This window comes from Chelonoidis abingdonii, chromosome 18 (assembly GCF_003597395.2).
Source record: "Chelonoidis abingdonii isolate Lonesome George chromosome 18, CheloAbing_2.0, whole genome shotgun sequence".
Taxonomy (NCBI): Eukaryota; Metazoa; Chordata; order Testudines; family Testudinidae; genus Chelonoidis; species Chelonoidis abingdonii.
This window is the reverse complement of record NC_133786.1, coordinates 6,196,744-6,268,832: the sequence shown is the minus strand read 5'-3', so window position 1 is coordinate 6,268,832 and position 72,089 is coordinate 6,196,744. Positions and strand designations below refer to the sequence as shown.

General features: G+C 43.9%; 1 protein-coding gene across 1 annotated transcript; it reads right to left on the bottom strand.

The window, feature by feature from the left end:
• Positions 1–32,455: 32,455 nt before the first annotated feature.
• KCNJ5 (potassium inwardly rectifying channel subfamily J member 5) lies at positions 32,456–60,694 on the bottom strand. Its single transcript, XM_075073591.1, has 3 exons — positions 60,606–60,694; positions 53,953–54,899; positions 32,456–33,295 (listed from the first exon to the last, which is right to left on the bottom strand). Exons 2-3 carry the CDS (start codon positions 54,890–54,892, stop codon positions 32,949–32,951), a joined length of 1,287 nt encoding a protein of 428 aa, XP_074929692.1. The 5' UTR covers positions 54,893–54,899; positions 60,606–60,694; the 3' UTR covers positions 32,456–32,948.
• Between the last annotated feature and the right edge of the window lie 11,395 nt (positions 60,695–72,089).

Here is a 72,089-nt window from a genome sequence, read left to right as displayed (position 1 = left end):
TATCAGATTTCCAGTTTAGGCCCTTCCTACTTTGAATATTGGAACGTGACCATACGATGAGTGATTGCTGGTGGCTTAACTCTGCAGTGCTGGCTGTGCTCATTTTGGGACACCAACAACATAATTGCAAATGAACAAAGACTCCTAGGAACCCCATTCCTGGGGCATTTGCAGATACTGGTGTATCACAGTCAGCAGTCTGACCAAAATTTCCCTGCATTTATTTAGCTGGTGTAACGCAATGTAAATTCCTGGTTCACCACTGAGCTACTATATGCCTTCTTTAAAAACAAACTTGCCTGTTTAGAAATTCCTTAAGAGCTGCATCTCTCCTAGCATTTAAGTTTTCATCAGCACTTTCCTGGAACCTTTTGTTTTGTCAGCTGGATGCTGACAGTACAATTGTCCTTGCAATGTGCTGCTCTGTCAGTTTCGGAAGTGCTGATCTCCCTCTCTAGTGTTTAAGTTCCCCTAGCCTAGAGGCCCATTACTATATCTCTCTCACATTAAAGGTGTGTCCTGCAGCTCAGACCTTTATCTACCTGTGGCTCACACACAAGCCGCTGGGAGCTCCCTCGTGCTAACTGAGTTACATGGGGATTTACTCAGTGATGATGCAATGTACAATAGGGAGTGGTTCCATCACAGTCGAAGCCGAACAGGCTAGATAGGACCCTCTCACTTCTGGATCCATGACCAGCCCATGCAGTCTGATTCTCAACTCTTCCGACTGGCTAGGACTCTGCAGACTGCATTTCAGACCCGAGGGACTTTATGCCATGTGCGGAACAGCCTGGGGCACAGAGATTAGCTTTCGGCATCACGTGCATAACAAGTGAATATGTTTAGGAATCCCTAAAGCCCCAGAAATCTCTGCATAACTCAGTCCAGGGGACAAACTCTCCAAGGTGCTAAGTGGACTCTGAAGTGTGTTGGCTGTGATGGAGTGGAGACTCTAAGATGCAATAGGTAAGGGCTGCCGTGCATTTGGAGAGTTGTGTACTCACTAAGCTCCAAACAGCAAAGAGGGGTTGTAGGTTCATTACTGCACATGGGCACAGTGGAGGGGGTGGAAGGCCCTGTCTGAACTCTGTCTGGTTCTGGTCAATGCTATTAATCTTTGAGAATTAGTATTAAAGATAACAACAGAGCAACCATTATTTCCTGGCACTGAAAATGCCTTTGGTCACCACTTCCACAGCTGTTTCCTCGAGTGGAAGTTTTTGAGTCTAACCACATCCTTGCAAAATAGATCTCATTTGCCTTTACATTTAGGCGCAAAAAAGAAAGCCTATAGACACCTTGGTGCATGCAGATCTGAATACATTGCCTGAGTAGCCAAGCCATTCACACTGTGTATTAATGGTCACGCCATACTCCATATTGCCATGCAAAACTTAGGAAGGGCACATGCTGTATCAGCATAGCTCCTTCTAGTGAATTTAGCTTCAGGCATCTGTACAATGAAGATAATTAAAGGGATCCATAAATCAAAGGGAGAAAGATTTTGGAAGGACAAAAAAGAACCTAAAAACCATACACACAGTACAGTATAATATCCAGAGAGTTTCTTTCCGAGCATTGCAGCACATCACAAGCAGCATGCTGAGACTCCACAAGAGAATCCAGAGAGGAGATGGTTAATCTCTGGGTGGTGGCGTGGCTTTGGATTGCTCAGCTTGACATCTAAATACCAGCTCTACCTCCCTGCTTAGACTGTGAGGGAAGAGGCAGGCGAGGCCAGTCCACTTGGGAAAAGCTGCTGAGCTGAGGGGGACATGATTGGAGGTGAAAAAATGTCAAAGGAGAAAGTCATGCGCTGGCAGGAAGATTTCTCTCTGTACAGGGAAAGATCTAACTAGTAACAGTGTTTCACTGCTGTCTCTGCGGAGGGGGTCAGGGCAGTTCATAAGCATTAATGAAGCCTCATCCTGGGAGGGAAGTGTCCTTGTCCCTGTTGTACAGACGACTCAGCTGAAGCACAAAGAGGCACAACATCAAAGTGTCCACTCAGTGGAAGCATCTGCAGGTGCTAAGCATCTCTGCAGAGTCCTGAGATGTCTCATGTTGAGCACTCAAAATGAGCGGGCACATTTGAAAGTCTCAGCCAAAGCCACTTGCTCAAGATCAATCTGAGCAGGTATTAGGTCCCAGGAATCATGATTTCTAGGCTCTCAGCACTAGTCAGCTCTCCCTACTGCAAATGCATTCCAGACATCTCTCCAGCCACTGCAGTTACCACTGAAGCAAAGAACCAGAGCAGCTAAGATAGTAAGGAAGCTCTGTGAAGTCCAATGCAATGAGTTTGAGGCACTTTTGAGAGTCCTTGGAGAGAACGGGCCTGGCTAACCCAGGAGTGCTCTGTTAAAGGATTGCTGTATATTAGAGAGAATGCTGTTATTATTTCGGTTTTTCAGAGCATCTCAGCCCATCTCTAGGCTCTCACACTGGGGAACTGGTAGTACCTTTTGTTAGTGATCTCCGCCTTTTGTTTCCATGGAAAATATGAAGTCAGATGCACAGATCTTTTTGTAAAGGGAAATCATGCCTTACCAATCTATTTGAATTCGTTGATGGGGTCCACAAACATGTGGACAAGGGTGAAAAGTGGATACAGTGTATTTGGACTTTCAGAAAGCCCTTGAGAAGGTCCCTCACCAAAGGCTCTTAAGCAAAGTAAGCTATCATGGGATAAGAGGGAAGGTCCTCTTATGGACTAGTAACTGGTTAAAAAGATAGGAAACAAAGGGTAGGAATAAATGGTCAGTTTTCAGAATGGAGAGAGGTAAATTGTGGAGTCCCCCAAGGATCTGAACTGGGACCATTGTTGTTCAACATCTTCATAAATGATCTGGGAAAGGGGATAACTAGTGAAATGGCAAAGTTTGCAGATGATACAAAAAATTACTCAAGCTGGTTAAGTCCAAAACTGGCTGTGAAGAGTTACAGAGGGATCTCACAAAACTGGGTGAGTGGGCAACAAAATGGTAGATGAAATTCAATGTTGATAAGTGCAAAGTAATGCACATTGGAAAACTACATAATCCCAACTATATATACAAAAAGTTGTGGTCTAAATTAGCTGTTATCTCTCAAGAAAGAGATCTTGGAGTCACTATTGATAGATCTCTAAAAACATCTGCTCAGTGTGTAGCAGCAGTCAAAAAAATCCGAAGAGAATGTTAGGAACCATTAGGAAAGAGATAGCTAATAAGACAGAAAATATCATAATGCCAATATAAATCCATGGTACGCCCACACCTTTAATACTGTGTGCAGTTCCGGTCACCCCATCTCAAAACGATGTATTAGAATTGCAGAAAGTATAAAGAAGGTCAACAAAAATTATTAGAGGTCTGGAACAGCTTCCATATGAGGAGAGATTAAAAGATCAGGACTGTTCAGCTTGGAAAAGAGATGAAGGAGGGGGGATATGATAAAATCATGACTGGTGTGGAGAAAGTGAATAAGGAAGTGTTGTTTACCTCTTCACATAACACAAGAACCAGGGGTCACACAATGAAATTAATAGGCAGCAGGTTTAAAACAAACAAAATAAAGCATTTCTTGATAGAAAACACAGTCAACCTGAGGAACTTTCCAGGGCAGGCTGTGAAAGCCAAAAGTATAATGGGCTTCAAAAAAGAATTAGGTAATTTCATGGAGGATAGGTCCATCAATGACTATTAGCCAAGATGGTTAGGGATGAAACCCCATGATCTGGGTGTCCCTAAACCTCCGACTGCCAAAATCTGGGATTAGATGACAGCAGATGGATCACTTGATGATTACCTGTTCTGTTCATTCCCTCTGTGGCTCTGACAACGCTGTTAATGCTTAAAGGAAAAATAAGGGAAAACAAAGCAATATAAAATATACTGAATCTGGGCCTATTAATGTGGACAATACCATCACCTGCTTGAGCGTGCTCTGAACTGAAACTCAATGAAGTTTTAACCAAGGAATGGGTTTTAGAAAGTGTTTTAGAGAAAGACCTGTTGGGCTCTTAGAAGTCTGAAAGGGCTAAACTCTTCCCTTAGAGGTCCGTGTAGTTTCCCCCGGAGCCAAGCTCCTGCACAAAAAGGCATACATTTGCCCTAAGATTGTAAAAAAATTCCATTAGAAAATTTTTTGGGAGAATAAGACTACCATTTTGTCACAAATATTTTAAGCAGATTTCACCATAGAGATGTGGGAAAAAAAAGATATGTCAAAGAAAGTCACCAAATAATATAGTTCTCACTACAGCAACATACACAGGAGTAAAGTGGGGAGGCTGAAAGATGAAGGTCAGAGTGGGTGATGAGGGTTGGAGACTGAGGTGCCCTACTGGCCATGAGCCTGTCTCCCAATTCCGGGCAGTACAACCGGCACATGGCGTTGCAGCACCACTCAGGTTTGGTATGTCTGCCCCTCCGTCTTCATCTATAAAGGGACAGACAACTAAACCTGAATGGTTCTGCAACTCAATGCACCAGGTAGCAACCCCGCTCAGTACGGGGGCCTAACCAAATGAATTTTTACAAGCACTTCCAAGATTTCACAGAGTTTATTCAAATTCATAATTTCTCCAGGACAAAATCATATCCCTGCATATACTATATAATGGCATAAAATGCTGGATCAAATTTCCCCCTAGTTGCTGGCTCCCTTACTAATGCAGCCGGCTACTTACCACTAAAAGAGTTACTCCTTCAGCTGAAGGTCAAGAGGCTTGTGTTTTTGGTTCTGAAAGTCATTGATTCCCACTAAAGACTGTGGTATCTGTATGTGTGTGTGCATGGTCCATCATATTGCACTCGTCTGTAAGAGTTACTGCACATGGTCCTGGAAATCTACAAATGCACCATCATCTAACAATATTCATCCCCTTTTAAGCACAATAAGCAACAGGAAGGATACACTCAGAGCCTTTAAAAGATGACTATGTCAAAGTGGTTGTACAGCTTGCTTACCCTATACTACTTGAAACTTAAACTACTTGGAAATTTCTAGATGGAGTCATTTTTTAAAGCATGCTGCCATGACAGCTGAATGGCAGGTATAATACAAAGCTAGGAAGCTCTGCTAGGTCTCATTCAGCATATGATCCATTAGAAAGAGGCTCCGGAGAGTTTGTGGTCATGGAGGCAACACTGTTTCATGGTTAGAGAAAGGGGTGAGGACCACCAAAAATCAGGACTCCTGGTTTTCATTCCTAGCTCTGCTAATGATTTGCTGTGTGACCTCGATCTAGTCATTTAACTTTTGTGCCTCAGTTTCCCCACCTGTAAAACATGTAAGATAATAATTCATACATTATAAGGCCAGAAGTGTCTTCTGTGAGCATCCTGTCTGATTTCCTGTATAATACAAGCCATATAAGACTTCCCTGTTTGCATCTGGGAGTCTTTGGAGGTTCAAGTTTCTATGCATGATAACAGATGCCAGAGACATTGTCTTGAGCACCTCCAGGTTAGATAAGGTCAAATTTTTTAAAAAACGAGATTTTGCTGTATTGTGCATCCCACAGAGTAAAGCATGGTTCTTTTTGTGGGGACAGATTCTGTGAAGTCTAGCTGGAATAAAAGTCAAATTTTTAATGAAACAGAAATACAGCATTCTAAATTTAGAAGCACTACTAATGCTTTTAAAAAATTTAAGTGCATCTGTAGCCACAGGGTGTCTGATGTTTCACTCTGAGTGTTTGTTCCCAGTGGGCCAGATCTGGAGCCCATTGAAGCCAATGGCAAAACTCCCACTGAATTGCAGTGGGAACCGTGTTTGATTCGCTGTCTTTTTTAACTCCCCCTTCTGTTGCCCATTCAGTAGAATGTTACATATGCGTAAATGAGATATGCCGTGTGCATTTGATTTATTGATGCTGGCAATTCACTTTCCTCCCTGGCCCTCTGCAGGTGCAAAGCGGAAAGGTTAGGGCTTGCACAATATTGACTGAGATAGTGGACCAGGTCCTCAGCTGGTGTATACAGGTTGAACTCAATGTAGCTACACTGATATACATCAGCTGAGTATCTGGCTTGGTAGTTCTAACACTCTTCTGTTGCAATACAGACAGTGCAGCGCAGACATTTGTACTATGCTCTCCAACTACAGCGCCCACATGTGAACTGCTATCCAACTCAGTGAGACACCACGCAGCGACACAGCAAAGAACTGCAACATGACTTGTAAACCATTACCTGTTCATGCTCACCATTAGTTGAGCATGCTTTGAGATCTTTGGACTGAAGGTGCTATAGAAACACAATGTACTGTGGTTATATATTAAGAATGCTCAGATTAAACCCATGCTGCAATTTATTTCTTACCCAACAAAATGCTTGAATTATAAATAATCCACCTACAAAATCCCTTCCGCTTTCCAACCACATGGAACACAAATGCTCACAACACAATCCCAGCGTTGCCAAGGGAGGATGGATAATGCCTTGTATTGTTGCTAGGTACTCAACAGCTAACAGTTGCTTCTATCAGTCACTTGGGCCCTAATAAAATCTACCTCACATCAAAGGCAAAAAGAGTGGAGCTGTATCGTGCTAGTAACATGTTTATGGGATAAGCAGAATTTGGGGATTTTTCATGCACTCTTACAGGACATTCCAATTCCATTAAGCACAGGAGGTGACAGTCTGGGGGTAGCACTCTCTTTATTGTCTTGTATAGAATCAAGAGATTCTCATTTGTGATAACACTGTATTAAAACACAAGCCCAGTGCCCCAGCTCCTGCAGACCTTTTCTATGAGCAGCAGATGTTATCTGGGCCCATTGCTCTCAGTCTGTACATGCTCTGAGGCTGGAAAAAGATGCAAAAGGGGGTCTGTCCTCTCAGACCCCATCAGGAGCACTATAAGAAACATATCCAGTTTGAAGCCAGTTTTTGTTACACATCCCCTTTAAGCCATGCCAATGAAATATGGCAATTTCCCAGATCGGTCTGGAAATCCAAATGTGCCAGCTTTACTTTACAGCATAACAACACTTCACGGCTCCAGGTGAGGATCTCAAAACTTTTCGTAAACATTAATGAAGCCTCATATCACCCTGTGATAGATGCAATTCCTTGCTCTGACACTAAATCACAGATATCCCATGTGATCATGGGTAAATGGTTTGATCTCTTTGTACCTCCATCCCCCATCTGTAAAACTGGGATGACAGCACTGCCCAGCCTCATAGGGATATTCGGAGGGGAAATGCCTTAGTGCATAGGAGCGGCTCAAACACTGTGGTGATGGAGGTCATAGGTACGAATCAGCCGCCTTTCACACCTGAGATAGCAGGCACCATGAGGTTCAGTGACATGACCAAGGTCACACAATCAGTGGCAGAGCCAGCTATAAAATGTTAAAGTCCCTATTGCAGTCCTAAAGTCTCTACAACACCCTCCTCCAGCTGAGAACGGACTCTGGAACCCCAACTCTCAGTCCTCTGCTGTAGCTACTAGACAGCTGTAACACAGCACTGAGTCTTGGAGCAGGTATGTGTGGCCCAATGCCCTTGGACCCCTTAAAACTGGGAGCAAGCAGGTGACTAACAAGAAGGCAGATATAAGGGTTCCTGCCTGGTAGGCCAGAGAGATAGAGGGACATGGATGGGGCTCTCCAGAGGAGCTAGAAAGTGCTATTAAGGGTTGGGTGGGGAATTATCCTCCCCTTCCCAGTTTACGGAGAGTGGGAGAATCTCTGCTGCTGATTTGAGTGCTTGGGCTTCATTTGAACTGTCCTGGCAGCTGACTCTTCCTCCCTTGGCTTACATAACACTCCCTTCAGGCCCCGGGTGTCCTGATCCCAGTGACCGGCTGCTGAAAGCACTAGAAGAGACTCTTCCCTCAGAGTTGTCTGAGAAATTTCATATCTTAATACAGACTAAGATCAACAGCCTCTGTACTTCAGTGGACGGATACACCTACTCCACAGAACCCAGCCTGAGATCTGAATTTCCCCAGAGACTGGGGGTGTTTGGATTTGCTCTTCTTATTTGGATCCATTATGCTGTCCAGAACAGTGCTCTACTGAACATTGCGCAAATGAAACTGGCTGTCATGCAACACCGGCAATGCGCACAGATGCTGCACGGCAAAGGAGACTCCTCCCCACAGCTACGGCAAATATGGCACGACGACTCCCTCCTGTTCCATCCTCTATTGAACTTAAGACTACCTGAGGTTTGGAGGGGGAATCTAGACTTCCCCAAAGATTGGAAGTGTTGAATTCATGTTTTGTTTCAGGTGCATCTTTGGTACAGAAGGGGAAATCCAGCTGGGGCGAGTGTCATAAACAGATAGCTAAGGGTTAATGTTTCTTTTACCTGTAAAGGGTTAACAAAGGGAACCAAACACCTGACAAGAGGACCAATCAGGAAACCGGATTTTTCAAAGCTTAGGGGGAATTTTGGGGGTGTTTCTTGGCTTGGAGTCTTTGTCTTTCTGTGGGCTCTTTTTTTTGCTTCCTCAGGGCTTTGTGATCTTCAGTATGCGTTATTCCATCCTTCTAATTATAGTTTCCCAGTTGTAACTGACAGAGTAGGCAAAAGTTATAGTTGTTTAGAATTTTTTCTGCAATTTGGCACTTGTGTATCTGGCTGTGTGGCTTTGTTGTGTAGTTTGGCTAAAGACCTTTAAATTGTATTGTTTTGGGTAAGGCTGTTTATCCCTTGATATCTATGTTTATCATTTTTTCATAAGTTGAAAGTCTGTTATCTTACCATTAGATTACAGAGAACTGTTAATTCTATTCTTTCTTTCTTTTTTTTATAAGTTTTGCTTTTTAAGACCTGTTGATTTTTTTTCTAGTTGTACCACAGGAAAATTGGTTAGTGGAGAAAGGAAGACAGGGGGGGAGGGAGGACTGCTCTTCGTTGTTTAACCGTTTCCTAGTTCCAGGGCGGGGAGGAAGCTACGGGCGGTGAAGAGAGATAGAATCTTTCTGTTATCCTTGTCTTTGGGTTGTCCTTTGTAAGAGAGGAGACAGCTTCTTGGTTATTGTGATGAAGAGCGTTGCGATCAGTAACTCTCAGGTTAGCCGAGAGGAAATTCTTGGGTGGGAGAGAGGTGGGGGGAATGGTTTATTTCCTTTTGTGGTAAGACTCAGAGCCTCTGAGTCTTGGGGTCCCCCAGGGAAGGTTTTGGGAAGACCAGAGTGAGCCAAGACACTGGAAATTCTTGGTTGGTGGCAGTGATATCAAATCTAAGCTGGTAATTAAGCTTAGAGGGGTTCATGTTAGCTTCTTAGGTTATGAACGCTAAGGTTCAAATCTGAGTAGGGAAAGCTACGACAGAGGGGAAGTAACAAGCAATCCTTTCAAAGGTACTAGAGACCATTCCAGTGGGAATGGGTGCTTGACGGTGTCCCTTATGATTGACAGGAGCCATGTAATTTAGCCAGGAGACTGACCCTCATTGCCTGAAAGGTCAGAACACCAAAGAGATGTGTTAACATAAAGCAAACACAACCCATGTCAAACACCAATGCCAGGCTTGTGACCGACGGCACCTCTCCCTGCCAGCCCAGCAATCACCTCCTGGTGCCTTCTATTTTTACTAAGCAGGTGATTAACACTTTGGCCCTGGTTTGTGTGCCCACTACATATATTGTTCACACATAATTTACTCTTAACACCTCTCAATGGCTTCTAAGATAGGTGTGAAAGGATTCCTAATTTAGACAACCACTTGCTCTGATAGCAAGAGGTGAAAACAGGGATGCTGTCAGCACTTGGGCCTATGGAGGGGAAACCAGATGGCCCCCATCCATTCTACCATTAACAGGCAGCGGAAAACAGTCCAGTTCCCCAGTTCTTCACAATTGCTGTTTGGTTTCCGCTTTGTCTCTCTCCAGCCCCACACGTATGGGGGTAAAGCCGGTTGAGAAGAGAACCGTGTAAGCACAAGGCCCTGTTCTTTTGGTTTAGAGCATGCTGCTTGTTTCCTGCAAAGTGCCCTCTTTCATTCAATTACTGGTGGATACTTCCTGCTTCCAGCACATTGCCAATGTGAGCCTCTGCTCTACCTACTTATATAAAGCGATCTGTTATTACACTCAGAGCACCTATGGGAATGCAATCCTAATTCAGTGCCTGAACCACAAGAGCCTCCCCATTGCACTACCAGATCAGCTGAAGACAGGCTGCTGAGGGTCACACTTTGCCTGTTATCTGTGCATCAGGAAGCACCAAACTGTGCTAAACTATCCTGAGAACAGAGTTAGTTAGGATTATTGCAGGGAACAATGCGTTTGTATTCCCCCCCCACCCTGGCAATAATTGCTAAGACTTTGAATACAGATGACCAACGTGAGCTTAGTGGACCCGACAGCGGATCTGAAAGTATTCCTCCAGGTACCCATCTCAGTGGCCTTTGATCTGAAACACAAAGCCCATTGATTGCTTGATGACTGCCTGTTCTGTTCATTCTCTCTGAGGCATGTGGCATTGGCCATTGCCAGAGGACAGAATACTGGGCTAGATGGACCACTGGTCTGACCCAGTATGGCCATTCTTATGGTTTCAATAGGCTTTGGATCAGGCCCAGGTCATCCTTGGAACCACCAGCATTTACATCAGAGCCCACATTGGCAGGAGGTGGGTCACACGTCCAGCTGACCTTGGAAGCCTCTAACTGCGATGGAGACATTTGACATGGAAACCTAGGTGCTGACTTTACCCGGATCCTCATGTTTACGAACAGTTATAATGAACATCAACAGTTCGCTTTCCTCTCCCGCTTCACACTGGTTATTAATAGTCCCACATGGAAAATAAACCCCAGACACTACTTCTGCTATGAAACATGCCAAGAAGAAGTTGGCCAACTTATATACCAGCTATTGTGTTCTTGAAAGGCATTTGGATGCTTGCATTTTGGAACAACATGTACAAATGCTTTGCTGGGGCCATTTGGGATGGGATTTAGCACTTCCTGAGAATAAACATCTCCTTTCCCAGCCCTCACTCTCTCCATCTTCTGGAATTTTGCACTTCATTTGGACCTCATAGTCAAAAATGTTCTTTCCTCGGAGGCAGAGTGCGACTAGAAGCCTCCTGTCAGATAGCATTACTTATGATAGAGTGAAGCTCATGTAAGGGACCATGACCCCCTTCCCCCTCCCCCCCCGTCTTGTTAGACGAAGCTTTGCAACTTTCAAAAACAGTTAAGCATGGTTATTCGGTGTTATAACCCTAACTGGGCTGATATGGATCAGCTCCTGAGGGTGGTGCTGCCCAAGGAAACGCTTAATCGCCTTTCCAAAAGGCCGACTGGCCAAACACCGAGGCAGGTCTTGACCCTCTCGGACTACCACAGCAGAGGGAAAATTTAGTCAGGGAAGTCCTTTCAATATGCCCCAAGAAAACTGATTGGACAAAAATAAATGCTTGTAAACAAGCTGAGGAAGAAAACCCAGCAGATTATATGAAACGTCTAAAGCAAGTGTTTAAACGGTATTTGGGGATAAACAATGCAAAGGGTAATGCCAAACAAGCCGTGGTGGCCGCTTTTGTGCAGGGTCTTCTGCCTAAGGTTAGCAAGCAACTATAGGTTACCCTTGTTAATTGGGAAGGAAAAGACTTAGAAGGTATCTTGGCTGCGGCACAACACTTTCATAGGCAGTTAAAAAAAAAAAAAACAGAGTCTAAGCTTATGGCCCTGCAAATTCAAACTATGCAGGACACTAGTAAAAGGTTATCCAAACAAAACCCGGTACTGGGGACGGCAGAGGGGAAGTCCCTGCCTGGAATAAGCCCCCCACCCAAACCCGGTGCCTGTTTTTCATGTGGACAAGGAGGGCACTGAAAGACCGAATGCTCTTATATAAAAAACAAACAAACAAACAAACAAACAAAAAAACTGTGCCTACTGTAAACAAAAAGGCCACCGTATAAGGAACTGTCCCACGCGTCCTCCTCAGCGTTTTCCGCATCCTGGAGGAGTCTCAAACCAAGCCCCTATCCTTAGTTGTTAGTCAAACCCCAACCCACCCCTGCCTCCACTTGACTACTGACTGAGCCAGGAGACTGCTAACGTCATCGCCCCACTCCTATCAGTCGATCAAACCGGTCCTACGGTCTCATGTTTGATAAATGGTATTGCTACCCCATGCTTGATAAATATTGGAGCCTCACATTCTACCTTAAGGGCTCAGGAATTTCCATCTGTACCTCTCTCTCCAGAGGTTGTAACTGCAATAGGGGTGGGTAATACTCCTATTCCTCATCTCGTCCCCACTTTCTGTCTCTATTGGTCCCCTTTCGGCTCATCTTGCGTTTCTCCTTAGTCCATGTTCTCCTGTCAACCCATTGGGAAGGGATTTGCTGTGTGAATTAAACTGTACCATTTTCTGCTCCCCTGATGGGGTGTTTGTGGATGTGCCTGATCCCGCTCACAATAAGGTCCTGGCAGTTTTTCAGAAGAACACTCTAAAGGAAAAGACCGACCCCAGCCCTTCCTTGTTGCAACAGGAACTGCTGGTTAAGGTCTCTCCCTCCCGGGCATTGTGAGCCGATCATGCTGACCAGGTTGGACACATTGGGTCTGCCCAGCTGGCTAAAATTGCCTGAACCCAGCAAGACCACTTCCCAAAATATAGTGAAACCCTCTCTCAAACTATACCTAGAAATTTTTTTTATTGTGCTGTTCATGCTGTTGTTCTCCCTATTTTATTTGTTGTTTGTAGCTCTGTTATTATTCCCTGTTAATTATTAAACAAGATGCATCTAGATGTGATGTGTGTATGTAAATAGGTGTATGTAAATAAAAGGGGGTTTAGTCAAAAGGCCCACTCTCCTTGCCAAATTGGTGGTGAAACAATGCTTGCGCCCATGCAAAGCAATAATGCTGCAAAAAAAAAGGATTGGGCCCAAACAAACAGCAACCGCGGTTTGAGGAAGTTAAGGAAAAAAAAATTTTAATCTTAAGAATCGCTAAGGCTGGAAAGGTATTGCAGTGGGACCATGCTTGCTCTAAAATACAGAATCTCCTTCATGTCCAGCTAAGCCTAAGCACCAAACATGACCCACTGCCCTTACAATTGCCTCATGCATACCACCTAAGTTATAGCCCTGGAGACCCACTTAAAGATTTTCTGGATAAAAATGCTGGTGCTCACAGTGCTCCTTCCAGGCCTATGGGCCCGTGAAAGGGGTGTGGGCTCCCGCATACCAAATCCTCCGAGATCCTTGGGGAGGTTGTATGTGGGACCTGGTCATCCACTGAAATGTATGGGAAGTAAGACCGCCCAATGGCCCTAACCATTTCTTAATTGACGCCCCAGAAGTAACACCTGATATTTGGATAAAATTAGGATAACCTGTGAACTGATTGGCCCCTAGGACCCCCTCAGCTCCAGTGCATTCAACAGCTTATTCCAACAGCTCCTGTTATAAGTAAAGCCATAACCCTTCCACATTTAATGCAAACCACCAAAATATTAAGTTCTAGGGTAAACTAGTTTCTTCAGACTAACTATTTTTCAAAGAATTTTGTGGCATGTCCAGTCAAAACTCTAGGTAGAGCTTTTAAAATGAACCTGTGGCTGTAACCCAAATAACCCCCTTCTTTAAACTGCGAAGCAGATCTCTTACACAGGCTAGCCGATCTCTCGGTGTTCAGAGTTTCAGTTTTGTCTAGCACCAGTTAAAATCGGTTATAATGTAGGGGTAAAAGCAACATTAATAAAAACTCAGTTTTTCCCTTCTTCACAAGCACCTGTAGTCAGATCACGGGGGTTCCAGAGTGCTGTCAGCAAAAGTATCACCTTGCTCAGTACGTATGTGTATTAATGTAATATTTGTGGTTGTATTCTGTTAAACTGGAAAAAGAGCTTCAGTGAAGGGTCTTGTGTCTTGGTTCAGTAGTTTAAATTTTTAATACACACCTGCACCACTGAATACACAAACCTAATCTATCTTCTTAAAAAAAAACTTAAACTGCAAACTGTTTGTCTTTCAAATCTAACTAATCTATTTTAGTTTTCTTTAAACCAAGCTGGAACTGGCCTTTGGCTCAGATGCACGCATGTAAAATAGTGCTAGACCACTTTCATACGTTGCTGTTTCTTTTACCAGAAGTCCAACAAATCTCCCAATTACAAGGGCAGTTCCACATCCTTAACAACATGTATCAGGCAAGAGCTAAATGCCTTCCAAACTGCCCATAAACTCACTGTTCTCTGTGTAAATATAAATGTCCTCTGCCAAAATTATAAAGGTCCCCCAGCCATCCCTTGCTCATAAGTATCTTGTATAAGGCCTATTGGGGGGGAGGACTATTGTTATTTATTTATATTTATTCCTGTTGCTGTAAAAAAAAATATTGCCCAGCCCAATATCTACCCCTCGCCACAATCGTTAGCCCTAGTTTTGCCAATTTACAGAAATAACAACAACCCCTCTTATTTCAAAGCTCAAGACTTAAACACAAAAGTGCTCAACTTATTAAATATCCAAGTTTAAAAGTTTGATGCCATAAAAGGCATCAAAAGGAGGGAATGTAAGGGACCATGACCCCCCATCCCCCGTCTTGATAGACGAAGCTTTGCAACTATCCATATAGAGCCTTGTTTAGCCATCACTGCCTTTAAGAGTTTGCTGTCACTGTCACGGATACTGCAGCAGGACCCTGATTAAAATAGCAATTGAATCCATCCCTGCTGCAAAGCCCTGACATTGAGATGAGCCTCTATAATTTTAACACATAATATTGTAACAATTAAATGCTTTTAGCTTTATGGTCTTATAAGCCTATATATCCAGGCCTTAGGCTTTAGCAAAAATTAATGCAAGTTAAATAATGTAAAATAAAAGCCATGGTTTTATTTCTCAGATAAACTTGTTTATCAGTGTACCAGGCACTTGTTTATCAGTGTACCAGTGTACCAGGGTGGGGAGAAAACTAGATATAAAGAAATAAAGTATGAAACACTAACAAAAAAGAAACTAAGAGGGGAACAAGAAGTCCCCTTAAGTGCCAGCTTTGCCTTGTGCAATATATAATGGACAATGCTTGCTTAAGGGAAACTCCAAGGAGGGGTTATCAAAATAACCAGCTCAATCACTGCCAAAACACGTAAAACATGTTTGATTAGCTTGTTAATAAGCAATATTTTAATAACTTTTGCAATATGTACCAAGGGGTCATAAAACAGTCTGTAACTGAAAACACCCCAAACTAAACTTACAGTACATAACTTGCTAATTTGCAATATTAATTACCAAAAAAGGCAAATAATTTGTGTAACCAATATAACGTTTTGCGGTTTTAACTTTTATAAGCTTGAGAATATTTGTAAGGGGCAGAGCGGCTTATCTCTTGCATAAGGTTATGCCATCTCTCCCTGTGATGCACACTTGTAATCTTGTTATAACAATAGAGGTTGCCTCAGGCTATCTAATTCAAATTCAATAGAGTGGTGGTCTTTTCCACAACACTCACTTACCCAAATTACTGATAAAAAGACTAAAACAATATATCAGACCCAGTTCTCTGTTCTCACATAGATTAGCAGATATTAAATTAATTGATGTGAAGTGACAATAGTTTAGTTAAATCCCTTGATTCACTACTCCTGCTGTAATCGGAACCTGTGCCCCCTAAAGAAACCCTTTTCCAACCTCAAACACCACACTATTCTGGATAAACTGGGGTCAGACAGCATAAGGAGAACAGAAATTAACCATTGATGTAACAATTGAAGTTGGTAGGATTACATCGGGAGGCAGCCATTGCACTGAATTCAGCGGGTTTGGATCAGGGAAAATCACCTTCCTAAAATCAGTTAGGTTTAGACAAGGAATGAATTCAGACCAACATTTTTAATAAACAAAAAAAAATCACCAGTTTAATTGCCCCCACTCCCCCCAAAAAGTGAATGTAACTTTTTTGACAATTTGTTTGATGTGGTTTTTATGGCCTTGAAATCTGTTTTCAAATGGCAATTTTTTGTGAAATTCCAGGGAACTGAACGTTATTCACAGTGAAGCCTGGGGGGAGCAGGGATGGGAAGAAAGGAAAATCAGTGTCACTTTTTTTGTCCTGAAGATGCACACTTGTGAATTTTGAAAAGCCTGTGAAAGATGGAAGTGACAGCTCATTTCCCTGAAAAACCACATGGCACAGAGGAGTGCAGAGCTGGGAACCAGGAATTGCTGTGTTCTGTCCTCAGAGCCCCCACCTCCCTGCATGATTCTACAGAATGTTACAAACATGAGTTAGTATCAATGTCTCCTTTCTACAGGTGAGGAGACTGAGGCATAGACAACATAACTTGTCCAAGCTCATATGGCAAGTCAGTGTCAGATTCTCATTCTGGTTGTACAGATCAGACCTAGCTCCAGACCACAAATCTTTTCATGTAAACTGTTCAATTTCTCTCTGCCTCAGTTACCAAACCTGCACACTAGGGAAAATACTGACCTGTGCTGCAGACAGCTTGAATCCCATATATTTTCAGACATCATTGCTCCCATTTGACAGACAGGCATTGTCTAAAATAGAAAAGATTTGCTGGCATAGCTATACCAGCAAACAAGCCTAGAGTGGAGACGCACCTAATATAAGGAAAAGAGTGCCTTTGCTGGTGCAGCTTATACCAGATGCCCCCACCCCAAAAATATGAGGTATGCTGATGAAAGGATGACTATGTCTATACCAGAGCTTTTGATAACACAGCTATGTCTATTAGGGGTATGATTTTTTTTCCAGTCTCCTAAGTGACACAGTCCTGAAACTATGATGGCAAAACTTCTAAGTGTTGACTAGGCCATAGGGGATGAGATATATAAAGAGATTTAAGCAACTTGCCTGGGTGGACGGGCAAATGTAGTGGTTTCCGAACTGACCATTCACTACCAGATGCTTGCTGCTGGCCCGTGGATGAGTAGCTGGATGCATGGTGCTGGGTCCTCCTCTTGGTTTGCAGCTGTCCAAGCTTATTAGAGTAGTGACAAATATTTTCCTGTCAGTGCTGCCAACCCCAAAAGTTAAAAGCAAAAACCATGAGTTAGACACCATCACCACAAGACTGGCCCCCAAATCCTGAGATTTTTATAGATCATGTTGCATTTTTTGGTCTGTCATTTGATTTTTGAACATCCTCTGCCTGTTCTCAGGTGCTGGAGCTAAAACGGGAGGACACCTTGAAGTTATTGGCATCACATAGAGGGTTTACAGTTTGGTTCAATGGTGCTCAGCACCCCCCACCATATACAAATTGTCCCAGCACCCCTTTGCCTGTACCCTGTGTGTGTGACAAGTGTCACTTTTCCATATCGGCACCTGCCCTCCTATTCACAATCTCAGAACGTCTGCATGGCAACTAATGCCACTGCTGATGTGGGAATTTCTGTAGATGAGTTTGCAAACCTCTAGTCTAGTGTGTCAGGTGTAGCCTGTTCCTAGACCTGGGAGCTGAGAGACTGGGGCCATGATTTTCAAGGCCCAACTTGGGATGTCTTAAAGGACCCAGGATTTCAGCAGATGCCTCTACACTTTCTGAAACTCAGGCCTCTAAGCTGTCCCGTATTGCGCACCCAAAAATGGAGACACACAAAATCATTGGTCATTTCTGAAAATCATGACCCCTGGGTTCTGTCCCCAGTATCTGGCTATATTTGGTTTACGCACAGTGCCGCTCACAGTAAAGCCAATGCATTGATAGGCTACCAGTATGGTGCTTATTTCTCGCTCTTTATTTTATATTTGGATTCTGTTCTGCCTCATGCATAATGACATTGGTCTAAGTGCTATGGCCATTTTTCCTTTTCTTTTTTTTAACTAATGTCACAAATGTGGAAGTGGGTGGAGCTACAGAATGCTCAATTCAAAGAGGTTATTTTGTTGCACATTTCCAACTGGGCTACAGTTTTCATGGTATTTATTCAGGACACCCACCTTGAAGAACTGACACTGAATAATTTAATCTTTGACGGGTTTAGAATTAAAATGCAGGTTTGTTAATTTCAAAAGACCATCCCAGATTGGGATTGGAGGTTCACATTAGGGACTGAACATATTTACCAAGAAAGCTTCTGTTTCAAGCAGTAGCATCAATCTTTGCCACATTCTTTCCTCTCTGGGTTCTGGTAGCATGGGAATTGCAGCATTTATGAATGATTTTTGTGGAAGGGTTTCAGCTGAAACCTGAAAACATTTTGGTTGTTCAGCTTTAATGACAAAAAGTCCAATTTTTTTGCAGAAACCAAACTACAAAAAAAAAAATATTCATTTTGCAAAAAACTCCAATTTTCCACTGAAACAGATTCTAAACATTCTTATATTAAAATCCAAAGGCCAAACTCATCCTTGGTGAAGCCTGCAGTGACTTTCCATGGAAGTACATCAAGGACAAATGTGGGCTACCAGATTTGGAAAGCATGTCTGTATTCAGTATTGATATAGCATTGTTTCTGTAGAAACCAGACTCATGGCTGGTGGAGCTATGCTGATTTACATCAAAGTTAGTAGAGCTACACTGATTTACACCAGTTGAGGATCTGGTCCAAGGTAGCTAATTGTAGGGTGACATTTACCTCAGGGCAGAGCAGTTAGCATAAGACCTGTGCTCCACTTTAGTCCCTCTAAAGTCCTAGTTTCAGAGTTGCTGTGGAATTCAAGTGATGTCCATGCCTGCACTGGTCATGTGGTGAATTTAATCCTTAGAATCATAGAATATCAAGGTTGGAAGGGACCTCAGGAGGTCATCTAGTCCAACCCCCTGCTCAAAGCAGGACCCATCCCCAGCTATTTTTTTGTGCCCCCAAATCCCTAAATGGCCCCCTCAAGGATTGAACTCACAACCCTGGGTTTCTGGATTCTTCACAACAATGTGTCCTCACAGCAATGGATACTTCTTGTTGAGTATCCATTCCACTCAGGTGTGTTGGAAGACTTAGAGCTGAGGGCCAATTTCTCTCGTTCTCCCACCCACTCAGAAATGCTGGGTCTCCAGTGTAACAGGAGGAGTGCGTCTTTGATTTCTGTTATGTATTTTTATTAATCATTGGCTGAGTACCAACCAAGAGGCACAGCACTAGACACTTGCATGGGCAATTCCCTTTCTTTTTCCTCAAGACTCATTTTATAGAGAGCAGTATGCCTGGGTATCTATTGGGTTAACAGCCTGATCTGCAAATACTTCTGATCTGCAGTTGAATTATCTAACAATCAAAACGGCTGGGTTTTTGCATTGATCTTATCTTCCTAGTCAAGAGGTCACAGATTGGCAGCTTGGTTTTAATGAGCTGTGTCCTGTGAATTTCACAGTCCCGTCAAGTCTAAAAAGGGAAACCCACAGGGGAAACGTTTTCATTTTGTTCCTCTTTCCTGAAGAGTTTGTCCCATACATTGCATGTGGCAGTTTGCAGCTGGTGAAAGGAAAAGACAATTAACTCATTCCCTACACAGGCTTTTTATAATAAAATATTTATTAAGATTGGGGGCTCTCCTCATTTGAAAAAGGGAAAAGTTTGCTTTAGTACATGCATGAGATGTTATATTACACAAATATATTGTAGCAGCTGCCTCAAAGAATTAAAGTGGTGTCTGTCTTAGAAAGCCACAAACACAATGAAGATATTATGAACAGATAAGAATCCGTAAATGCTCTCTCTCTAACCCAGGCTTATATCTTCATATTAAATATATGCAGAACTACTGTCTACCCACTTTGCCCCAACAAAAATAAGGGCGAAAATACATCACAGATGACACCTAAACCTTTCCATTTCAAAACCACTTATAAAAGTGCAGCTTAACTGTGTTTTTTTTTTTTAAGTTATGAAAAATGTGTAGCGAGTGCTTTTAATTTTGCATGGCCAAAAGTAGCTGTTAGACCAAAATCATCATTTGTATGGTAGTATTTCTTAAACATATTTTAATGCTCTCAAATGTGGAGCAGATCTGATGTTTCATTCAATGTAAACTAGCAGTGACGAGTGGGTAGAAAATTGTAATTTCTGTCCTTGCAAAATTCCAGTGTTTCAAATATTCACCCACTTACTGGTGACAGAGAAATTTTAACTGGGGGTATTTGGAAATGGCACCTATAACTGATGACTAGATCCTCAGTTGATTAAATCAGTGTAGCTCCATTATATGTCAGTTTACATTAGCAGAAGCTCTTGACCTATATTAAACAGCCAATCCAGAGCGGTGTGAAGTTCCCTTTTTTAGACCATAAACTCTTCAGGGCAGGCACTATGCCTCTCTATATGACTAGTTACTTCATGTGCCTTCATTTTGGGGGGCCAACCACAGTACATCTGGAAAGGGCTTGACTTTCACAAAGAGCTTAGCAACTAGCCTCTGAAAACTCAGGCCCTGCTGCAAAGAGTCTTACACTAAGCACCCAAGAGTGTGAGTCGCTTCATATGACCTTGGTTTACACACACCTTTAAGGATAAAAATTGGTTTGAGCTGACTTAGGGCCAAATTCAGCCTAGCTTAAGCAAATGGGACTCTCACTGAAGTCTCTTGGCACATTAGTCAGCGACAGATGGCAGCATTAATTACACAGCAAAAACTCAATTCTTCTCTCACATGTAATGGTGTAAGCCAGGAGTGACTCTGTTGAAGTTAATGGACTTGTGTTGCTGTGGAACTGTTGTAAGTGAGAGGAGATACAATTTCCTTCTCTCTGTCAAGAGAGACAGGTGGTAGGAGGAAGAGGAACATCCCCTGAGCTATCCTGTTGCTTATGAGGAAAATGGCCATAGGACCAGAGATCATCCACCACGTAGGTGGGAACAGATTGCAAGCCTTATGGAGGGAGCTAATACTACAGAGCATAAGGGGTAGGAGCCAGTTACATATCTACTTGGGATGTCCGTACCCTGAGGGAATCACTTGCAGGTGATTTTTATTTCCTTTGCGCTCCCTGGTTGGATTACTAGTTCAGTTTGTGGCTCCTTGACCTTTTTGAAATAATATGCTCATCTCTCCGGTTGGAAAGGTTTGATACCCCTGCTGTAAAGTAAGAGGGCAGAAGGATGGCTTGAGCTGTGAAAATTACTGTCTGTGGCGCCGAAAGATGTAAAACAGATAAATCTTGCCCTGACAGGAAGTTGGTGGCCCCGGCCTATTTCGGAATCTTGAGTTGAGGCATGCCTCAGCTCATCTCATCTGAATCCTACGAAGGTGCAAAAATTGAAAGGAAGGGTTGATTTAGGTTGATATAAATACAGAGCAGCATCATGACTGGGGCGTGTCTGTGGAAGTCATGTTGGACTGAGTCAGGACTTTGTGTTTCAGTTCAATTGACTTGATATGTGACCTTAGCCAAGGCGCTACACTATCGTCTTTTCAGCTGGCTGAGCCGTCCACCACGTTTATCTACAGGCATGTTGAACAACCTGCACTGGTCAGAACAGGTAGATGTGATCATATATCAACTCAAGAGTCCCAAGGATATAAAGAAGGCGCCGCCTTGAATTCCTTTTAACAAAGCTTTCCTGGAAATGATGGAATCTTCTCTATTTTGGTTTAATAGGGAATGCAAATTATGCTAATCTTGTCAAAGTTACCATGGATGCAATAACAGTCCCTTCAGTGACCACAAACAGCCTAGAGACATTTTGTTCCATGACACAATTAGCCTTTTTAGGTGTGTTCGTTTCATTAGCATAACAACAAACCAAAGAGGAGCTGAACAGTTCAGACACAATAGTCCCTACTCAATGATTTAAGTACTCATTGTTTGCTCTGTGCATATATGTTAGGGCTCAGTGAGGCTAGGGGATGATAGGATATTTTCTGATGGAGCTCTGTTTATGGTTCACATGGGTAGCTCCTACCTCCAAAATGGAGCAGAGGATTGAAACGGGAACCATTCCTCCCCACCCCCTTCCTGGTTTTCCATTGTTCCCAAATATTAGCATCTTCTTGGCAGCATGTTACATAAGATCAGGAGGGTAAGGTAACCCACTTCCACCTTGACCCACACTTGCCCTTTCAAAAGTTAAATAGGAGGAAGGGAGGAGGGTTATGATCACCCACATTACTGACGTTCATGTGCATCAACAATAAAAGCAATGCTGGCAAACTCTAGGATCCCATATAAGGTTCTTCTGAGTCAGCTTGTTGTGGGCTTGAATCCTGCATGAAGATGCAGAATTGCTGATGAGTCATGCTAGTACAAATTGTCTCTGAACTGAGGGACAAGGGCAGAGGAAGCCTAATTAACGAGAGAGGGGCTTACTCCACAAAGTTCTGATCTACATCTGGATTTCCTCAGTATAAGAAAGTTTGGGTCAGAGTTTTGGTTCATCTTCAAGATATTTAGCCAGAAGTACTTGCTTGGTTCTCAAGCAATCTGAATATTATTAGAATGACTGTAGCATCTAGCAGCTACAGCTGAGATCAGGAGCCCATTGCATTAGGCCCTGGACAAACACATTGTAAGAGACAGTCCCTGCCCTCCAAAATTTACAGTCAAAGAGACATAACAAAGAAAGTGCGGAGACTTGAAATATTGGGGCTTCTCTGCACAGTGCACTAGTTCACATCAGCAGGGTTTAAGTTTAAGTCTGCACCAGTGTGGTTCCCACTAACTGGACCATGTGGATCCTGCTTGTGTGCATATTAATGTAATATTGTAATTAGTATAATACACAATAGGGAACTTTCAGTACATACCAGCAGGGTCCACATGAACTATTTAGAGTAGACTAAAACTTACACCCCCATTGGTGCAGATTAACACATTGTGTGGACAAGCCTGTACTCTCGTTTAAAGGAGAGCCCAGAGATTAAATGACTTGCCCAAGATCACACAGAATTGTGGTAAACTGGAAATTGAACCGAAGTTTTCCCCAAGTCCCAGTCCAGGCTCATAACCTCAAGTGTCTCTTTCTCCATATTGAGATTTCTGAAGTAGTTTCCCGTGCTTCCATTAGCATTGTAAGTTACAAGAAATATTACAGCAATATGAGACTGATAAATGTTAACGAGTTATTGCCCCAGTCTGTTTTCATCCCTAGTTCTGCACCATTGTTTGCTCACCATTTTTATGCACCCATCGTTATGTACATATCTCTGGTCTCAATTTTTTGTTTCTCCTTTTCAGGTATTTGTGGGTAGTCGCATCAGAGTAGGTGGACTGTTGTTATTGTCTCACTTCACTAGTCTGCCAACTAGCCTGCATCTGAAGTGTTGAAGCTGTCGAGTACAACAATATACACGGTGCACACAGCTGTGGTGCTGCAGAATGTTTTCTGTGCTCTGCATTAATATCACACCCATATGGCTTTGCACCTCCCCTATTAAGTATCTGCACTCTTGTCACTTCTAGAAGCCGCACTTGAAATCGGTGCCAGTAGCAGAGACTTACCCAGTCTGGCCTCAGGCCTCTTCCCATCCTCAGTTTCTCCTCTCAGCAGTCATTTGTGGGCTGCTGCGGTGCTCTTATGGAAGAGCTTCAATGTTTTACTAGCACTGACTTAATCCCTTCTTTCCTTGTTTACAGCCATGGCTTCCCTACACCCTACAATGCTAGCACAGGGAAATCTACATCTACCCTGCACTACAGGTCACCAACCCTGCAACTCTAAACAGTCAGGCTGTGCACCTCATAACCTTTCCTTCCAGGGGCCTCTTCCTCGCCGAGCACCTGCTCTCTACCAAAACACTCACACCCAGGCCTGCTCTCCTTTGCATCTCTCTCCTGACAGCCTTCAGGCTGTCCTTCTATCTCCCAGCAAGCCTGGTTCTTAACCACATGCTCCCTTATCACAGGACACACCTGCTTGGAGAGGTCAACTAGTCACAGGTGAGGCTCAGCCCAAATGCCCTTAAAGGGTTAGCTTACAGCCTGGGACACTGTCTCATTTTGCTAGGTGCTGTATAAACACCTAATAAGGGGCAGATCCTGCCTCAACGAGCTTACAGTCAATGGCCCCAATTCAGGAAGGCTTAAAACTAAACATATGTTCATGTATTCTCCTGACTCAGAGCCTATGTAGACATGATAGTGAACAGAAAGGAAGAGAAATAGAGACACAAAGAGAGAAAGTGACTTGCCCAAGGTCACACAATAAGTCAGTGGCAGAGCCAGGAACAGAACCCAGCTCTCCGGCTGCTGGCCTAGCCACTGAGGCATACAGCAACCCTTGCCTCTACATGTAATCAGCTGTCGCACCCTGTGCTAAGCTGGCTTTTCAGTCATACCACCACATTAAATTCATCATTAGTCGAAATGTTTTATTATTGATATTGCAGCAGGACCTGGACACCTGAGCCCCACTGTGCTGAGTGCTGTACAAAGGCATAACAAAGAGACAGTCCCTGCCCCAAAGAGCTTACAACCTAACTGTAAGATGGCAGAGCACAGGTCGGTAAAGCAGACAGACAGGAAGAGCACAGGGTAACAAAGAGACAATTATGAATCAATAAAATTAAATATTGTGAAATTAAATATGCCACAATGCAATTGCATGCCCTTCTCTCTGCTATTGTTTCACGCAGCATTTGGGGAGTTGCTCCTACCTGAAACATGATCTCTGAGTTCCCACTTCCTTCCTGTGCTAATCACTGCTTCAACTATGTGGCCTGTCTGGTGATGAAAAGATGTCACATTCTGGGGAGAACAGAACCCAAATGAGCTTCTATTTGCTTCCTTCCATCAGGAAAAGAATCTCCCTGTCTGTGCCTGGCATCTGTCTCTCCTCTTTCTATTCTGGGAGGAACAGAAACAGCTGAGCTCAGATGCTGTATGTGAAGGAGGCAGATGGGGCATGAATTCAGTAGTGATTGCATTGCTCACTTGTTTGGCATAAAAATGATGGACAAATAATGAAGAACAGTGAGAGATGAGCAAAGGGAGGGGCTATTGTTATTTAATATTTCTGCCTTTAATATTTGTCATGTTTGTTTCTATTCTTGTGATTTTCACTGTCATTCAACTGCCACTATTACCTTAATATTTAGTCTAATTTTGCCGTCTTGACACATGCTAAATACTACCTTACTCAATGAGCAGTTCCCGTGAAGTGCTTTCCCATGGTGCACTTCTCTTGCCTTGAGGCAACGAAAACGACCGATTAGTTTCGCTCTCCAGTCATTTCCACGCTTAGGTTCTCATGTACTAGCTCCATGCTGTGATGTTTGGGTTGCAAAAGCAGCGGGGCTAAAGTATTTGGTTTCAAACGGTATCCACTGAAGTGAGAACATAAATTTGTGGAATGTTTCATTAGCCTGGGGTTCTATAACAGTTTAAGTATGCAAAATCTAAATCAAAGTGGCAACTTGTGGACTAAGACAAGCAAATGTGAGCAAATTTTTGAATAAGGTATTAGTGCCTCTCATTTGTGACCAGAACCTCAAAATTCTTTAGGCCACAAATGCAATGAGTTTGGTGATTTCTTAGCCTAATGGTTATGGTCCAGATCCTCAAAGGTATTTAGGCTCCTAACTTCCAAAGAGCTCTCTGTAAGCTTGAAAGCTTGTCTCGCTTACCAAAAGAAGTTTGTCCAATGAAAGATATTACCTCACCCGCCTTCTCTCGTTGAAATCACTGGAAGTTAGGAGTCGGAATTCCTTTGAAGATTTGGCCCTATTTGTTCATGTTACTAAAACACCACATCATTTGAGCTGGTTAATATTCTCCTGAGGAGAAACTGCTGGAGGTGCTACAGGTCAGAGTGAGGTGCATTGGCAGAGCTGTCTGGTGACACAAAACTGGAATATCAGAAGATGCGGCAAGTCAGTCATGAGGAACATTGCAGAGCTATTACGAGTGGAAGGAGAGCAGGACCAGCATAGCGGTGAGTGCAGTAGGTCAGGATTGAGGAGCACTGGTAGAGCTGTGTGTGGAGCCAAGACTGGAAGAACAGAGAGTGTTGCAGCTCAGGACTGAGGTGAATTGACAGAGCTGGGTAACCTGACAGACAACATAAAAACAAACCCTGCAAACATCTGAAAGAAACAATAATATGTTTTTAACAGAGGAAGGTGCTCCTTGGCCAATATAAGATGGAATCTTGGCCGCAATGATGTCAATGGCAAAACTCCCATTGAGCTCAATAGGGCCAGGATTTCTCCCAGAGGATCTGATTTTGCACCACTGCACACCAAGGGTGAATCAGAACTAATGTCACTGAAATCAGCGGAATTGCAGTGGGACCAGCATCACTGAAAAAAAGAATCAGGCTATTTAATATTCCAGTGTGGGTTTCACAATTGGTAGGAACTTTATACGTATTTCAGTAAAAAATTTGAGAGCCAAAGAATGGAGCAGTTTAGGTTTGGATTCACCCTGTGTTACAATTCTTTCTTTTCAATGTTAAATGAGATTCAATTAAATTCAATAGATCCTCAATAAACCACTAGCAATTGTGCTGCCTCTTGCTTATGACGCCATCCTTGCTCCTAGGGCCATTGCTTTGGAGTCACTCTATACAGCTTCATTCAGGAGCTTCTGAACATTGCCATTTCTCTTGGCAAATGGAAACTTGTTTATTTAGGTCTGTGCTACTTTACCAGTGGCTCAGGCAAGGCAGTTTCTTCCCTGTGTGTTTGCGTAGCGCTAATTTAAAGGCTCAGCTTTGTGCTGAGTGCTGCACCTGCCCCCAATCACTGTTAGAAGCGCTAATATGGCTATCCATCTGCTGTGTCTGCTGAGCTAGTCCTGTCATTCCAGGGGGTAGTTAGACTGACTAGTAACCTGGACATTAGCAAATGACCATCTCATTTATGTGCAGAGATCTTCCTGACTTTCCCTTTTGCCAGTGCCCAAAGGTGGGCTGACATTCAAATAGCATGTGAATAGAACGACATAATTGTACAATCCTCTCCTCATATGAATAAGGCCTCATTTTTACTGGTTTATACTGATGTAAAAGAGCTCAGGATTTGGTCCATAGTTTTTACTCACGTGAGTCATCCCATTGGGCCAAATTTTGCACTCAGTTACACCAGTGTATATTCATTTGGAGTAACGTTATTCGCCTTGGTTACCATCATTATCTAATCCAGTGATCCCCAACCTTTTCGTCTGGCGGGTGCCAGACGAAGGACCGTGGCAGCGGTTGAGCATCTGCTGAAATGCCACTGAATTTCTGCAGAAATTCAGCGGCATATCGGTGGATGCTCAACCGCCGGCCAGGATGCCAGCACACTTAGATGTGGATGCACCACGTTGGGGACCCCTGATCTAATCTAATCTACCCCCATACATACCATCTATATCTATACAATAAAAAATACCATTCTGTAGTTTTCTGTGTACTTTTAATAGATTCCATTAAGCTGATGAGATATATAAGAACTACTGAGACAACAGATTTATAATAGATCTATCTAAAGTAGGCCAAACTTTTACACTTGAGCAAGATGGAAATATCTAAATAAACTTTAGAGAGAGGACCAATTTTTGTTGGTGAGAGAGACAAGCTTTCAGGCTTACACAGAGCTCTTCTGGGACCCCAGGGCTACACCACCACTGCATACATAAATACACTTCTTTGTAATTTGAGTAATTTGTGTGCAAAAACTTGGTTGTTGCACCTACAATGTGGATAGCTTGGTATGTCCATGAATAATTAGCTGCTTGGCAAATGCCAACGCAGAGCTTTGGTGTGTGCAAGCATTTCTGGGTTGTAGGTACCTTTTAAGATAGTATCTAAGGTGCATGTCATGATTTTATAGACTTCTATAGTCATCTCTTTTCCAAGCTGAAAAGTCTCAGTCTTACTAATCTCTTCTCATATGGAAGCTGTTCCATACCCCTAATAATTTTTGTTGTACCTTTTCAAATTCCAATATATCTTTTTTTGAGGTGGGAAGACCAAGTCTGCATGCACTATTCAAGATGTGGGCATATCATGGATTTATATAGAGGCAATATGATATTTTCTGTCTTATTATCTATTCCTTTCCTAATGATTTGCAACCTTCTGCTAGCACTTTTGACTGCTGCTGCACATTGAGTAGATGTTTTCAGAGAACTATCCACAATGACTCCAAGATCTCTTTCTTGAGTGGTAACAGCTAATTTAGACCCCATCGTTTTATATGTATAGCTGGGATTATGTTTTCCAGTGTGTGTTATTTTGCATTTACCAATATTGAATTTCATCTGGCATTATGTTGCCTAATCACCCAGTTTTGTGCGACCTCTTTGTAAATCTTGTAATTTCTAACTTGAATTTGTCTAGCTTCAGCTTCCAGCCATTGCAAGAGCTGTCATTCATTTTTAGACCCAGATCTACCTCCTTGCTGTTATCTCTCATTTATTATTATGAATTTATTTCCATCAGAAACACTGAATTATGAAACTGAGATAAGGGAGAATGTTATTATGCTTAAGTAATTAATATCACATGATAAGCCTCCTGCATTGCCAGCCATATCTGCTACAATTCATGGAAGGGAGGATTGTTGCCAGAATGTATTAAGCAGCAGTTTGGCAGATGATGGAGAGGATATTTAATTAAGTTACAGAGAAACTAGATGAGCTTTCAATCCATTTATAAAAGTGGTAGCAGTTCCCATTTCAAGGCCAGTGAAAGGATGACAAATATAGAGGGCCCTGAGTCTGATCTCATGCATGATGACAAAATTGGGAATAACTCCACACTTTGACTGATGTAAGCTAGAGGAGAATTGGCCACTGGTATTTTGTTATATAAAGTCAAGGCCGAGTTCTGCTCTAGGTTATGCCAGGGCCAGGTAAATCTGGAGTGGCTCCAATGAAGCATAGTGAGTCACTCCAGATTTGTACTAGTGTAACAGAGCAAAACTTGACTCTTAAATAGCAAAGGATGGGAGAGTATTCAGAAGAGGATGGTTTCATTTGTGCACATTATTGAACATGCCAAAACATACACAAAGCTGGTTTGAGGCCAACAAGAGGGTGTTGATAATATTTCTTCTACTACAATTAGGACCTGATTTTACAATTCTTGCTCAAATTAGTATCATCATCATTCATTGTTTGAATTACAGCAGCACCTAGAGGTCTCAAATGAGACCAGGACCCTGTTGCGCCGATGCTGTACAAACACATAGTCAGAGACAGTCCCCATCCCAAAGAGTTCAGTGTAAAGTCTCAGTGATGTCAACAGATCATATTCTGCTCTCTCTGCAATGACTGCAATTCCTGAATAACTCCTCGCAAGCCAATGGAATTACACTGTCATAAGGGAGTGGTTTGCAGATACTACATTGACAAGGGCTACTTTAGTTCCTAGACAGATAGATAGATTAGATAGATAGATGGAGTGTATGGGGTTAGATAGATAGATGCACTTATTTCTATTGTGTTCAAGTGTGAAAGTTTGGCCTGCTTTAGATAGGTCTATTATAAATCAATTGTCTCAGTAGTTCTTATAGATCTCATCAGCTTAACGGAATGTATTAAAAGTACACAGAAAACCACAGAACGGTATTTTTTTTTCCAGTATAGAATCAATGAAGCTCTCTAATAGCAGAAATCACACTGATGAGGCTTGGGGCACCAATTCAGCAAGGTACTTAAGCATGTGCTTAATTTGAAACCCATGAGTAGGACCACGAAAATCAATCATCTAAGGGTCTTGCTGAAAAGCAGGGAAATTAAGATGCTTGTGTCATCAGACATGCTGAAAGGCCAATGCATTCTGAGGTAGAGTTATACCATCATTGGGCACAATGGTACATTTAACCAGCTTCAGGGCTTGTCTACACTATGGACGCTACAGGGGCAAGGCTATGGTGCCACAGGTATGCTGCTGTAGAATCGTAGTGTAGACACTTCCTACACTGCCAGAAGGGGTTTTCCCATTGTTGTAGGAATCCACTTCTCCAGGTGACAGTAGCTAGGTTGATGGAAGTATTCTTCTGTTGTCCTAACTTATTCTACAGCAGGGGTTAGGCTGGAACAGACATAGCTTTGTTTATCTACAACTTAAGCGCACACCAATGCTTTGTGGTCAATGGTGTGGAGTGCTTGATTTTAGGAAGAATCCTAACAGCATACGATGCACGATTTGCAGGTTTGACACTATTTTCAAAAGCAGTTTTCTAGGACATTGAGCCCTAGGAACCTACAGGGTTCTCTCCTTACGAGCTGCTGCATGGAAGGAGAATGAGGGACCCCTGGACTTGAAGAGGGACAAATGGGAGGGGAAGGCCTCTCCTGCTGGAAAATCAGTGGTTGACCATTGTACTGTCTGGGAAAAGCTCACTGAGCTCGGCCAGGGAGAACCAAACCTAGGCCCCAGGGAAACAGAAGGTCTGGTATACGGCACAGGGGACCAAGTGATGGCCCTCATCCCAGAGTGGAAGAATAAGCTCCACAGTGCCTGGGACGGGCCCTTTATGAATTGGCCAGTTTATCTCAGGAGGGTATAGAACAGCAATCAGCTTGAGCTGAGGCCTCAGGATCAAACCCCAGTGCAATCTTTGCAGCTCCCCATCCCTATAATCACACGGGAAGCCCCAGCTTCCCATGACTTGAATGCTGAATTAAACTGGACAGGTCAGTTCATCATGCAGAGCTTAACTGCTCCTCTGCGAAGGTCTGAAATTACCTCTGCCTTGCAAAGATCAGCTCTGGTTTCACTTTCCATTATTCTCCCTGACATCAGGAGCGCACTTAAACCATGGACTGAAGGCTCCTGAAAACAATTTTCACAGATAATTATTTCTTAGATGTAAGCAGCTTTCCTCTCTCCCCTAGTGGGTTTAGTCTTTTTCTGTCCTGCTTCGTGGAACTAGACCCCAACCCTGCTCCTACAGTAGTCATGACCAAGAATTCCCAGGGGCTTCAGGAGCTATTTAATTCGGGGATAACTGATCTCCAAAACAATGCATTCCCTCTATACTGGGAGATGTAAGTGGTAGGTCAATGGTGAGCCCACTGAGATGTTACCAAAGAGTCCTTCATGAACACCCTGGGATGGCGTGGCTTGCGAGTGCTAGGACACTGGCTCTGATTGTCCAGTTAGGGCTCTTTTTCTGAGGGAAATACCTCTTTATATCAGTGGAAATACCTGGATGTAGTTAAACTGGTGAAGCCACCTAATGTGGGCACATTGAACCTGTGATAAACAATGCAGCTTACTGGGGTAAGTCACACTCACGTGAGCCCCATTCTGAACCAGTGCAGTGTGTCCACATTAAAGGTGAAGTCAACATGGGTTTTGCCATTGCCTTGGGTGGAGCCAGGATTTCAACTCATGACCCAGATCCTCAAAGGTGTTTAGGTTCCTAATTTTCATTGTAAGCTTTAAATACCATTGAGATTCAGGGCTCATGTGTTTGCACTGGCTTCACTATATGGGTCTATTTATGTGAAAGCAAATGTCCATTGTCTAAAGAAATGATAAGGAAAAACAGCATTAAAACATTTGTTTTAAAGAAAAGCAGAGAACTTTGCATACAGTGAAGCAGAATAACAAGGTCACCATTGGCATGGCTCCGCCCCTAACTGGATCCACTTGATGTTCAGCTTTCTGGTTATCACTCCAGAGATTATGTAAAACAGATGTGTGTGTGCATGTGTTTAATTTCTAAAGCCTCATGGACCAAATTCAGAGCTTTTGTAGGTGGATGCAATCCCAATGATTTCAGTTCTATCGAAGCTGCTTCTGCAAAAGCTGAATTTCACCCACTGATTACATATAAACCCAGCATCAATGCTAGGTGGGTACAGAAATACAGATTAAGGTTATACCTACATGGCCCAGCAGTTCGGACTATGGAGGGGAGGGGGGGCTGACTTGCAGCACATACTAGCATGCTGTAACTCCCCTGTATGTACACTGCAGGTGCGAACTACAAGATACCTAGTCTGCCTTCATGTTGCCATCTTTAAACAGGACTAAGTTAATGGGAATGAGCTACCTGTTAGTCTGTGCCCATAGCATACGCATAGGGGACTTACAGTAGAATGTATGCTACAAATCACACCCCCTTTGTTTAAACCATGGAGCTGTGTAGATAGCCCTGAGTTTCCTCCTCCCCACCCCATTTGCTCACAGAAGCAACATGTGTTCAGATTCTATTCTGTTACAGTTCTGTAAATCTGGAATATCTCCACTGAAATCGATAAGCAAAAGGGATACATCTGAACTGGTAGCAGTAGTATGCTTTTATCCTCTAAATAGACCAGACAGTAGAAAGGGACCTGGAACTTATTGCCATGGATCAAAAGTGGGGATTGAACCTGGGACATGCAGGTCCAAAACCGATTATCATGGGCAAGATCTAAACATCCCATGATGACAAGCACTGAGCAGCATGGCTGTCCAAAACAATGACACCAGAGATGGCACTGTACCAGTCTGGGGAGAAAGCCTGACCAGTAGGATACATGTGATAAAGAAGCCACAACACAAAGCCAGAGTGGGAAATGCCTGATTTATCTCAGAAGGGAGATCAGTCATCCCACTGTTAGATTTTTCAGCCTGTCGGAAATGAATCATGGTGGATGCAGTTCAAGAGGAAAACTCTAAAACACCATGTGCAATCACTAGGAAGCCGGATACAAGAGGGGATTTTTTTCCCCTCTCTTTTAATTTAGCAGTAATAATGTCTACAATGCATTGACTTGCAAATTAAGTGAAGGTACGAAACTACATTCTTCTTACTGAGATGGGAGATCGTAGGGTTGTTTTATGTTTTGTCTTTTTAAATATCCCCTGAAAGGGAAATAATTTTGACCAACCAAGGAGTCTCTTCCAGAGCAATCTGTGGGGGAACTTCAACAGTAATAACACCTCTTATCTAGCATGTCTTGTCTATAGACCTCAAAATGCTTTGCAAATGTGGATAAAGTAACATTGCCCTGCTTTTACAGATGGGAGAAACTGAGGCACAGGGCGATGGAGTGACTTGTCCAAGACTACCCAAAGGTGGGCAACAGAGCTGGGAATAAAACCCATGTCTCTTGACTGCCAGGCTAGTACCCTAACCACTGCATCCCACTGTTTCTCCAGTAGGAGCATATGTATTATTTATTGTCCAGTACAGATCCATGTGTTATACAGACATATCTGCCTTCACCTCTCCTGCTGTTCCATTGGCTCCACTCAGCCCAACCACCTCCCTTTCTTCCTCTTCCACCTCCTGTTCCTCTTTTGCTGTCCCTGCCTCCTCGCCCCCACTCAGGAGGGTGGAGCTGGAGAGGTGGCGGAGGAGCCGGCCCTCTTGGAAAGACTGGGCCAGCTCCTTGGCACAGCACGTGGGGGTGTTGGTTTCATAGGTGCAGTGGAAGCTGTTGTAGTCGACTTCATAAAAGTCTTTCTCGAGGGTGAGGACGGGAGTGAAGCGGTGTCCCCATAGCACCTCTGTGTCCATATAGGAGCTCCGGGCCTGGCAAGTCATCCCTGCGTCAGGAGAGGAGAAAAAGGCATATTAAATGCAAAGCTCTGTTGCATGCCCATGCTATTCTGCTGCTATTTACAAGTGCTTTGGTGGATTTCCATACCTGCTGGCTCTGGGACATGGAAAGGGTCTTTTCCTAACAACCCTCCGAAGAGGCTGTAGCACAAAAAGCCAAGTATTCAAACACAGGGAACTGGACGGCCCCATTGTAGCTTCTGCAGATAGATGGTATGTTTGCAATCCTGAACCTGGGTCTTAGAGGGGGATGACGTTTGATGGCACTAAGAAGTAGGCCAGAGTGGTTCTGGCATGGCCCCGTGATAGATTCCCCTCTCCCCTCACTGCTCTGCTGATGCAGGTCAGTCTTGACCTTCTGATTAATCCAGTGCTAGGATCACATCATCCCCGCAAATACACCTCATCCCCAACCTGCAGTGTTCCAGCCCTGAACTCCCCCTGGCTCTGCCAAAACAACAGGCCTGGCTTATACAGCACCTTGTTAATCTAACTTTGGTTCCCCTGACTGCTCTGTTGAAGTCCCTCAGGTCAGACCTACATAGCCCCCTGCAATTCTAGTTCTCCCTGATCAAACTCAACTCACCTGCAGCAACACCTGCTCTGCCATTCCACTATGGCACCTATGTGTGTTAGGCACTGGCTGCCTGGAGCTAGCTATAGGAGCCTGAACCAAAGCCCACCAAAGACAATGGGAGGACTTCCACTGAATGAACCTGAGATTTGTCAAGCTTGTACTCAGCCCAAGGACGAGTGCTTATTTTACATATTCATATATTTTGGGGAAGTCTGAAGAAAACCCTTTCAAGGGCAAAAATTCAGTCTTGGAATAAGTGAAATCATCTGCCTATTGCAAGGCTGAAATCTGTCCCAAATATTTGCCTTCTGTTTGGTTTACATGGATCATACTTCTGGAATTCATTCCAGGGAGATGTGGAAAGTTCAACCTCCCAGCACTCTCATTCGTGCGTGAGAGAGGCCTGCGTGGAATGAGATCAAAACATCTATTCAATTCATTTCCAAGCCAACGCTCCCCAATCTCATTCTCACAACCCAAACGACATTACCATAAGATGAAGGTTGTGACGGGGGAAAATGTTAGTGCTGGGGCATTTATGGTTCAGGGAGAAATATACCATATGTCCTCTAACACCTGGGCACAACAGAGGACAAACAAATTGGGTTAGGAAATGTCCTCATCCTGTCGAGCTCAGGTGTGGGAAGACATAAGGTACCTCTTCTCCCAGACTGAGAAGAGCCTTGGCTATCATTCTCTCCTCTCACAGCCTCAAGGGTCCTTCTCCTTCGGAGGCGGCTGTGAAATTCACATTAACATGACTGAGCTGTGTCTGTCCATCAGTACCCCATCCGTACTGTTTTATTTGTGGATATTCCCTGTTGGTTTTCTTTCCCTTCATCCATGGATTGGTTTCAACCCCTGGCCTGGAATACAGCCAGAGAGGAGTACAGCCACTGGGTAGAATATATGCCGAGTCCCTGTACTGAAAGATGGAATTGACTGCAAATGAGGGAGCTAGAGAGGTACCCACAACCACAGGGGTTAGCAGTGAAGGAGACAGATTTGTAGATCCAGGCAGATTATATAGGCAAAGGGAGACTCAACTTGCTCTGCTCACACAGGGATTTCCAGGGGCCATTCTCAGGGGATGCCCCATACCCCAGTCTACCATAGTGGAAGGAGCACCACTACGGCAGGTGATAGTACCTTATATTATGTAGTAATGCTTGGTAACTTCAGTTTGGGCCTCTCAAGGGCTGTGCAAACATTAGCTATCCCCTTTCCCTCCTAAGTAGCATTATGACCTGTGGAAACCGAGGCATGGAGAAGTGAAATGAATTTGCCACATAGCAAGTCAATGACAGAGCCAGGAAATGAAACTACGTCCCCTAGTTTCCAGATCTGTACTTCAAATATGAGACCATTATGGCAATTAGGGGGTCAGTAATGGGCATATACAGCTGAAACAGGGCCTGTCTTTTCTGTATAAACTCTTAGGGTCTGAGGCATTGCTAGTGTAATTCCACTGAATTCGGTGAGGTTAAAGCTTAGTTACATCAGGGACAAATTTGGCCAGCCTAAAAAAAAAAAAAAAAAAGAGAGCGTGATCTTAAACTGTCTCTGGGCTTGGCTACACTCGAAACTCCAAAGTGCCGCTGCGGGAGCGCTCCCGCGGCAGCGCTTTGAAGTGCAAGTGTGGTCGCGGCGCCAGCACTGGGAGAGAGCTCTCCCAGCGCTGCACGTACTCTACCTCCCCGTGGGGGTTAGCTTGCAGCGCCAGTGCTGGGGCACTGTTTACACTGGCGCTTTGCAGTGCTGTAACTTGCTGTGCTCAGGGGTGTGTTTTTTCACACCCCTGAGCGAGAAAGGTGCAGCACTGTAAAGGACCAGTGTAGCCAAGGCCTCTGTAGCTGGCAATACCTAGCAGTGGAAAAAACCTTAGCAGATCAGTGCTGACGCTGGATTCAGATGTGCACTCTGATCTGTGTAGTGCAGGGATTGGCAACTTTTGGAATGCAGCCCGCCAGGGAAAGCCTGAAGCATCTGCAGGTTTGGCCGATTGTGGCTCCCACTGGCCGCGGTTTGCTGTCCCAGGCCAATGGGGGCTGCGGGAAGGGTGGCCAGCTCATCCCTCAGCCCATGCTGTTTCCCACAGCCCCCATTGTCCTGGGACGGCAAACTGTGGCCAGTGGAAGCCGCAAATCGGCCAAACCTGCGGACGCTGCAGGTAAACAAACCGGCCCAGCCTGCCAGGGGCTTTCCCTGGCAGGCTGCAGGCCAAAGGTTGCCGATCCCTGGTGTAGTGGATACAGTTATGACAATGATGTCTTTATTTTCTGCACACTGCACTTTTACGTTTGAAATGTACCATAAGAACTTATATGGTCCCAACTACCATAGTATCCGAGCACCTCACAATCTCTAATGTATTTATGTAGGATGTAATGTATTTGGATGGAGGGAAGTGTAATGTTACTACCATACAAGTGGGAAACTGAGGCACAGAGAGGCTAACTGACTTTCCCAAGGTCACAGAGGAAATTTGTGGTGGGGCAAAAAACTCAACCTGAGTCTCCCGAGCTAGTACTAGCTACCGGAATAGCCTTCCTTTGAAGTAACTGTGCCTATCTGCATATTTTGTTCTCACAGCTGCTGCAAGCTGTTAGAGAGCATGCACACACCTCCACACCCTCTCCTGGAGAGTCACACACAGCTCTTGCCTGAAGACTTTACTTTTGTTCTTTCTTGTTGCTTTCCTTAACCTAAAACAAAAGGCATTCAGGCCAGTAGTATATGGCTGCTATCTGTGCTTGAGAGAAGAATGTAACGCTTTGGGCTGCAAAATAGGTCTAGAAATTTCTCACACAGTTCTTTTCAAGGAGGAGATTTCCAGAATTACTTGCTTCCAGGCAGGAACAACAAGTACAGTGTTAGTCACAGTGTTCTGGCACTTCTGCTTCCTGGACTGGCAGGAACCAGGAAGTGCAGAGTGCTGCTGTGAAAAATAAAATAAGGGAGAAGGAAAGTTATCCCAACTGTTTCGAGCTTTGAGGAGAGGGTCTGTCTGAGATCTGGGAAACCGCTCAGGAACATGGCTGCACTTGTTTTATACAAAACAGTCTGCAGATCTCTAGTAACAAGCTTCTTATGGGCAAGCCAGCGAGTGCCCAGACATAGATGCTACCACACTGCACCATCAAGGATAGACATTGCTTGACATTCATTCCCTTATGCCAGGCTGGCATAAAGCAGCAGAAGACTTATATAGCTCTCAGGTCCTGTCATGCTGCTGAGTACCCACATGGTTTTCTCTGAGAGATGTGGATTACTCCCCCGTCCCCACAAGATAACATTAGCTTCTACCTACCCTCCTTATCCCTTGGTGAGAGGTTTTGTTGAGAGCCATTTTAAAACCTGGTGGTACATATTTGAGATGCCAGGACTGGCTCAAAGGTGCCTTTTACATATCTAGCACATCATACTGGATTTTGATTTCAATGAGAGTTAGGTACATAAATACCCTTGAGAATCTGAGCCTTAGAGGGCTGAAATTGGATCTAAAATGAGCAATGCTCCTCCTCAGACATAACTAGAATCCGCTGAAGTACCTAAATGCTTCTGCCGAGCTGCTTAGTGCTCAAAAAGCCCAGAAATGGTAGTGAGAGAAAAGGGGATTTTGTTCCACGCAGGATTAGGCACTATTAGTGGATGACACATCTCCTAGTATGGCTTATTTCCTCGTGCTGGTATTGCAGTTTTGAGAATGCTTGGTGGAGATTTTGTAGGTGTTGGTTACAACCACATCTGCTCTAACCCCTCAGACAGAGACCAACAGCTACAAAATCTCCACCAAGCATTCTCAAAACTACAATACCAGCACGAGGAAATAAGGAAACAGATCAATAGAGCCAGATGTGTACCCAGAAGCCTCCTACTGCAAGACAAACCCAAGAAAGAAACCAACAGGACTCCACTGGCCATCACATACAGTCCTCAGCTAAAACTCCTCCAACGCATCATCAGGGATCTACAACCCATCCTGGACAAAGATCCCACACTTTCACAGGCCTTGGGTGGCAGGCCAGTCCTCTCCCACAGACAACCTGACAACCTGAAACATATTCTCACCAGTAACTGCACACTGCACCACAGTAACTCTAGCTCAGGAACCAATCCATGATGCAACAAACCTTGATGCCAAGTCTGCCCACATATCTACACCAGCGACACCATCACAGGACCTAACCAGATCAGCCACACCATCATCGGTTCGTTCATCTGCACATCCACCAGTGTAATATACGTCATCATATGCCAGCAACGTCCCTTTGCTATGTACATCGGCCAAACTGGACAGTCTCTACAGAAAAGGATAAATGGACGCAAATCAGATATTAGGAATGGCAATATACAAAAACCTGTAGGAGAGCACTTCAACCTCCCTGGCCACACTAGAGCAGACCTTAAGGTGGCCATCCTGCAGCAAAAAAACTTTAGGACCAGACTTCAAAGAGAAACTGCTGAGCTTCAGTTCATCTGCAAATTTGACACCATCAGCTCAGGATTAAAAAAGACTGTGAATGGCTTGCCAACTACAAAACCAGTTTCTCCTCCCTTGGTTTTCACACCTCAACTGCTAGAACAGGGCCTCATCATCCCTGATTGAACTAACCTCGTTAGCTCTAGCTTGCCTGCATATATATACCTGCCCCTGGAAATTTCCACTACACGCATCTGATGAAGTGGGTATTCACCCATGAAAGCTCATGCTCCAAAATGTCTGTTAGTCTATAAGGTGCCACAGGATTCTTTGCTGCATCACATTGTTGATTTTTATGCAATTTGTGATCAACTTTAACCCCCAGATCCTTTTCAGCAGTATGACCACCTAGCCAGTTACTCCCCATTTTGTTGTTGTTTTTTCCTTCTTAAGTGCAGTACTTTGTACTTGTCTTTACTGAATTTCATCTTGTTGAATTCAGACCAATTTTTCAAGGTTGTTTTAAGTTCTAATCCTGTCCTCCAGAGTGTTTGTAACCCCTCCCAGCTTGGCGTCATCTACAGATTTTATAAGCATACACTCCATTCCATTATCCAAGTCATTAATGAAAATATTGAACAGTACCAGACTCGGGACTGACCTCTGTGGGACACCACTTGGTACGTCTTCCCAGTTTGACATTGATAACTACGCTTTGAGTATGATCTTTTAACCAGTTGTGCATCCACCTTATAGTAATTTCATCTAGACCACATTTCCCTAGTTCGCTTATGATCAGATCAGAAGGGAGCACCCCTCTTACTACCAGAGAGAGTCGCTTCAGACATGTAAAAGGAACTTCTGCCTTGCAATCAAGGTCTTGGAATAGCTCCTTTATCTGGGGGAATCCCTCATCCTGATCCTGAGCTCCACAGAAACAATCACATTTATCTCCTGTTGTAAGTATTCAATTAAGACATGAACAATGGAAACTGTTGATCCACCAAGGACTGCATACTGCCGGCTTCCTGCAGTAGCTGCTTTTTGTAACCCTAGAGGTGCACAGAGCCAGCACAATATGATAGCTTGCAATCACTCCATAATCTCATTCAGATATTCCTATTTTTGCACATGTGCATTGGAATTTAATTGCATGGGGACAGACTGCCTGGCAACCTCTACACCACACAGCAAACAACAGCATTGTCACGGCTGCGTGTTCCCTTAAGTGCTGCTCTCCAGCCTGGCTAATTAATGTGTCTGTAATGGCCCTAGCTAATTATTGCCTCTAGTTGAAAGATGATGATGGTGAAGGTGCTGAAAACAATAAGCCTTATTTTCATTAAGAGAATGGGGTGCAGCTGCTTTCCGCTCTCACACAATGCGTCCTCAGCCCTGTGCATGCTCAACATTCAGAATCCAACTCTGCAATGGGCAATGTAGCTCACAGGACCAGTCTCTTTCCAATTTTGCAGTGGTTATTAGTAAAAATCAGCAGTTTCACTTCATGGGCCTTATCTGTAATAAAGACCTAAACCTTCACCAGCATGATTACCCACAATGCACTGTGTTCACTGTAGACAAGGCCTGCAGCCAGTTTGCCACTGTTGTACGTCACCTCTAAAGTATCACTGCTTTCTAAGTAGATATGCCATATCCCCCAGTACAGTTGCTTGAAGCACTAGCTCTTGCGAGATTTCAAAAGGCCTTTTGAGCATGCAGAGGAATTGTGGAAGGTGTCAAACCTCCAGAATTCCTTAGGGGGGGAATCCCAGAAGGATAGTTTCCTAGCCCTTGTTCTCAAAATGGAGGGTAACTATGAACTTTTGGATCTAAGAAGTTTGTAGCAAAGCTTTGAGAAAATAATTTTTTTGCCCTTTTTAATTTTGTTTTTGGGCATTTTGTGACCCAGAAATTTCTTTTCAATGAGAAAACTTTAATGAAAAAAATGCATTGATCAAATGCATGAAAGATTCAAAATGTGGGAAAATCCATTTTCATCTGGAATAAGTTTCAGAAAAAAATACTTTCTAATTTTATTTATTTTTCTGGAACATATGACCATATTTTCCATGGAAATGGTTCACAAATGGTCTTATTTTAAAAGGAAAAAAGTATGCTTAATTTTTAACTGCAAAAATCAGTCAATTTTAGACAATTTGAAATGAATGGGAAAACCTCAGATTTCAGACTTCTCAGATGTAAACTTTGGATCTTTTGCTTTTCTGCAGTCACCAGCTTGAGTTTCAGTACAAATAAAATTGAAACTAAGTTGAAACCTGAATAAATTTTGCATAAAACGGGCCCAGATGCATCACCTTTACAAAGAGGCTGCGCTCTGTCTCAGGCTTGTAGCAAAGCTAGAAGCCAGAAGAGTATTCCTCAGTTTCAAGTTCTGTAATAAAACTTTCATAGAAGTTTAAATTTTTAAGTGCACTGTCCTGCAATCCTCAGAGGTGAAGTTTTAGTCAATTGGGCTGGAGTCCGACTTCAGAGTATTAAAGTCAGGGATGGAGAATGTTCCTATATGGGGCAGCCATACATGCTTTGTTTTATAAACTGCTGGGATTTCTGGTTTCCAATAAATGAATGAGGACAGGTTTCTTTCATTACATTCAAAAGCAGAGAAAGTCACGGAGAAGCAACTGGTGTGTAAAATAGGTGTCAGGGAACTGTACCAAGACAACACTTTCTTGACATCAAAATCAGTCAGAATCAAGCTGCTCACACTATTTCCAAGAAGGGAGAATGTTAATACGCAGAGAAGAAAGGGAATCTTGATGGCCCTCTCAGAAAGAAGTCTGTTTTTTCCCACTAGGTACTCAATGGGGGCTGCAGACTTCAGAACCTTTCACTGATTGCAGTACCACTCATTATGCAGCTAAAATAGAAGCCTCTGGCTCTGTTACATTGCTAAGAAAAGAAAAATTCTGCAGGAGATTGCTCATGAGTGACAGGTTTTTATATAATTATTAGGTCACAGTTCAAATCCAGCTCCATTCAGCAACAGCCAACATTGCTGCTATCTCATGGGCATTAGGTTGGCTACAGATTAGTTGATGGTTTTAGTCTAGCTGTTGGAGGACATAGATGCCTGTATCAAACATACCATCGCAGATAGCAACCTTGTTGGCAATTTCATTACAGAGGACAAGTATTTAATGGATCATGGAGAATTAACTAGCAGTACCTAGATTAAGAAGTTTAATTTGAAGCATATCAACAGGATGGTGGTAGGGAAAGCTTTCACTACTGCCACCTGCCTAGCCCTGATCAGTGGATATAAACATCCAGCCTCTAGGGCTGTCAAGCCAACATTTTTCATCAGCATAAAATTAACTTTTTTTTATTTAAATGCCATAGAGCTGACTGTGACATTCCCCTCTGGTGTTATCTAGACCGGTGATCTGCAAAGTCACTCCAATCCTTGACTCTGGGAGCCAGCCTTACCTTGCTCTGCTGTGAGAACCCCCACTCCTGGGCTGTTCTCACACAGCCTCTGGCATGTAAGCTGATCCTTGGATTGTGCAACCAAATGACACTACTAGCCAATATCTCTGGTCCCAGACGCAACCCTCGGAACCTCTGTCTTGCAGTGCCCAGTTATGCCTGCTGGACACTGCAAGCTTATCTGAGTTGATCAATTTAACAAAGAAATCAATATGTATCAGGGTTGTTATCCCAAGGGGAGCCTCTGACACACTTCAAACCAAACACTGCTTCAGATAGAATAAACAAACACATTTATTAACTATAAAGATAGATTTTAAGTGATTATAAGTCAAAGCTTAACAAGTTGGATTTGGTCAAATGAAATAAAAGCAAAATGCATTCTAAGCTGATCTTAACACTTTCAATGCCCTTACAAACTTAGATGTTTCTCACCACAGGCTGGCTGGTTGCTCTTCAGCCAGGTTCTGCCCTTTGATCAGTGCTTCAATCGCTTGATGTGGTGTCTGTAGATGTAGGTGGAACGAGAGAGGAAGAGCATGGCAAATGTCTCTCCCTTTTATCATGTTCTTTCTTCCCTCTTGGATTTGCCCCCTCGCTTCAGAGTCAGGTGAGCATTACCTCATCTGACCAAAGGAAGGGAGGGTGACTCCTTCGAGAGTCCAACAGATTTTTTATTGCTGCCTAGGTCAGTGTCTTTTGTTCCTGTGAAGCTGGACTGGGTTTGTCCCATACATGCCCTGATGAGGTGTGAATTGCCTCAGCTCTTGGAGAGTTTTGTCTGGGCTTATTTTAAGCCACGAGGATACATTTTCAGCCTCATAACTACATACATGAAAGTATAATCTATAACCTTACTATAACATTACTGTAACAACAATGGTCAGTGCATCATGAGCCTTCTGAAGACACCCAACATGACAAAACTTTGCATTGGATACCACACAATCGTTGGGGTGCTCCTCTGAGGTACAGAGCATCACACTGAGCTCTAAGCTGTTATGTGATGTCATGTGGATGCTAATTCTACACTTGCGACGCTAGATGGGCTCTTTTTACAATGAAGACTCAGGCATTAGTGGTAATCTCCCCTCCCCACATACTGAATGAATTTCCCAGCTCCATCCATTCCTCTCTTTTTCCTGTACAGCAAATTAATGACAAAGTCTTTTTATACATATGCAGAGTGAAATTGACTCCCTTTTCAGAGGGCTAGCGCAAGGCCAATCTGCCATTTAAGTCCTCAGGGGTGAATTTCACCTACAGTGGGAATGGACAAAGCATGGAGAGAGAAGATGGTGTGGAAATGGACACTGATGACTAGCTAGGGTGGCAGGGAATAGTTATCAATATTTAAAATCCTATTATTCTAATTAAGCAATACACTTCCTTAAATTAGCATCAAAGATGCTGAAGTATCACTCAAATGGTTGTAGAAATTGCTGAGCCATTTACATTAATTAGTCCAAGGAACACCCTGGCTTATGACAAAACCAATATTGTTCCTCTGACTTCAAAAGGAATATTAGAAGGTGGGAGCATGGTCCCCCCATTATTTTTGCGCATCTTCTTTGGGGGAGGACACGTCCGTACTTGATTCACTTTGCTTTTCATGCCAGAGGGGAAGACTTTGAAATTTTAATTTTTCTGAATGCTCTCCAGGCATGGGAATGCTCCTTGGTGTTGGAAAGTCAAAAGAGGTAATGGCCTAATGTAGGCAATGAAATGGAACACGCATAAAAGTTTACACAGACAGCAAACTTCGTAAACTAGAGAGAGAGAGAGAGAGATATCATATTCAGTTCTTTATATTATGACTCCACTTTATTAAATTACTGATGCTATACTATATCATTTAATCAATCATTTCTTGCCTTGCTATGTTTCAGGAAGTGGTGCACAAGGTTGACATATTGCCTCTAAGATCAGATCCTTGGATTTGTCAAAGGAACAAATGAACTGAAATTTCAGTTGCACTGAAATGTGTTGCTCTGTGAGACAGCAAGGATGGGTCAGGAGTTAGGTGACAGACCTGGGTTTAATCCTCTGCTCTGTCACAGATGTCACTTCTGTGACCTTGTAAATCACATAGTCCTAGATTGTCAACATTTATTTAGGTACTTTACTCCCATTGAAATCAATGGAAGTTAGGTGCCTAAATACCTTTGCGGATCTGGGCCTTAGGCTCTCAGTTCCCTATCAGTAAAAGGGGGATCATGATACTATTCTACCTCCTGGTGGTATTGGATGTATTTTAAAGATGGGGAGATGCTCAGATACTATGATAAAGGGAGCCATGTAAGCAACATTAGGCATGTTAGTGATAATGTAGTTGTCAGGCCTGTATATTTGCCTGAGATTGAATTTTGGGTCTTGTTTGTCCATTTAACTTTTAATATTTTTATATTCTTATTAATATGTGTAAACAAAGAACAAAGAATTGTGTGTTTCTTCTGCCCAGACAGATGGGCTTGTTAGTATGAGAAAAGATAAGAGATAGAGCTAAAGTGTTGCTGGTTTTGGTGGGAATTTAATATACGATTGCCTTGACTCCTATCTCGAACCTAGTCAAGCAAGTAGTCAGGAGGGGCGAGGGGATGGGGGGGAGGAGGTAAAAGAAACACTAAAAGCCAAAGAAATGCTGTCCCTGACTGAAGCACGACCTCTCTCCGTACCTCTCCCATGGGATACAAAAGAGGTGATACCAAAGCCTCCTGACTCAAGACCTTCCAAAACGGAACATGACCATAAATTGTAAGGGGTGGGACCAAGGACAGGCACTACAGGTATAATTATGCCTGCTAAGGAGGGGGAGCTGGGACACTGGGAAGAAAGGCTCTGTGGTGTCAGAGCTATGCATATGCCTGCCTGGAATAAACATTGCATTGCCTGCACTTAGGACTTCCAGTCTTCTGCTTTCTGTCTGTGTTGCAAGGACCAGGGGAAGGGCAAAGGGAAAGCCCTTAACAAGCACCTAAAATAGTTCAGCAAGAGCACTCCTTTCAGGGCAAGTCAGTGGTAATCTAGTTCTACTTCATTCCCACACCTCAAAGCCAGGGATATCAAAGACAATTACAAATATGAATTAGTTTACATCACAATACCCACTTTGTGAGAGGAAGGTACTATAATGCCCTTTTTACTGATGCTCATTTTTAAGAATGAAAATGATCCTTTGAATAAGCAAAAGCAACCAACAAGCTAGCACTAATTTTACTGCATTTTGCATGCAAAGTTTGATTACTTTCAGGACATCAGACTGAAATACAAATCCCTCAAATTTCAAGCTTCATTGTGATTATTTCACACTGTTCTACCTTGGCAGGAGGGGAATGTTATTCTATCCTTTTTAAAAATGGATGAACTGGGATGCAGAAAGGGTGTGATTTGCCCAAGGTCACACAGCAACAGCATGAGGAATAAAACCCAGGAGTCCCAAATCACAGCCAATTGCTCTAACCATGAGACCATCTTCCTTCCAACTATGTCTAAGTGTAGTTCTGGCCTTTTGAAACCATGTGCTAATAGTGTATTGGGTCACTGGATTAACAAGTCAGCTCTGTTATCTCCATCTGTCTATTTAATGTAAGGGTGTGGGGGAGTCAAAGAAAATCAGTCAACACCAGTGGTGAAATAAGATGCCTCCTGAATGTCCAGTGATCACCTAGCATCACATTAAGGCAACAGCACTGGTAGGCAAGGGGGCATGGATCAGCATTCATGTTGCGTTCCCCGTCAGTACCTGGACCGCAGAAGCTAATGATCCAATCAGCCGACCAAATTTGGAGATGAATCCTGGTCACGAGCCATCTGAGGCACATTGCGCAGATGCTACGAAGATGACGACTGGTAGGCACAGAATGAGGTTTGCAAGGTAGCTATATTGATAAATCAATCTTTGGTTAATTGTCAGCAAAGGAGGAGAGGAGGATAAAAAACATGAGGGAAGCAAGACTCAGCCAGGAAGACTTAGAAAGATACACAGACTCCTTCATCATAGGGAATGAAGGCTTAAGGGGAAAAGGCTGGGCTCTCTAATGGTCTCAATTGAATCAGCCAAGTCGTTCATCTCACAACTCAGATGAATCTAACTGCAAGTGGGGGATTGGCTTTCGACTGCTTTTTAGTCTTTGGCAGCATTGCTTCATACTCTCTCTCTTCTATTAAGCAATGAAGAGGTCAGTGGCACATTCATGTTTATGGCTCACAACAGGCCAGCCTAATTCTGTCAGTGGACTGGGGCTACCAGCTTTGGATTTTTGTTGCCATGGGGTGGGGAAGAAAGAAAGAAAGAAAGAAAAAGAGCACTGAAAGCAAAATTGCATGGACTTTACAAACAGATTCCTTCCCATTTTCTTCTCTTGCAAGTCAAATTTGGACCAACCAATCTTGACAAGTATACCTTTAAGATAAGGCAAGGGAGAATTAATTCCCTAAAGTCATTGCTGTGCCCATTTCATTAAGCTGGTACTGAGTATAAGTGATTCTGTGGCTTTCAAGATGCCCATAAAAGCAGCACTGGATGCTGGAATGCGTGTCACTTGTATTGATTTAGCCCCTGCTGCAGTCATTTTACTCAGGAAGTAATCAACACAGGTCTCCCCAGAACTGAACCTCTCTCAGGTGTTTTCAAAGCTCTGGAGCCAGCAGTGCCAAGGCACACATACTGATCCACATGATGCTGCTTTAGATAGGACTAATGCTACAGCAAGCGAGTGCGTCTGATGGAAATGTGGCAGGGATGAAAACTGGAGGGTGAGTGGGAATTAGTGGTTAATTTTTTTCCCCTACAGCTGGTTGAAACTTTTGGCAATTGAAATAAACATTTTCCCCACAAAATGTTGATGAAAAAATATCCACTATTTTTTGACCAGTTCTAGTTATATGCTTATACCTCTAGCCATTTATATGGTACAGTAGTCAGGCCTGAAGGGCCTGATTGTCAAAGGTATTTCGGATCTTAAAAATTCAGCTAGGCACCTACTGGGATTTTCAAAATCATCTCATAAAGATAGGCACCTAAGTCTCATTGACTTTCAGTGACAGGGAGGTGCCTAACCTGCTTCGGGATTTTTGAAAACCCCATTAAGTGCCAATGGGCATCTTTAGGCACCTAAATATCTTTGAAAATCAGTCCTGAAGTGCTTTGAAAAAATGACTAAACCAATATTACCTTCTTCCTCACCTGGTGGGTGTATATTCAGATATGTTGGTGATTGCAGTGACCTGAAGAAGAGCTCAGTGCAGCTGGAAAGCTTGTCTCTTTCACCAAGAGATGTCGGTCCAATAAAAGATATTACCTCAACCACTATGTCTCTCTTGCAGGGACTAAGGTGCCACTAATTTTTACCCATGCCAGCCAATGCAGAACCAACCCAGTTCTGGGAGAGTGAGCTGCAGTCTATTCCTTCTTCTGCATCATCAATACGATGGTTTAGTTCTAATTAGCTACATCTGTCTTCCCCCAGCCCCTCGCAGGATAATAGGATAACACAGGTGATAACAAGGGCACAATTTGGCCTGCTGCACTTCTAGTGCTGACAGCCATGTGTGAGAGGTAAAGAACCCAGCATTGCTCTCAGATCCCAGACTGATTAGGTAGCACTGGCAGTTAGATATAATGGGGTGGGATTTTAAAAGCAGGCTCAGGGTGGTACATACTCAGGCCTAGATGCTCAGAAGTATTTAGGTGCTTAAGATGCAGATAGGTTTCAGAGCAGCAGCCGTGTTAGTCTGTATCTGCAAAAAAACCAGGAGTACTTGTGGCACCTTAGAGACTAACAAATGTATTTGAGTATAAACTTTCGTGGGCTTGCATCTGATGAAGGTGGACTGTAGCCCATGGAAGCTTATGCTCAAACAACAAGTACTCCTGTTCTTTTTTTGGAGATGCAGATAGGTGCCCAGTGGGATTTTCAAAAATGCCTATCTCCCACTGAAATCAATAGGAGTTAGGTGCCTAGGTGCTTTTGAAAATCCTACTGGGTCTTTAACTGCTTCTTCAGGCATCTAAATACCTTTAACATTTGGTCCTCTGCTCCCATTGACTTTCAGTAGGAGCCATGTCTCTAAATTCTTTGGTTTTTAAAAATCCCAACCAATGATTTTTGCTGCTTGTAAACAGAGCGAATTGCTCTGCAGTGATTGAGAAACCATGACCATTGAGCCCTATGGAGGTGTCATTTTTATAGTTCTCTGAAATGTGACTGTAGAAATGAGGACTAGCAGCTCTTCCCATCAAGTCAAACTGGAGCAATTTTGTATTCAATAAGCTTCCACGTAAACCAAAAGTAAGCTAATTATTAATATGCCTGTCTGCAGTATTCTTTTCATTAGGTCTGGTCTGTCCAACATCAACCTATCTACCACTGACAGGTTCTAGCCTCATCTCCAAATATCAGGCCACCTGTATAAATACTGTACCTAGCAGTCAGCTGTAACAGGGCTAACTTTGTCACTGCACTAGCTTAGAATGCCACCCATGTCAAACAAAAGCAGTATATCAGGAAATAATTCACATAGCCAGCAAAAAAAAGGGATCCAGTTACATTAACAGGGACCAAGTATTGTTCATTTGTCTATGCAATATTCTAAATTGAGGACCTTCATTCAGTTCCTAATAACAGGAGTTCATCTCATGTAAATCACAAGGATGACCATTCCTGGGCAAAGAGAACAGGAGTACTTGTGGCACCTTAGAGACTAACAAGTTTATTTGAGCATAAGCTCATTCTTGGGCAGTTTTAGCACAGGCCCCAAACTAGAGATACACACTGCACTATTTCAGGACACCCTGTTCTGGTGAGATGTCTCCCCATCACTCTACACATGACCCATACAGAAAGCCACCTGGATTCTGAATGCTTTAGTCAAACCTTGGCGCACTCTGACGTCTGCCCAGCCCTAGCCCCTGCGGGAAGGGCTCTTCCAGCTCCATCTTTTGGGTTTAACAGCAGATATGGCACTGTCTCCTGAGACAAGAGTAATTAATTTCCATAGATCCAAGCTCCTTAATGTCATTACACCCAGGTCTGGGCAATCCCACTGGGAGAGGAGTCCATTTGTAAAGCAATCCAATTCCTCTGCCATGCTTTTCATTTTGAGGTTGTTACTGGTAATGACTTCCTTTTGCACATCATTAGCAGTGGCTGAGTTTTTTGTCAGAGGAAGTACAATCTAAAGCCGCAAGGTATCTATTCAACCAGGACTTCACAGTGTTAATTTGTGATGGTGAAATGGGCGCTGGGCCACTGAGGTACTTCTAGGTATTAACCTTCAACTGCAGTGCAGGGGTCTCTTTGATATCAGCGAACCCAGGGCTACCAAATAAAATTCCATTATCAATCTCTCTCCTCTATAACACCCTGAAATGCTGTTATTTTTTATAAGGCCCAAGAGTGCCTAGGCGAGGAACTTGATTTGTGTTTTGTTTTACACTGCTATAACTGTATTGACATCAGCAAAGTGACCCCTGATTTACATTGCTGTAAATGAGTGGAAAATTGGGCCTGGATTCCTAGTAGCTACAACACAGTGTTATTCTATGGCACTCTTACACCAATGAGACACAACTAACACACTACACTACAGCCCAATACACTAGATATGGTCCCTAAGCAGAATCTGCCATTCCAATTCTCATGAGCTTTGGTAATGTTTGAATCCAGATCTGCATATTGGCCTATCTCTACAATATACTGCTGGTAAAAGAACACACCCTAGTAATGCTCCATTAGCCCTTGCATGCATTGCAAATAGGTTATACTGCTGCCAAGTAATCTATTCAGAACTACCTTCAAACTACTTGGAAGCTGCAGCTATTGCTGAGGGCTGCTACCCACCCGAAAACCAAGGAAAGAAGCTGGGGAAATCATCTGTGCTTGTCTTTGTCCTGGTGTCCTGTTTGCTTCTGAGGTGTGGCTGACAATTTTGAAAGCCAGGGATGGTCTGGGACCCAGCGGTTTGAGGGATCGTCTTCCTCTAGGCCCTGTTGCAGCAGTCTGCCCTGGTAGGTGACAATTGCTGAGTTCTTGGAGTAAAACCTTCTAGGCCAGTGATTCTCCACCTTTTTGGGGCTCAGGATCCATTTGTAAATGTTTATGGCCTGTTGCGACCCAGCAAATAGATTGGGGTTGGAAGCCCTGGTGTGGTTTTGGTCAGGTCCTGTCCCTGGTGCGTGTGTATGTGGGAGCGGGGGCTTGTATTCTGCCTGGCACTCACCCCACAAAGGTGGCTTCTGCAGCTGCTGTGCTATGGGGCTGACTGGGCTTTGCTCTCAGATCCATGCAGTGCAATCCCCATGGCTGTACGGCTCCTCAGTTTTGTCGCCGGCACTCTGATTAGACCAAATTTGTGTGAGTGGTGCTGTGACCTGGCTGATGATGTTGCAGAGCCACTCACTCAAATTTGGCCTACCCAGGCTCCCATCATTATGACGGCTGGGCCAAACTTGAGTGGTGCTGGGACCCAAGAGGTTGCAGTGCCTGGAGCCGGGAGGCGAGTCCAGTCAGCCCTGTGGGACAGGAGCTGCCACACACCCCTTTGAAACATTCTGGAGACCCAATTTTGGGTCCCAACCCATGGGTTGAGAACCCCTGTTCTAGGGAATTATGGAGCCCACTGGTGGTGAATGGCATGATAGTCATAAACGGGAAGTAATCAAACTCGTTTGCAGCTGATTGAGTGGGATGGTTGGAACTCTTGGACCAGCTCCAGTGAACCCCACATAGCTCTGCCAATTTTCACCAGCGAGTTGCTTGCATCTGTGCTAAAGCACACTCTGATATAGACAGCCAGTGCTCTCCCATCTCTGGGACTGTCTGTGCTCAGAGATTTGGCAGGGTCAAGGCACAATGCAGTTATATTTAATTAGTGTTTCATTGGTTAAAAACCTGCTTATTTGTCCATTTGAGTATTTCCGACACAATTATGGTAACAGACATCTCTGGGGGCCACAGAAGTGGCTCTTGAATGCCACCAGGGAGGGAGGGGCGAATTTCATAGAAGTTAGGTTTTCCACCCCTAGCTCCCTTAAACTTGGAAGTTAAAGCACCAAGTGGCATGGTGAAGGTTGTTTTAAGAGTCAGGAATAACTGCACTCCATTCAAGCACCACTAATAAGACATGATAGTAACACTGGGGCAGGGAGAAAAACTTTGCAGGGGACTCAGGTTAAGTTAAAAAGCCCTTTCTGGCATTTCAGAGTCTATCTGTACAGAGCTAACCCTTCCCTCAAACTCATTCCAGTCACCAGCCTCAGGCCTCTCCTGTGGCTTAACCCCTTAAGCACCAAAAGGCTGATCTTCCTATAAACACACAATACTAGCGGTGACTCTTCTGCCTCCAGAAGGCTTGGTCCTTGCTTCTAGATAACAATGCCTTCCTCTCTCCTGATATTAGGCCAACCACACTCTAAGGCCCTGAACTTACCAAGGCTCAGGTGCATATCTGCTTCCCAGCCTCATTGAGCCAATTCTGAATTTCCCAGCTGGGACTTAATTCTTAACCCCCCATGCTGCTGGCTGGATAGTGCCCCACTTCAAGCTACACTGAGGACACACATGGCTGCAGATACCCTATTCCAGGGAGCATTGAAAGATCTGCCCTGCCTTTCACAAGTACTTTAATACTCAGAACACCCCTGGAGTGGGGCAGGCAGGCATGTCTCCCATCTGATACTGGATCCCAGAAAGGTTACTTTATGGACCAAAGGTTATACCGAGTCAGCAGAACAGCCAGATGTAGAGACCTGGGCCTGGAAGCCTCCAGCAGAAGAATGTCAAGAATCAAACCCAGGTCTCTTAAAACCCAGTTCACCACTCTAACTACTAGGCCATGGTGCCAAACACTCAGTTAAGAAGAGAGTGTTGGGTAGAGGGCCCCAGATGCTCTCCTCCAGCTCCCTCTGGATGGGAGATGAAGATGAGCCTTTAGCCAAACACTTCAGAATGTTGAAAGTCCAAGTTTGCTTTGACAAAGCACACGGGAGTTCTTCTCCCCATATTGGGTCCCCCTTCCATGCTTAGTGTGATGCCAGCTATTAAGGTGAGGTAGGAAGAAAATGACATGGAGACAACTGTTATGCAGTACTGTAGTTGTGTCGGTCCCAAGATGTTAGAGAGACAAGGTGGGTGAAATGACATCTTTTACTGGACCCACTTCTGTTGGTGAGAGAGGCACGCTTTCCACTTTACACAGAGCACTCCACAAAGAATGTGCCCTAGCAAACGAGTGCGTGTATATTTAATGTTGCATAGGGAATCATCAGGAACAGATGTTACAGTAGCTAACAAGTATTCACTTCCTGTGTCCCAGGGAGTTTGGACTGTTTCCAGCCCCTGTGATCTAAAAGGACTGCATCTGCCTTTTCATACTTGCTGGAAAGTCAGACAGGGATTTAAAGACACAGAATAATTTCAGGTTGTGCTACAAATACTTTTGCATTCCAGTTTTGGGAAGAACTGGCTGGGAATACCTATCCATGAGAGGGCACTGGGACTCAATTGAGTGACACTGGGTGACACCCGATGACACTGCATGACACTTGTCTGTTTTCTGTCTCGCTGCACCCTCTTCAAACTCTCCTTGAGAAAGTCAGCGCTGCTTTTAGCTGCAGATTTGGCACCACACATCCATGTGCAATGAGGCTTTGGCGTGGAAAGAAAGCTCAGCCAGCCATATCTCTCCCATCCTATCTGTTACATAGTGCTGTTCTGTGCTGTTTAATGGCTGCTACATTCCACCTAGAGGGGGTTGCACTGTAGTAGAGGGGAAATGATCTGGTACATACTCTCTCTCTGATCCTCACTGAGATGTGTTTTCTGCATAATTTTAATGAGGATTGTGAAGAAATCAAGTATCTTTTATCACGTACCTATAATGTATCATGAGATAAACTACATACATGCAAATAAAGTAAATACAAATTAATATTCATTACGAGTGCCATTTTAGACTACTGACCCTCAATCCAGATGGAAAAAGACCCATGAAGTCAAAAGATGAGGTCCCCAACCAAACCCTCAGCTCCAAAACAGGCTGAACATAGGTGTGTTCAAAATCAGGACTTTGTGGCTGTTGGGCCCCCTCTCTAATTAGGTCATGTCTAGCTAGTGCAGAGTTGATGGTTTCCTACAGCGTATCCCCCTGTGCTTTGCTCAGTCTGGTTTAAAATGATCCAGGCAACAAACCTCCCACCAGTTCCCTTGGGAGACTATTCCAGACTCGAACATAATAATCCTCATTTAACTCCAGCTCTGCACCTGTTGTTCCAACACACCTAATGATTATGCTTGACACACACAAGAAAGCTGCTAAGCTTCTGAGATGTTTAGTTTAACCCAGCTGGTGAAAATGTAAAGTGTAACAAATATCTACTCTTCTCATCCTCCATCAGAGTGGTAACTGATGGTAGAGGGATCATCACTGAACAGTAACACTATATACCGTATCTAAAATAGCTCAGTCATGCCTATTTTAAAAACAGGGTAGAACTGTGACAACAGTTGGGGTTGAACCCAAGACTTACAGAACTAAATGCCTCAGTTGCAACTACTTGAGCCAAAACATAAGAACAGCCATACTGGTTAGATCAAAGGTCCACGTAGCCCAGTATCCTGTCTTCCAGTGCTGGCCAATGCCAGGTGCCCCAGAGGGAATGATCAGAAGAGGTAATCATCAAGTGATCCATCCCCTATTGCCCATTCCTGGCTTCTGGCTAATGACTTCCAGCAGAAGAATGTCAGGAATCAAACCCAGGTCTCTTAAAAATCAGTCCATCACCCTAACTACTAGACCACAGTACCTACTACACAGTTAAGAAGAAAATGTTGGGTAGAGGGCCACAGAAGCTCTCCTTTAGCTCCTTCTTGGTGGGAGCCAGAGATGGCCTTTTAGTCATACACTTCCGAACATTGAAAGTCTAGGTTTGCTTTGAGTTGTGGAAAAAGTACAGGGGCATTCTTACTTCTCCCCAAACTGGGTCCCCCTCCCATGCTTAGTGTGATGTCACTCAGAACCCCCTCTTGTATTTAGAAGCTGTATAAGACTCAGCTCACTTATATGGACCAGCCCCTGGGAGGAGCAGGGGACAAAGACCCATATACTTAGCCTAGGTGTCATTGGCAAATGTTGACATTTTAATGCCAGCTGCATTGTCTTTTTGCTCTGTGCTGGTTATTTTTGGCAAAGCTTACCTGTTGCTTCGACCATTCCTTCCAAGATGACCACGATTTCAAACTCCTCCTTCTCCAGCTGGGCACGGGACATCTCCCAGAAGGGGCTCTTCTCATTGATTTCGTGTGAGATGATGAGTGGTGAAACCAGGAATAGCCTGTCGTCCCCCGTATCAAAGCCCACGTTGATGTCCGTTTGGTTCAAGGGGATAAACTCCCCTTCTTTGGTCTGTTTGGACTTGATCAACTTGGCTCTAATGGAGGCCTCAACAATGTGGGAATTCCGGAGGTCCCCAACCCGGAACATTAGACAGAGCTTCTCATCCCTGATAGAAATCACTGCATTGTTGGAAAACATGAGGGTCTCAGCCCTTTTCTTTGGTTGGCTGATTTTGACAAACATGCACCCTACCATGAACGCATTGACAATGGAGCCTAGAATAGCCTGAATCAGGAGCAGTATGATGCCCTCGGGGCACTTTTCAGTGATAACCCTGTAGCCGTACCCAATTGTGGTCTCAGTCTCAATGGAAAACAGAAATGCGGAGACAAATCCACTGAGATTTTCAACACAGGGGATCCAGTTCTCATCTTCGAGATGGTCCAGATCTCCTCGGATGTAGGCAATAAGCCACCAAATGAACCCAAAAAACAACCATGTGACAGTATAAACCATGGTAAAGACAAGGAGGTTAAAACGCCACTTGAGGTCCACCAGAGTAGTGAAGAGGTCACTAAGGTACCGGTAGGTTTCATGGACATTTCCATGGTGCACATTGCACTTGCCACTCTTCTCCATGTAACGCTGGCGCGGCTTCTTGATTTCTCCTGCCAGGAGACGGGTTCGGTCAGTCGCGATAGGGACATAGTCCCGCGGCTGCCTGGGAAACTTCTTGGGATCCATGGGTGTGACTCCAATTTCCATGTCCTGGTTCATGAAGATCCTAGAATCTCCAGCCATAGTTGGGCTAGGGCAGGGTAAAAGGAAACAACATTTAAGACATCAGGAAAATAGCTTTGCCAAACCAGTGCTGCTGTCAGATTACACAAAGGGGTGATAGCACATTGTGCAACATTGACACCATATTGAAAAGCTTTGTCTCCTAATCATAGAATGCTGGGCACAAGTGCATCCTGCATTAGAAGAGCTTTTTGGTAGGGCCATTTCCTTCTTTTGGTATTTTTTATGCCCCTTTTAAGGTTAAATAATGATAAGTAATTATTTAACACCTTTATCATTACCTAATTTATAGAGAATGCTCACGGAGTGAAGCAGGAGTGGTGAACTACTTGCTTTGAATGGTCTCTTTCCCTTGGTAGTAAGTTTGCACGTATCTTGTTACTGATTTGGGTCAATACTTTTAATAAAAGCTCTTTCGGCTTCTTTTATATAAGGCAGGGAGGGATGAGAAGAGAAGACAATTTGGACATTTTCCAAAGGGACTAGTGATTTATGGTGCCTCAATTTTTTGGGGGTCAACTTAAGAGACCTTGAGGGGGCTAGTTTACAGAAAGTGCCGAAAGCTAACCCTCGGCAAAGCAGACATCTTTGAAGGCAACTCAAGTTAGGTACCCAAAATCACTAGTCACTTTTGAAAATCTAGATTCTTAGATATCTTCTAAAAGGCCCATGACCTTTGTCAAAATCTTTTCTTGACTAATTATAAATGGATGATGATATGAGAGCCCGTCACTCCTGTCAGGTTACAATGTAAAATCACCTTCACCGAACATTAAAATTATAAAGTAGATATTGCTTTCTTTAATGGAAACTATTTCTTCTATTGAAAATCAAGAATTCCATCTTCAAACTCTGGGAAGAGGAAGTGTTTCCTGTGCAGAGCTGCCTAAGAAGCCTTCCGTATATCAAAGAGAAAGAGTAGCAACATTCTCCATGATATGCACTCTCTGCAGCGTCCGTAGCAAAACTTATTAAAACCTAACCAAATCTATTACAGTTCTATCTTTAATCTTCTTATGCATCTGCGAATGGGAAGAGGTACAGAGATACAATTAAGAGTGTCTTGGGAAAGACAAAGCTTAAGGCTGAGCAAAGTGGTTTCAGTTTTTCAATATAAAAAGTATTAAGGGTGGGTGGGAAGGCAGCAGAAAGACAAATAAACGAGGCAGCGAATTTCTGCTTCCACTGTATTGCAGCCAGTTCTGCAATTCCCAGCGGGGAATTTCTCTTACCCCTTGTATCAAAGCTACATAAATCAACCAAAATCAGCATTTCCAAAAAAGCAGCCAGAGGTTATTGCTGGAGCCATGTCTAATGGTTCACTATAGCATGGGTGCCAGTGATTGACCAGTCACCTGAGTCAAGATAGCAACCTGCCTTTGTAGTTAGAGCAAGAGACTGAGAGTTTAGACCTGGATTCTAGTCCCAGTGACAGCAAGTTGGTTCCCTCAGCAGAGTTCTTTCTAACCCTAAGCTGGAGCCAACTTCTCCTCTGACATCATTTACCAAACTCTCCTGCCCTCCCAGCACTGATGCATCAGAATACCCAGCATTTCAGAGCCTGCCTGGTGACAGCTCCCGAATGCAGGGGTTGATCTGACCTTTGGTGGGGGACAGTGTGATGTGAGTGAGATGGGAGCAGTAGGGGGTTGGCAGCTGATAGGGATGAGGGAGAAATAGTGTTTTGACTTTCTGTTCTGGAGGGAGGGGGGACTGGTGGCAGAGTGAGCTATGTAGCTATTAGCCTAATGTTTTCTGTGTACTGCCTCCTTAACTCTCTTGCAACGCCAATCTGATTCTCTGCCGCCTTGCATAATGCGTGTCCATTGACATCTGTGCCCAGTGTGGGTGTCAGAATGGCAGGGTCCATTTATCCTCCCCTTGTAAATGCCAGTGCCAGGTGCATGTTTGTGGAGAATCTGCACAGAAACAGAGGTTCAGTGCAGTGGAGATCAGTGTGTTTCCTCTGCACCTGATAGAGACTTTCCCTTTATTCTTTCTTTGCTTGCCCCCCCCCCCACTTTTTTTTATTAGTAATCTAAAAACCTAATTATTGAAACTCACAGGTTCTGGTTGCTTGAGGGGTGTGGAAAGGAAAAAAAAGAAGTGTCCACTTTGCAGGCAAATTTTTGCATGATTTCAGTCAAAAAAGAAGCTGTACTAAAGACAATACTTTTAGTCGTTAAAGGTATGTGAAGTGAAATTCTGCTGTCAGTGACACTGAAAGAGAGCACAGCATAGCCCAAGACACACAGATATGAACGATCAGATTCTATACAATGCAAGACAGGAAAAGATCAAAATCTGATAAGAAATCAAAAATCCCTGCAACCCTGTCTCATGAAAAACAGCCTGGAGAGACTAGTTATTAATGAAAGGACATTGAAATCTGCCATAAGCAAAAGCACCCAGGGGACTGGCAAAAACTGGTTGCTAGGACAGCTGGTCTTTAACTACAGGTCAAGTGAAATTGTTCGGGAAATCTTGGGGGTACTTAAAAGAGAGCCCTCAAAGCAGAAGTGTTGCCTGTTGCAGGTGAACTATACTGCCCATTTCATTGTAATTAGAATTTGTCCTAACATTTCATCTTCATTTCCTCAGTTGCAGTTTAAGTCTCTTCTAGCTGAGTGATACAAGTAATCGACCATGGTCCTCTTCATGTAGAAGATTAATTCTTCTTCTTAAAGGAAGAAGCATGATCTAGCAGTTAGAGCACAGGGTTAGAAGTCAAGAGACCAAGTTGGGTTCTTCTATTCCTGGCTATGTCCATGACCAACTTGTAACCTTGAGCAAATTGCTTCCCCTCTCAGAGGCTCAGTTCCCATCTGTAAAATGGGGGATTAACGCTACTTCTATTTATAAAACTAGGCAAATATAATTGTAAGTCTTGTAGGGAACCACCCCTTACCACAGAGGTTTGAAATTGTCCATTTGTCGACAAAACATATAGCAAAAAGGGAGAACGGTACAGATGTAAGTTTGAATTCCTCCTTTATTCCACAGACATAACTACCCTCACCATGCACACACATCCCCCCTGGTTAACGGTAATTGAGTGCAAGCAGGCAAGGGAGAATTAGCCTTCAGTTTGTGAAGCACTGCTCTCTCTCTAGCAGTAGATTCAGAGATTGGAACTGCCTCTGATGGTCAGTCACAGGTACCACTATGTTTCACTGGCACTTACTGTCCTTGATTAAACAAGGCCAGGGTAATAAAAATGTCACTTTCGTACAAAGCCACATGCTCCTTTTAGACAGGCTGCCGGAGCTGCTGCAAAAGGAGATGAGAGTTGGGGCATTATCAGTTCCGCTAAGAGGCCTTTTATCAGGCTTCTCAGTATCGCTCAGCTTTTGCACAGATGCCAGACTTGAGGAGGGGAGGGGGCACTAAGGGAAAGGATCTTGTATTTGCTGAAATAGAATGAGATGGATTTTAGCTGAACTTCAGAGGGCACCATTTTTCCATGGTTGCTTCCATACAGAGTCGATGTACCTCTTGCACCCCCTGAAACAAACACCCCCAAAAAGTCAAGAGCAGATTTCTGTTTTCTTAGCAGGGTTAATTTTTTGTGTGTGTGAAGAATTTATGTCAAATTCAGATTTCATTAATGGCAATGGGAATTTCATCACTAACTTTAATAGGGCCAGGTTTTGACATTTTTCTTGGAGGGGAAGGATGGTTAAGGCAAAAAGAGACAGGACTCAGGAGAGCTGGGTTCAATTTTTACCTCTGCCAGAGGCTTCCTACATGACCTTGGTTAAATCACTTAATCTCTTTGTGCCTCAGTTCCCTCTTTATAGAGTGGGGATTATACCTCTTCCTTTCTTCCACCCTTTCTTCTGTCTTCACAGTTGGACTCATAACCTTTTGGGACTGTTTCTTACTGGGTGTTTGTACAGTGCTAGCATGGTGGGATCTTAATCATGGCTGGTGCCTTTAGGCACTGTGGGAATTATTTGTATAATATTATTAATTATTATTATTATTAATAATAATCTGGCAATGTATTATGTGAGACTCCAGAGAATCATAAAAACAGAAGGAAAATCTAAACAAATCCCTTTTCTCACCTTATTACAATGATAAGCCAAATTGGCTTTTCCTTAACAGAAACACATCATTCAAAACTTTCCACAGCCATGTGAACTGTCTGTCCACTAACAATAAGGTGTTTATATTTATGAAACTACCACCCCTTAGGGAACAGAACTGCCAGTCTCTGTTCCAGAGGGGTTTGGAATAGTGGGCCAGGGACCTGCAATGTAGATCAGGACAGACGCACTCGTAGCTACAGGGAGCTGAGGGCTGGTTCTGCAAATTTGGATTGACATGCAATAGCAGAGCCATGTGGAGCCCCAGACTGGAATGTCAAGGGGTTCTGCAGGTCAGGACTGTGGTGTACCAGCAGAGCTGTGTGGATGCTGCACCTGTCTTCGCTATTCCTCTTTCTAAATTCGATCACTTCAAAGCTGTAGAAGCCAGGCAGCACAACAACAATACAGGAATGGAGTCTGAGAGAAAGGCCAGGGCAGAGGTACAAGCAGCCAGTCACGTACAGTAATAGATTGCTGGATAAACACTCTGATAGAATGATTATTACTGAAAGAGCTGTTCTTTTGCTGCCCCTCTGCCTGTGCCACATCAAATGCAGCCATAGCCCTCAATCCATAGACTCCACTGAGATGCAGAGTCCCTTCTTGTTACATCACAGTCATCGAATTAAAGTACCTGACTGAAGGAGGCCCACAGAGATGGATCCTTATCACCAGGAACAGATAACAGACAGATTTCCAGACAAATGGATTGAAACAGAAGAGTTCAGAGACAACAAACTGAGCAGAAGCCAGGGTGGAATGGAGGAATGCCATTAGGGAGGGATGGCCTTTGCAAATCTATTGGGTAGTGGATGCATGCTAGAGAGATGATTATTGCCAAATGGAGCTTTATTTCCCTGAAAGAAGGTAGCTTTTCATTCACTTATTTCATTTATTGCCTGTACTTCATGAGGGTGAAGCTGTCTGTGGCACCTAAGTGAAAGTACATGGGAGAAACAGACTGACCTGACCGACCTTGGGCAAATCAATCCTTTTCCCTATGCTTCTATTTCCCTATCTGTAAAATGGAGCTAATGAGACCTGCTTCCTTTGTAAAGTGCTTTGAGATCTATGGATGAAAAATACTGTGTAAGAGCTACTCTGTTGTTATTAATAGACAAGGCAAAACATTGAAGAAAAACCATATAGGAGGGAAACTGACAGCACTTCAGTGATAAACATGCTGTTCAAAGCATAGAAGCTGAATTACCTTCTCTCTCTTTCCCCTCCCACTGTGTCCGAGCAAGGACTTGAACCCAGGACTCCCAAATCTGAGGGTAGTGCCTTGAATACTGGCCCTCTCTCCTTTCCTTCCACTAAATAAAAGCCCCACGGTTTCTTGTATGGTTGAAAATTGTTTTGAAAAATCAAGGCAACATCTCCTGTACCCCATGGACAAGGAACCTCCCTCCTGTGCTGAGTCAGGACCACATAAACCTAGACCATCCCTGACAGGTGTTTGTCCAACCTGTTCTTAGAAACCTCCAGTGATGCAGATTCTACTACCTCCCTTGGAAGCCTATTCCAGAGCTTAAGTACCCTGAGAGTTAGAAAGCTCTCTCTAACATCTAACTTAAATCCCCTTTGCTGCAAGTTAAGCCCATTACTCCTTGTCTTACCTTCAGTGAACATGAAGAACAATTGATCACATAGCTTCAGCTGATCATATATTATCTTCGTACAGAATGCCCAGTGGATTTCAGTGTTGTACAAACACAGCTCTAGCTAATGATCTGTATTCACACCATCTTCTGCAAAGAGCCCCTTAGCTCTCACCTGCAAGCAGGGTCAGGACTGATTGGTCTTGGTATGGGAGAGCAAGGGAATTCCAAGTGCACGTGGTCATGGAAATTGCCCATGTTGCCATGGGAAACGATGTGGATTGTTGAATAGGTGACGCTTACTCTTAAGTCAATACTGAACCAACGTCCCAGATGGCTAAAACGGAGGCACAGAATGCCTGGCCCAAGACCAAACAGTGATTCAATGGCAGAAAGCTTTTCTGAACTATCCTATATAGAATTGAATTGAGTTATACTCTCACTATAGACAACTTCAGTTGCTCAATGAAACTTGTAATAATTTTCAATGAAACCCTATAGATTTTTGGAATAATTTCTATAGAGCTTTCTACAGCATCTCATACCCACTAAATAAGAAAGGCGTGTTTCACCAGAACTGCTTCAGAAAATTTGACACCAATAATGGCCTCTGCCTAATTAGACTAGGGGCCAAATCCACAGCTGATGTAAACAGTTGCAGCTCCATCAGCTCTAACGGAGTCAAGCCCATTCACACCAGCAGAGAATCTGACCATTGTCCTTCTATGAGACAGAACAAATTGACATCTTATTTCGATTGCTAGGGGTTAAAAAATTCTGTTTTTACTGATAGCTTTTTGAAAAATGGAATAAACTAAAAAAAATAAAATCTGTTATTTTATTTCTATTTATGCCAGCTTTGTGGAGAGTAGGAGGGGGCTGTGAATGCATTTTTCCAGCAGGAATTAAAGCATGAAAATTCATATGTAAAATATAAACTTTTGGGTGTATTACAAATATACTGAGGTTACTTTAATAAAAATACAGCAAAAGAGTTAACATTTTAATGAAAAACAAAATAATTGTATTTTTCACAAAAGATAGACTGGGAAATGCTTTCTGAGCTATTTTAATGACCCTGCAAGCAGCCTGTGAATTAACATAGCGAGTGCTGTTTTATATAAAATAATGACTGGAGAGCATGTAGTTACCATAATATAAAGACCGGGGAGTGTATATTGCCTGGTATAATGACTGGCTCAGTGGGACTGTAAATATTGCAAGGGGTGGATGGGGGAATGTAATGATTACAAAATAGCTAAGTGGAGAGTATGAACAAAACACTGTATGATGAGGGATGTATGCATAAGCTGATGTTCAGAAATCCTTAACTGACTCTCTAATATTCAGTTGATGATTGACTCCCCATAAACCAAACCTGAAAATAAGCCTATTTGATCCAGCATTATTCCAAGGGAGTGGCTCTCCCCAGGGATGGGCTCTCCCAGAAGCAGCTCTGCTTCCCATATACTTGTCTCCCTATCTACTTCTGGGAATGCCAGTTGCCCTTCTGATGTCTTTGGGGGGCTTCTTTGGCAGTGCCAATGCCCCATCTCTCAGCTCATCATAAGTTACTGACCATCATCCTGTTACTGGCAGTTCATGTTCTCTGGATGCCCCAAGAGAGAACTGGGTTAAGGAGTTCCACTACCCAGGCTATGGGGAAACCCAGGCTAAAGGACACAAATATTTCTGCTGTTGAGCACATATATTATTCAATTCTCCCATCCCCAATAGTAATCGAGAGTCACTATATGATCCTGCACCTGCTTGGAAAACAGACGATAATATGACCGCTGCTTAGCACTTCTACAGCACCTTCCTTCTGAGGACTTCAGAGATGAACTGACTAAGCAATGCCTCCACCCCACCCCCCAGTGAGATAGGATGGTACTGTTATCCCCATTTCACAGAGGGGGAAACCGAGGCATAGACAGGTGATGTGACCTGTCCAAGGTTACATAGTTGGTTAAGTGTCAAGATGCAGATGGGACCCAGGTTTCACTGCAAATATCTAGGCAGCTCTTTTGATCAACAGGAAGGGGCTGTCTCTAACATTAAAAGGTTCAGAGATTTGGCTTGGATCAGCACTTAGGATCCTGCCCGCTTCTCTGGACTCTTCAAAGCTACTGGGGCTGTGCAACTATGCTGGAAGACTTCTGAGACTGGGATCACTGATGGAATTCAGGACATGGGGGAGAAGAATTGAGACCCAGAAGTTAGACAGCCTGCCCCACTTCCAGACACTCTTATCTGAATGACATGAAACTTACTTGGCCCTTCCAGACAGCTAGGGAGGATCCAATTCATGGTGGAGAGCTAGTGCCAAGATCCAATTTCACTTCTCCCCACACTCAAGCTTATTCCGCTATAGTCCTAGCACAAAATAATTTCTCTATATAGGGCACAGGCTCTGTTTGCTAGCAGGATTTCAGACCTGGGAAGCCAGATCGTCAGCTCTTTAGGGGAAGGACCATCCTTTTGGTCTGTGTATGTACAGCACCTAGCACAATGGGGTCCTAGTTTATAACCAGGGCCCCTAGGAGCTTCAATAATACAAATATTGAATAATAATACTAATTAACCAACCCAGTAAAGGCCAGCTTAGACCCTGGCCCCTGACGTCCCACCCTGGGTCAACCCCAAACAAATTAAGCTAGCTCCGATTGCTGATCAGTCAGTCCTGTGATTAGCCCTAAGACATGATTCTGCTGGGAACCGGTTCAGAAGTGTTAGAGCTTTTCTGGTTCCCAGGCGGCGACACTCAGTTCACCAAGGAGTGAAAAATAGATTGAATAAAAGTTAGGACATTAGGTCAGTCCAGCATGCTGAAAAACAGCCAAGCCGGAGGAGTCAGAGTGCCCTGGGCAATCACCTCAGACAGCCGACAAACAGGCCACCCTGATATGTGGCATAGTCACATATGTCCACAGAATCAGCTGGGATTCCCCAGGCACTACACAGCCTCATGCACTTTAACAACAACAACAAAGCAGAGGCTAAACTCTAGCTGCTCTTTGAACCCCAAATGAAACAGTAAATGCCCTAAATTTATAGTTTAACCTTTAACCCCAGGTGCAAACTCAGAGTCGCTCCATTGGCTCCAGGGCTGGGCAGTTCCTCTCTCTCTGGTCCTTATACAATGCCTCACAATTTATCCTCACAACACCCTTGTCAAAACTGACAATGGCATGTTCAAGATCAGAATCTGGCTCCCATCTTCTCCTGGCAGTGAGACAGCACCTATTTACCTGTTGTCTCCCTCATGCGGCTGGGTAGAGCATCCTTGTGTTTAGCTGACCTAGGAACCGGTCCACTGAAGTCCTCCTGCCTTCTGGGTAGCAGCCAGAGAAGAGAGAGAGAGAGAGATGGGAAGCAAATAAACAATAGGGTAACTTACTTGCTAACAATGGCTCTGCATCAGTCTTGCTCCTTCCTGCTTTTGGGGGACCCGGTGGAGACAGAACTGGGAGGAAGGTAAAAACAGTCGCTGGAAGGGCGTCCGGTCCATGCCATCATCAGAGCATTAGGGTCTTCTTATCCCAGGCTCTTCCCTCCCTACCGCCTCCTTCCTGGCATTACAGAACATTTATGTTGTGCTGTGGATTTAAGTGCACACGTCCTCTGCCCCTAGCCATCCCAGGCCTTTGCTGGCTCTGACAGAGATGCCATGGTTCCCCAGACCACGGTGCTACTTGTGTCTGTTAAATCTCCCTCCCTTGCCTGCTCCCTCTCTCTGGCTGTGTGTAGTACAAATGAATTCTCTGAGTAATAAAGCTACTTAAAGGGCTGGGGAAGGGAGGAGGGAGAAGAGCTGTGCACATGTGATCAGGAGCATCATCTGTTCTGAATGAACAGGAAAAGGAAAGGTGGCTGGGAGAGAAAGTAACGAGGGGAGGGAGGGGTTTGGGCCATGTCTTTGCACAGAATAGTCCAGTCTGGGGAGGGGTTGGGGGAAATAAGAGGCTCCTTCATTTCCTTGGCAAAATGCAAAGGATATTGTGCTCCCCTATCAACTGCATGGTCTTTGCTCTCCCTGCTAATTCTGTGCGTGTCTGCGACCCAATGCATATGCATCACTCCTCTCTGTCTGCAAGGTTCTGAGCTCCCCCATTTCCTGTGCCCTCCTCTGTTGTGATTTTTCTTTTTTTTAATCATGCAAACAAAGGCAGGTCTTTAAAAGTGAAGGGCAGGGGAAACGCAGTAGCTGGAGCGCTGCACAGCTATCAGAGAACTCGTGTGTGTTCATCAGCTCTGTGAAAAGCATAGTGGGTTTCTCTTCTGGGATGGATCAAGGAGCGCAAAGGGGAAGGAGGCAGAGGGAGAGGGTGATTTCTCTGGAGCTTGTCTTTTGCATGTCAGCTATCAGATTATTGCACAAGGAGTCGCCCTGCAGCGGGGGTTCCCTCTGGCCAGCTGGATCAAGAGGCACGTTCCCCAGTCTCCCCCTGGCCTGCTTGCTTCCTTGGCTTCGGCCTTGGCTACACTGGCGCTTTACAGCGCTGCAACTTTGTTGCTCAGGGGTGTGAAAAAAACACCCCCCTGAGCACTGCAAGATACAGCGCTGTAAAGCGCCAATGTAAACAATGCTGCAGCGCTGCAAGCTAATCCCCATAGGGAGGTAGAGTACATGCAGCGCTGGGAGAGCTCTCTCCCAGCACTGGTGCTGCGACCACACTCACACTTCAAAGCGCTGCCGAGTTCCGAGTGTAGCCAAGCCCTTTTTTTTGTATAGCCTCCATTTGAGAATATCACGAACAGTCCCACTAAGTTTAATAGGAGATTTTATCTTCTGGCAAGCAAATGTCAGGCCCGTTGCAGGTGTCTGACTGGGGCCTGGAGACTGAAGGGTAGCCACAGAACAAGTCACACCAGCACAAGCTTCCCCATTGTGCGCCTCAATCCTGGCCCCAGAGCCCCACTTCATTTTTTTAGTCCTGGGCTCACATGCTTCTCTCTAAACGCATCTCCTGCCTGAGCTTCTCCACTCACTGTTATTCCAGTCATTCTATCCCCACATAGCCCTGCTGACCCACCCGCCATGCCCTGCAGTATCCCTTGTGCTGCTTTCACACCGAACTTGCAAACTCCTCTGAGCAAAACCAGGAATTTTCTCCAGTGGAAAGTCAGATCATGTCAACACGTTTGCAGCAATGAATAAAAGTTGCGCTGCTCCCTTCTGCCCCATGCCCAACTTCCCTTTTTTTCCCTGCAGAATTGTGGAGGCAGGATGGAAAAGCATTTTGCTCTGTTTGCAAACCTCCCAAACCCTGGCCATTGTTTGATGGTTTTGCCAGCAGTAAGAATTCTGTGTGGGCGTGTGCTACTGCTGCTTGCCAGAGCTTAGCTGCCGGGCAACTGGCTCTCAGTCTCCCAGTCCACGTGGACACATTTCCCTTGTGCTGTTTAACTCCTCTTTGTTGCTGCCAAACGTCAGCGGGCACCAGAAAAAAGCGCTCCCTCATCCAAAGTGTAAATGTCATGTGCAGTAATCCCAGGTTCAATGGCATCATAAGGAAAGATGTGGGCCTAGACGATCTTGATGTGAAGAACATATCCAGGAGATATTACCTCTGGAAGAAAATCCTGATCTCTTGTTTTCTAGCACATGAGACTCGCAGAGACTAAGGGCCAAATTCACATATGAGTATAACTTAGTCTACAGGGAACTCAGGATGGAGCAAAATAGACTTTCCCTGACACTCAGATGCAGTAGGCCAACTTAAGACGTGCTGAGTTGTAAGCTACACATTAGTAAGTGGGTGTGAGTCTAAGGGAGTTGCATAGGAGTCTAAGCTGGCATGAGGCACACGCTAAAGGGCCAGGGAACGCATAAGATGGTGCAAGGTAAGAATTGCCATCCTACTTTCATTTACACCTTCTTATATCTTGTATGCGGGGCTATGTCTACACTACAGGATAAATTCGAATTAGCTTAAACTGATTTTATAAAACAGATATTATAAAGTCGATTGTGCGCGTCCACACTAGGCACATTAATTCGGTGGTGTGAGTCCATGGTCCGAGGCTAGCGTCGATTTCTGGAGCGGTGCACTGTGGGTAGCTACTGTAAAATAATGAGGCCAATAACGTCGATTTGCGTCCACACTAACCCTAATTCGATATAGTAATATCGATTTTAGCATTACTTCTCTCGTTTTGTAGGAGTACAGAAATCGATTTAAAAAGCCCTTTAAATCTATATAAAGAGCAGTGTACTGTGGACGGGTGCAGTGTTAAATCGATTTAACGCTGTTAAAATCGGTTTAACAGCGTAGTGTAGACCAGGCCTAAGTTATACCAGCTGAAACTCCCTTACACATTGGTAACAGCTGGTAAGTGGTCTAAGAGAAACAAACAGTGCAAGAGCAGGTGCACTTATTTATAAATCAATCCCGAATTTGGCCCTGGTCAGATATTCTCCAACAAATGTTTTTCCTTTGGAAAATGCCAATTCATTAAAAGCAGAACATTTTGCAGAAGTATGTTGATTTTAACAACATTTCAATTAGGAAAAATCCCGGAATGTAATGTTCCCATTTTCTGTTTTGAAACAACCTTTGGTTTCAATTGCTTAAAATTTTGTATTTTATACAAAACAACATAAAAAGTCAAAGTTGAAATAAAACATTTCAGTTTTACCAAAATGGAACAGTTTGATTGATTCAAAATGATTCCCCCCCCCAGAATTTCAGTTTGTGGGAAATTTCAATATTTGTTTGTGTTATTTCAGATCAATTTTTTTGTGGAAGTTTTGGAATTTCTTGCAAAACGGAAAATCCCGCTCTAGTGTGCAATGCATAAACCCCTTCTTATTCAACGCACAGTCAGCCTGGAATAGTATCAGTTTTGAAACTTCAAGAAGTGTTGGCCACTGCAGAGGACTCTTTAAATCCATGCACCACCAATAGCAAAGCTGTTTCCAGAGAGGTTTGAAAAGCACTGTTAATGAAAATTCTCTAGTTATTATTAGGCTAGAAGTTAGAACTCCCACCTGTTAGAAAACAAGAGATGGGCTGTCCCTTCTGAGATTTAACATCTGCTGGGCACGTTCTTCACAGCAAGACCTCCTTTTACCATCTAGGTCCATGTCTTTCCTTATGATGCCATCAAAAATTGGATGCATGAAGTATTAGGTTATTAGCTTACAGAAGCCTTTGTTTGGGGCCTAAATTATCTGATTACCGCATTTAGAGTCAAACTTAGCCTATTGGAAAAAATGTTGAGCAACAATACCTACAGTCCTATTAATTTGACGTATTTGGAAGACATAAAAAACTGGATAAAAAGAAATGGGCCCAGGTATTTGAGAAGCAACTGGGAAATGATTCCTGGGGAGACCAAACCACACCATTCAGTTTAGGAGAGGCTTTGGTTTAAAGCAAATGAAGTGGATACTTTGGGACATTCACCTCGGTAAACATCGGCCTCCTTTGATGGCCTCTGCCTTCAGATTATTAACCTGGTCCACAGCTTCTGGATATATAAAATGCCACAGGTGTGAAATGTCTTTTTCTCATCTACAGCTAGCAAGAGGACACTGCCCCCTCCTGTCTGATTCAGACTGCTCACTGGAGGTGGCAAGTGTGCGAATCGCCATGGCTCATCACCGAAATGCTCCGTAGAGGCCCACTTTTATTACAATTAGTGTAGAATACAGTAACCCATCCACACAGCAACATAGGCCATGGAGAACCCATCTGCCCAGCACTCCACTCTCTGTGCTGACATACCATTCAATACATAGCTGAATTCAAGGTATCAACTGTTACCTTCAAAATCCCTCTATCAGACTGGTTCAAGTTCCAGTACCTGAGCATTGCCTTGCATGATCATAACCTCCCCACCCTCTCCTTGGCAGCTACATTGAACTGGAACCATCAGTCCTGGGAGTAAGAAAGTCATGGGTGCAGAAGATAGAGTTTTCCCACCGACGGGCCCCGAGTATAGCAATCCCCCCCCACTCCAACCCACATACCAGTAAGAATGCAAGTGCTGTTTATGCAGGGATCAATGCTCATCAAAGACAACCTTTGCACATTCCTTGCATTAACACTGAATAGTTTGCATTATGCATGTGTGACCATTGACTTTTGATGATAGAGGCCAGCCCACCCTGGCTAGATATGCTGCAGAAAGAGGCAGCTCCTCTGCAGGTAGGTGGAATGTCACAGACAGCATATCAAAGGAGCGGGACCCTCCTGAAGTCTTGATACAGGTGAAGCAAAACCTCACACCAGAAATCTCACAGACAGGATATGCATGTATCCAACTGACCCCACATTCATAATCCGATGAGATTTTATGTAAAATAAAATCACTTACCTTTGCAGTGCCTCCCCTTTTCTTCTGTGGCAGGAGTTATGTTCTCAGAGAGCAAGTTCCTAGTGGGGATGGAGTGTTGGTTCTGCCTCTTTTGGGACCAGGACATGGCTCCGGATGCTGTTTCCAGCACAGCACTCAGGATGGTGTCACCTTCACACAGGCATCAGCTCTCCTTTTTTCTAAAAAAACTTTCAATAAAATTTGAAATGACTTTTCATGCTAGGGGCAGCTGCCAGACTGACTGCTGTGGAGCGTAGTGTCCTTTATCTCCACAGAGCCAACAGAGCATGTGCAGCATGAAGACATACTTGCAACATGACATCCCCCATCAACACACCTCAACTCTGAACCGAAGGGACCCCCTTTAAGGGTGAGAATGGGCTGCAGGCTCGATGGCCCATTCAGTCCTCGCGTTCTCTGCTGAAAATGCCAACAACCAGGACCAATGATAGAGCTTTTTCTGGGATGTGGGCCCCTTCCCACCTACAGCTGGACTCTGACTGGCCAGCCTAATTCACACTGTTTTGCATGAGTGATGTGTGACTGTTTTTAGACAGTTAAAATAAAAAATCTTCCATCTTTCGAGCTGGTTCCCACCTTTTCCCTGTCCAGAGATTGAAGCTCTAGTGATTAACAGGTAGCGCCATCTGCTGGTGCTATGTGGTGTTGACACTCATCTTTGCCCACAAACAGTGATGGGGTGGCTTGGGTGGGGGGCGGCAGGGGGCATAGGAGTTAAAATGAACTAGCACAGCTCCCGCTCTTGTCCCTGGCTCGGGGAAGTCACACTGGCCCACTGTTCCACCCACCCCATTGCTTTGTACAGTCAGAGCTAAGTGTCCTGTTTCAATCCACATTAATGGCCTTTCAGAGTCTATTTCTCTACTTTGACCACTGGATGTGGGAGCATGTGCACAAAGTTTGGACTCTTTGGGCTTGATTCTCTGCTCACTTACATTGGTGTAAACTCGGGGAGTTTTCCACTGATTTCAATGGAGTCACTCCCAATTTACACCAGCAAGAGACCAGAATCTGACTCATTCTCTGGGTATTTTGGCTGCCTGAGGCCACACGCTATTAAGTAAGTGATACCAATGGGGTTGTGCCAAATATTGGATCCATCTCATCTCTCAGCTTTATTAGGTGTGCAGCCCAATGCCAATATGTGTGTGTTTCATTTTGTAAAGGCCTCAGGGAGCCATTCATGGGGCTGAAATTGTGGGAGATCATGGAACTTTTAGTTGCTGGAAGGTGAAAACAGCATTACAGAACAAGCCTTAGCATCATTTTGGTAAAAGTAAATGGCTCTGAGGAAATAAAAATAAAAATCTCCAAAAATCAATCACAAACACCAGTTTTGGTTTATTCTGGTTCCTGCAGAATTCAAATGATACGGCCAAATTTTTATGAGCCTTTGTTGAGATGGGCAAGATACCCCCTCCCCCAAGGCTCAACAACACATACACCAGTCATCCCCCTTGATGAGGACAGACTGTCTTATTACCCATAAGGGATATTGTTCAACTCTGTCTCTTTCATGGGCACAGGATCTATAGCTTGCTCTGAATCAGCTGCATCTGTCTGCAGCTTCACATCTAGCACAGAGCTAAGAGAGTAACTGGTGCCTTCAGGAGGCCTTTTAATTTGTTATGCAATTTGGTCTCCAGGAACTAGGGATGTCACTCCTCATTTGTCAGCTATTAACCTGACATCATATTGAAGAAAAAAAAGGGTCAGAAGAATCAGCAACCGACTCTCAGATCATCATTTCCAACTCCCATCTCCCTCAATGCACTTGAATGAGACTGAGGTTTCAATGAAGCTCACAGGAATCTCAGCTAAGTGACTGAAAACTAAGTGGCAGTCAACTTCTTTGGCTCAAGTTTGCTCTGTGCTTTGGGACTCCTTCCATCCTCAAACTCCAAGTGAAACTTGGAAGACAGGAATGTGAGCAGACCAGGGAAAGAAAAAAAGTTTCTGTAGCAATCCCAACTCCCAGTGTTCCACCCACTTCTGCTAAGGAACAAGTGGAGCAGTTTGCCTGCACTGCCTTTGATATGGTAATGAGAAGCTAATGTTAAACCTAGGGAAATAGACAGTTCTCTTAAAGATATACAGGACCGTTGTCTGGTATGAATCCAGGCCAAACAACAGTGATCTAAACTTACTTGATATTTTTTTAATGGTTTGGTCACTCACAGGTGTGTTAGTTTCTGTCCAATTCCTAACTCAACCCCCCTCATGCTGACCTATTGGACCCTTGTTTTGCTGACTCAGCAGAGAAGCGACTGAAGCGTGAGCTCCCCTGGCAGCTGTAGTGGTGTCCCTATGGCCCGGGGCTGAGGCACATTGTGTGGGTGTGTAAGCTTGCACTGTTTGTGTAGAACACGTTCTAGGGATAAGCCATGACTTTGGTCTCTAGGGTTGTCTAGGCGTCAATATTTATGAGCACAAGACAAAAACGCATTAGCAGCAGTGCAATAATGTGAACAATTTTATGAAAATAGGTTAAATTTCCTCCCTAGGTTGCCAGGATTCAAAGCAATCACTGACAAGAGGAAGATTGTTGGTTCTTTCATCTGGGTACTTTACTTGCATAAATATTCACCTTCTAGCTCACCCTGGGTTCTCCTCCTTGACCTGCTCCTCAGATCCAACCAATTCCAGCTGTTTAGTCACTTCCTATAAGACGGGTTCCACCTCTGTGTCCTGTCTATATGAAGGTATTTATATCGACCTAATTCTTGTAGCATGTAGAGTCTCTTCCAGTCTGTAATGTAGTTATCCCCACAATGCCCTTCTGAGATAGACAGTGCTATTACTGCCATTTTACAGATGGAAAATTCCAGCACAGACAGACTAAGACCCGGATCAAAGGGATGTAGATGTTTTCACTGGGTGTTGGGCACCTAAATACTTCTGAAGATCTGAGCCTAATCAAGGTCACAGAGTTTGTAGGAGAGCAGGGAACTGAACCCAGCTGTCCTAAAGCCCAGCTAGTGCCCCAGCCACAGGACCATCCTTTCTCTTTTCCTTAGGCCATCAGGTGCTACATACAAAGTAAATTGGTTATTTTTAAGCCCTGTTTTACACCGTTTAAGGTTTCAAGTATCAGAGGGGTAGCCATGTTAGTCTGGATCTGTAAAAAGCGAGGCAATGGTTTTCAGTCTAAAACAT

Bases quoted from the DNA above. Each gene is read 5' to 3' on its own strand.
- KCNJ5 (XM_075073591.1), bottom strand. From the start codon at position 54,892: ATGGCTGGAGATTCTAGGATCTTCATGAACCAGGACATGGAAATTGGA. The intron at 33,296-53,952 runs GTAAGCTTTGCC...CTCCTGACGCAG, and splicing joins AGGAATGGTCGAAGCAACAG to GGATGACTTGCCAGGCCCGG.